This window comes from Lemur catta, chromosome 25 (assembly GCF_020740605.2).
Source record: "Lemur catta isolate mLemCat1 chromosome 25, mLemCat1.pri, whole genome shotgun sequence".
NCBI classification, from domain to species: Eukaryota; Metazoa; Chordata; class Mammalia; order Primates; family Lemuridae; genus Lemur; species Lemur catta.
Window position 1 is genome coordinate 4,407,424 of NC_059152.1, and position 61,694 is coordinate 4,469,117.

At 43.7% G+C, this 61,694-nt stretch overlaps 1 protein-coding gene and 1 long non-coding RNA gene across 7 annotated transcripts; one reads left to right on the top strand and one right to left on the bottom strand.

The window, feature by feature from the left end:
• Window positions 1–22,127: 22,127 nt before the first annotated feature.
• Window positions 22,128–30,975, bottom strand: ZBTB18 (zinc finger and BTB domain containing 18). 2 transcript variants are annotated; one of them, XM_045537207.1, is made up of 2 exons: window positions 30,630–30,975; window positions 22,128–25,799 (listed from the first exon to the last, which is right to left on the bottom strand). In XM_045537207.1, exon 2 carries the CDS (start codon window positions 25,783–25,785, stop codon window positions 24,217–24,219), a length of 1,569 nt encoding a protein of 522 aa, XP_045393163.1. In that variant the 5' UTR covers window positions 25,786–25,799; window positions 30,630–30,975; the 3' UTR covers window positions 22,128–24,216. The 2 variants fall into 2 exon arrangements, with proteins under 2 accessions (XP_045393163.1, XP_045393162.1); XM_045537206.1 differs by having other exon boundaries at window positions 30,830–30,949.
• A 99-nt stretch (window positions 30,976–31,074) lies between these two features.
• On the top strand, window positions 31,075–51,115 carry LOC123627561. 5 transcript variants are annotated; one of them, XR_006731345.1, is made up of 4 exons: window positions 31,075–32,600; window positions 33,163–33,277; window positions 47,984–48,188; window positions 50,003–51,115. It is a non-coding gene; the product is annotated as an uncharacterized LOC123627561 (long non-coding RNA). The 5 variants fall into 5 exon arrangements; XR_006731346.1 differs by lacking the exon at window positions 50,003–51,115 and having other exon boundaries at window positions 31,075–31,556; window positions 32,396–32,600; window positions 47,984–48,599; XR_006731347.1 differs by lacking the exon at window positions 50,003–51,115 and having other exon boundaries at window positions 47,993–48,599.
• The last annotated feature ends 10,579 nt before the right edge of the window (window positions 51,116–61,694 follow it).

The window sequence follows — 61,694 nt, forward strand, 5'->3', positions numbered from 1 at the left end:
ACACGTAGGTCAAAGTGATAAGTGAGAATGGGGGAGTGAGGTTCATATATTCCCTTATTTTTTCAATAAGCATTTGTTAAACACCAATTACGAGAAAGGAGCACGGCCAGATTCTGTCCCATATGCTACCTTATTTAATCCTCCCCACACAGGGGTACACACTCCTACTCCATTTTCCAAATGGGGAAGCCAAGGCTCTCCTTCCTTCCTTCTGTCCAGTTGGAGGGACTTCTTGGAAGAATCTTTTTGTTTGTTTGTGTTGGGGTTTCTTTCTTTCTTTTATTTTGTTTGTTGTTTGACGTTGGGGTAGGATTTTAACATTGTAATCCAGGAAGACTTCACATGAAGCTAATGACATTAACCCCAGCCCACTCGGATCCCTTCCGAGGTCCAAGGGAGGGCTACAGACATGTGTTCACATCTCTGTGTGTTTCTGCAGAATTTACCGAAGTCATATCTTTTAGCATCCTTTTTTGTTAAAGAGGCTGTTCCAAATTGTGTACGCTGTAGGTCCCACAAAATCTGCATTGAAAGATGGAATGAAGGGCATGTAAAGTGCAGGAAACCACCCAGTGCAGGCAGGGAGTGGGGCGGAGAATGGGTGGCATGTGTGGATTGGAGGGCGGGCAGCCCTTTTGCACGGGACCGATTCAAGGTGAGGCTAGAAAGGCCGAGGAGATGGCTTTCCCAATGCCTGGCCCCAAAGCCCGGGCTCGGTTGCACCTGTCCCCCACTTCCCTCCTCTCAGCAGCAGTGAAAGAGGGAGCCCTCCTCGTCCCGGGCCCATCCCTCCACCCAGGCTGGGACCTCTGTCCTACAGTGTTCCCTGCCCTCATCCCCTCCCTGTCCCCGATCTGGCCCCTCACCTGCTCCTGCTCCGCCCGACCCTTCCCACTACGATGTGCTCCTCACTCATCAGTTGGAAGATAAAGGAGGAGGGGAGGGCTGCAGGGAGGGAGGAAGCCCTCGCCAGGCTCAGTTCTTTTCTTTTTCTCCACCAACCTGGGCTAAAGTTCTTCACAGACATGGTCGTCACTTCCGGCTCCCACAGTCTCACCTTGGATGACTCCTCAACCCACTGCACCCTGGGTCCTCCCCCTGCCAGCACTGACTCCTCCGACAGTGCTCTTAACAAGGTCGTCAGCAACCTCCCGGCTCAGGACAACCCATAAGAGCTTTTCTGTCCACGTTTTACTTGGCATTCTGACTTGCACGAGCCGCTTCCCCAGGTTTTCCTCCTACCTCTGTGGCTCTTCCTTCTCAGTCTCTTTTGCAGCTTTGCTCCGATGCTGGTGTCCCTCAGGCTTCTGTCTTAGGCTCTCTGTTTTTCTCCATCTCAACGAAGATTTCTCCTGGTATGTCTCATAGGCACGGACCCTCAATGTGTCCAAACCGGAACTCACTGTCTTATACCCTCCCCACCCCTACCCAGACCCCAGACCTGCCTGTCCTAGGCTCCCATCCCAGAAAATGCCACCACCACCCATGCTGTTGCCCAAGCCAGACACCTGCAACATAGGCTTGTCACCCCCTTGTCTCTCATCCTTTACATCAAATACTTGCCAAGACCTGCCCACTCAGCATCTCAAATACCTCTTACCTCTGTCCGCCTTCCATATCATGGCCACCAATGCCACGGTCACCCCCTGCCTGCACCCCTGCAAGGGCTTCCCAACTACCTCCCTGCCCCTCTTCTCCCTCTCTCCAATCCTTTCTCCAAACTGCAGACAGAATGATCTTCCTTAATTGCAAACCTATTCATATTCCTCTCCTGCTCAAACCCTTTTGTGGCCTCCCACTGCTCAGGTTTCTCCAGCCTGTTGGAATCCGGACCCACTTCCTCCTGTCCTCACTTTCCCTCCCCCAGGTTGTGGCCGTGTTGACCGGCTCGTGTTCTCTCACCTCTGGGTCTTGCACCCTCTCCATTTCCCCATCCACCCCACGCCCACCCCACCTTTACCTGGCTCCCTTCTATGCTTTCTTTAGGTGACTTCAAGTGACTTTTTCTGGGAAGCCCTCCCTGACCTCACACCCAAGGGCTCCAGCTCTGTGTGTCCATAGCACCCTGGCTGTGAACCCCACTCTACTCTGAGAGCCTTGAGAGAAGCCACCAGGACTTTGTTTGCCAGCATGGTGTGCACGGGGAGGGGGGATCCCAATGCCCGGCACATGGGGGAGTTCAGGGGGCATGTGTTGAAAGTAGTGAATGAGAGATTGGATGGAACTGGGTCGCCATATGCATTGTATGTCAGGCTGGGGAACTGCAGGATTTGGAATGAGGGAGTAAGTTGACCTCACCGGTGTTTTAAAAGTTCTCTGTGGTTTCCTGGAAACCCAGGTAGCAGGCTTTTGTGATGGTCCAGGCAGGAGATAATGAGGCACAGGCAGGGAGAAGACCGAGGGGAGGAATGATCCAGAAATCACATTGACGGGTCCCATCAAGAGACTAGAGCAGGGCTAGGGATAGTGAAGGCGTGAGCAGAGCAGAGGAAATGGACGTGGGTGACTCCAGAATTTAAATCTGGAATGACCAGAGGATGATCATTCTCCTCCCAGCAACCAACAGAGGAGCCTTTGCATAATTCACGCTCAGAAGCTTTCCAGGAGGCCTCAGCTTCTGCCTGGGCGTCCCCGAGACCTGTTCTCTTTGCTCTCTGCAGTTTCAGGATCTGAGAGTTCATGCATCTATCCCAAACCCTTACGTGGAAAGCAGGTATTTGCACAGGATTGGGTTATTATTGTTTTTGTGGTTATTTATGCAAACAGAACTTGAATTAGAACATCGACAGCGGCTCGCCCTGATACCTCGTCATACACACAGGGCATAGCCCAACCCCGCCAGGACTTTAAAGATCTACAGCAGCAGACAGTACGTGTGGCTTTTCATTTTGTTTTTCAGTCTTCAGAACTTTCTCCTTCTCGCTCCCCCTCCGTGGAGCTGTCTCCCTGTTCACCTTTCCTGGGGGGCTGCAGTGGCCATCACAGGGTGGGACGTTGTGCCGCAGCTGGCTCGGGAACGGCAGCCACCATGCTGGCCGGGGACAGGACCGCGGTCGGGAGGCCTGGCAGGCTCCACCGGGTGGAACTGGCAAGAAGCTCACATCCTCGCTGCCGCCTCGCACCAAAGGCAACCTTCGGGGCACAAGGTTAATTTGAACACGATTTGTCATCATCCGGCATAGCCTCGCTGGGGTTCCTGTGTTCAGCAGTTTCACCGGGCTCAATATTTCCGAAGCTCTTATCCCTGTTGGACAAGCAGTGACTGATGAAAGCGGGAAGAACAGAGAGGGGAATGTGTCCTCTGAGTTAAAGGGGACCATGCTGCGCTCACAGGTGACGGCTCAGGACACGCAGATCTATAATGGTCACAGTGAGCAGTATGCACCTGGAGGTCAGAGCACCTGGAATCAAAGCCCAGCTTTGCCACTTACTAGTGTTATGACCTTGGGCACCACCACTGAACCTCTCCGTGCCTCAGTTTCCTCATCTGTGAAATGGGTATCATACAAATAACTGCACCCAGCATATAGCATTACATGAAATGATCCACATCAAGCACGTAGCATTCAGCACGCTGTAACCCTCAGACGGTGTGATTTCTCGACTTGCAGACCCCTTCGGTAGTGTAAATAATTCTAATGGCCATCTGATTCCCCTGCCAGGTTTCCAGGGTCCCCATCCCCATGAGTTTTTTACTCTTTTTTTTTGTTTGTTTACATTTGTGAAACTTTATTCTTTATTTAAAAGAGCTTCCTTAATGTAACTGTCCCTGGAAATGCTTTAGTAATAGCTTTTTCTTTTCTTGCCCCCGCCCCCCTTTTTTGGGTAGATTTTTTATTGTGGTAAAATACAAACACTATAAAATTTACCATTAGTGACATTTAGTGCATTTACAATGTTGTGCAACCATCACCACTATCTAGTTCCAGAACATTTTTTGTCACCCAAAAAGGAAATCCTGGACCCATTAGCTGTCACTCCACATCACCGCCCTCCACCCCCACCCCCCGGCAACCACAAATCTGCTTTCTGTTTCTGTGGATTTGCCGATTCTGGGTGTTTCCTATAAATGGAATGCTTCTTGTATTCTTAAGACAACGTTTTTTTCCGCTTGGGAGCGGCAGGCTCAGCGGTCACCGGCACACCCTGGGAGCCAGCGCCGCCTGGGTCTAAGCCCCAGCTCTGCCGCTGCTGACCGGATGGTACAGGTGAGCTATGTCCCATTTCTGCCACTTGGTTTCCGCCTCTAGAAAACAAGGATGATCATCTCGGGATCCTCGCCCAGGGTCGTGCGAGGAACAAATGAGATGACACACATGCCCTGTCAGTGATTATTAATATTATTTTCAATTATAGCACACAAGCAATCCGGGCTCATTGAAAACGATTTAGAGAACACAGAAATGTACAAAGAAGGAATGAAAATAGTCCACGTGCCCCGACTACTTTGCCGGTTGGAAGTCTGTGGCCACAGCCCACCTTAGCAGCCGCAGCAAGTGCCGGAGGTATGTGGCCGGAGCACAGGCTTTGGGGCTGGGCAGACCCTCTGCCCTGTCACTCCCCGATGACCTTGGACAAGTCACTTAACACTGCTGAGCCCTATTTCTTCATCCATCCCAGTCAGTGGGAAATACCTCCTTCCTAAGACTGACGTGAGAATTTCAAAGAGAGTTCAATGTGAAGTGCCTGATGCCCAGCAAGGTCTCAACAGCCACGTGCACGAGTGGACCCCAGAGAAGGCAGCACTCGAGAAGAGCCACCCAAGTCCCAGGCACTGATCGCAGCGGCCGTACCGAAGTGACAGAGAAGGGGGAGTCCCCAAGGGCAGTTAGGAGTTCCAGAGTCAGAGATGCGAGGAGGGGCTTTGCAGGCAGGGCCGTGGGCTGTCTTACCCCCTCCTTAACCTTCACACTTGGTCGCTCCCATCCCACTAGCTCATTCACTCTTCTCCAGGTCCCCGCGCTCGCAGGAAGGTGGCCTGTGGGTGGTGCAGAAGATGTAGAAGTCGTGAGGATAATAACAACGACAGCAGTAGTAATAGCTGGCATTTTTACGGAGGGTTGCTGTGTGCCAGGCACCAAGCCAAGCCCTTTCTCACTTCCTCCTCAACTCCAAGGGGGTGTGGAGGGGGCCGAGGGAAGTTCTGCTGTAATAGTGGTGCCATGGGGACGGTGACTGCAGCGGGGCCGCCCGCGTGCAGACATGGCACACGCCTGTCCCCGCTGGCCCCGGGCTCTCCCAGCCATGCCACCTTGGAACCTGGGGAACGCCACACTTCTGGGAGAGGAACGACCACGAAGGCAAACACGTGGCGTTTGTGTTCCATTCAGAAAGACTCCCAGAGTCCTAGGCCAGTTTCCCTCAGGTGTCTCTAGAACCTACTCTAGGAAACTCAAACTCATAGGCCAAACTGTGCGCTTTTCTCAGGAGGGAAAAACGAGGCCATCTTGGCTGGGAATGTGCCAAACTTCAATGAAATGTTAATGGCTCCCTCAACGCACAGAGGAGATGAAGCAGGGCTGAGGTTGCTGGCTGCGTTTAATGCACATGTCACCAGGGAAGCCTGACTCCTGGCTGTGGGTGTCCCAGAGCATGTAAACCCTGGAAAATCATGACACTGCAGTTTGCTTCATCAAATAAGAGGTGACTATGATCACTCCTAGCCCTTCCGTGAGCCCCAGGTGACTTGGGGTAGAGCCATCTTTTTTACCATGCTGAGCAGCGCCGGGTGGCAGCAGCAGAACTGGGCAAAACCAAGTCTGTCTCCCCACCACTAACGAGCTGTGTAACCTCATGCCAGTCACTTAACCTCTCTGGGTCTCAATTTCCATACCCGTATAATGAGAGATTTGGCTGAGACAATCTAAATTCCCCCCTGGCTCCAAAATCCCTCTTCAGTCCTCCTCACGTGAACTTTTGGAATTGGCAAATGAGGCTGAACAAAACCGTGGTACGTGCTCTTCTAGATTGAGCGACAAACACCTCAGCAACCAAAGCCTCGTGCAACATACCAAGGTATTCCTGAAACTTCTGGAGAGAAATCAGCTGATTGCAAACTATCAGAAAAGTTCTAGAGTCACTTGAAATTTAAAAGAGTAAAGAACTGAATTCTTTTGGAGAAGGAAGAATACTTTTGTAATGCCCCAAATTCCCTTTCCTCTGTTTTGTAACTTGAATTTTCACAGGTGGACCTAACAGGCTTCGGAATCAGCAGATCCAGGTTGGAACCCTGGGTCCTGGAGAAGTTACTCTCTGAACCAGTTTCCTCATCTGTAAAATGGGTATCAATACCTACCCTGAAATACGGTTGGGGAGATCGGCAGGAATTTATGTTGAGTAACGCAGAGGGCATTAAACATGAGGTGCCCACTAAATGCCAGCTTTCTTGGTGGGTAAGACACTTGCACCCGTGAACTTGCCTTTTTTCCTCTGGTCTCTTTTAGGTCCTCTGGGACAGGCACAATTTTTTATTCTCAGTAAACCCCATAGTATCGTACACAACACTTAGCGGAGTAAATGAATTCATCAAGTCTTGAAATTACTCTTTTGTTTTTTCCTAAGGTTCTGCCTTCCAGAGTTCCCATATTTCACATTTCATTGTTTTCACTTCCTCACAACCAACATCCCTTCAAGGGGGTCAGTTTAAACCAGTCCCTCATAACCTGCCCATCTTAGAGACTGTCCCTTCCTGAAGAGGATTCCCAACGTTTGCATAGAGGAGACTGAAGGATCTAACTCAGGCTCCCCCCGGTTCTCCCCTCGCTTTCCCTGTGGCCATCTGAAAGCCAGAGAATGAGGTCATTAAACTAGTGTATCCAGAAAAATCCACGAGCAGAGAGAGGGTTGGGTGCCTGGCAGAATGAGGAAACTGCTCGAGGTGGGAACCACAGTTACATCCGGCCCCGTGTTCCCGGGGGGAGACAACGCCCGGCCCACTCCAGGCGTCTGCAGAGTGAATAGATGCAGACGTGCAGCAATGAACGAGGGAAGGAGCAAATTTTAGCAGAGGTGAAACGAAGCCGGCACTGGGGTTCCTCTGCGAGGCGCCGAGACTGCCCCTTTGCAGCTGGTGGCTTTCACAGCTCGTGCTATGTGGGAGTGACAAGCGCGGGGACACGTGTTCAAGGTTCCAGAACAGTGGAGAGGGCAGTCTGCGGGCAGGCCCCGGGGTAGAAGGGCTGCAGGTGGCGCGCAGCCAGCTGCCCCGGAAGCAGATGGGAGAGAGGCCGGAAGTGGGTGTGGCCCAACGACAGGGGAAGTACCGGCAGGAAAGGGGTCCGGCCAGGCAACCGGAGGGAGGGGGAGCTAACCCGCCTGGGGTCCCCATGTGGTGCGCGTCCCCGGGCCCCCAGGCCCCACATGTGCCGTCGTTTAATTCTTTCAGGAGCCCTGCGAAGCCTGTGTTATGACCTCCATTTTACGGAGGAGAAAACTGGGGCTCAGAGACAATAAGAAACATAACCAAGGTCAAGTAGCTGGAAAGGGGTGGCGCTGGGATTTGAACCCAGGTGTTGCCAGTTCCAGAGCCAGCGTTCTCTCCGTCTCCCAGTGCCGCCTCCCGGGAAGAATGAACGCGGGGGAGACGCATCACAGTGACGTACATCACGCACGAGGACCCCTGGGTCTCCGCCCCACCGCAGTCAGCCCCCAAATCCTGTGGTCTTGCTTTCCTACCTAGATCTAGGGTCCAAACGCTTCTTTCTGTCTGTCCCTCGGCCGCCACCTTGGCCCAGCCCCCAGGCCCCCTCAGCTGGACCATAGCAGTCATCTGACAGACGGGCCACCCTGCCACCCCATCTCACACTCCGCTTCCGCAAAACAACCAGAGTGTTCTTCCTGGAATGCAAATTGAAACGTCGCCGGCCTGCTCTAGGATGAGGTCCAAGTCCCAGTGGTCTCTCGCTACTCTCCCTTCTGTAGTGGATTGGGTGGTGGTCCCCAAAAGATGTGGTCACATCCTAACAATCGGCCCCTTTGAAGGTGACCTTGTTTGGGAAAAGGATCTTTGCAGATGCAATTCAGTTCAATATTACTTTGAAATGAAATCAACCTTGATTATCCAGGTAGGTCCTAAATCCAGTGACAAATGTCCCCTAATAGGCAGAAGAGGAGAAGATGTGGGCACAGCATAGGAGGCCACGTGAAGGCAGAGGCAGAAATTGGAGAACGCGCTTCTGTTGTTTTAAGCCACCGAGTTTGTGGCATTTGTTTTGACAGCCCTGGGAAACTAATACAGCTGCCCCACAGTGCTCCAGCCAGACCGACTGGACATAGATCTAACAGGTTCCTCAGATCTGCCTGGTTCTCTTTCTGGTCCTTCACACATGCTGATCCCTCTGCCCAGAACACTCTTCCACCCCCTTATTTATAGGCTGACTCCACTTCTCCCATCACTTCCTCCAGAAAGTCTTCTCCAACGCACCATCAGGTTGGAGCGCACTTATAGAGTGGTCCTACTTGCTGTATATTTTGCTTTTATAATACTTGTGATACTTTATGACAATTCTGTTTCCTTGTTTCATTAGCTGGTAAGAAGTTCCATGATGGACTGCTGTATCCTGAGGTCGAGTGTGCAGTAATCACTTAAAGATTTGCCCTCTATCATGGCACTATTTTCCTACCCTTCCACGCCCACCTCAAATTTGCTTTCCCTAGGCAGGAACCCAGGAATAGAACCTATTGTTGGCTTCCTGGTAAAATCTCCCCCTCCTGTGTTTCAGCCTCTCAAAGTTTTGTCTAGTCCTAATTCCACCTCTGGCAGGCTTCTCCCATCCTATGAGGAAAGCCCATTTCCAGCAGGAAATATACAAGTAAACCCATGAAGATGGGATGGAGACAGGAAATGGAGAATGAGAGAACCTAACGTTGTCACTTGGGTCCCTGTGTCCATCCCATCCCCAAGGGCACCACCACTCCCGGACCTCCTGATTACGTGAGTTCATAAATTCTCTTCTGTTTTCAAGCTAGTCTGAGGCTGTTTTCTGTCCCCTGAAAGGCGTCAACTCACCAGTCCTCGTGGCCCTTCTCAGAGGGAGTTGCTGAAATCTCTATTTCAGTGAGGAACTGAGGCTCGAGGCCGTCTGTCGCATGCCCAAGCTCTTGTGGCCATGAAGTGGTAAGGCCAGGACCCAAACCCAGTCCACGAGGCAGGCAGGTGGAGGGGAAGATCAACAAAGGCTGGAAAGGAGACACCATCCTTTGTCGGTTCCCCAAATCCCCTGAATCCAGATCACAATAATTTGAGCACAAAAAGAAGGAACAAAGTCCATGATGCCTAAAATATCTTTGTTTCCTACGGTCTGTGACACCCTGAATCAATGCTTCTTCACCTTGACCTTGAGGACCTAACTCGAATGGGGAGCTTCCTTCAATCTCTTACACATCTTTCTCCTGATTATTTTGCATCTTTAGCAATAGGACAGTGAGTACCCAAGGAGTCATGAGCCACACACCCAAACAGCCTGCGTCTGCCATTTAAAACAAGCCATGTGGCTCTGTGCCCTCCACGTGGCAGAGCCAGAGCCCCCTGGGGCTCAGCCTCTCCTTCCAGGAGACAGGTGCGTTCGGGACTGTGGCGTGGGAGGCACATGCGAGGGTTAGTGCGGCTTTGTTAGTAGCTAATTCCGTGGTTGATGACCTGTAGGTGCTCAGGCTCGGGGGCCTCGTTCACATTAACCAACCTCGGCGCTCTTGCCTCGCAGATTCCTATGTCCCGTGGTGGAGGGTGTGCGTTTGACATCTGCTGCAAGGCAGAGCCCTGCATTAACACGGAGTCCCCTTCCTTGGTCCCAAACTAGGAGAAAATGTCTTCTTGGTTTGTGTGCGCTGTTGTCTGGCCACCCCCAGCCCCGCCCACTGTGCACCTGCGTCAGTATTAAATAGCTGAGCTCAGCCATTGAGTTCCACGACCTCTGCAGGATTTCAGAAACATGGATACGACCGGGCCCCAAGATTATGAACGACAAGGGGGGAAGATTAGATGAGCCAAGGTAAATGAAAATTCATTAAGATTTTACAGTACTTTAAAACATACATCATTATTTCACTTAACCATTTGGCCATGGGTTAGAAATTAACTGCTGTTAGATCATGGGGAGAATATGTTATTTTCGCTTCCAAGTAAATAATATTTTCTCATGGCTTCCCTTTCATTTTAGTTGAGAAATGTCATGGGCCCGTATTGTTTTGTCGGCTTAGAAGCAGCCTCATTTCAGGGAACCGTCTCCCTGTCTCCTGGGAACTGCTCCCCTGGCCTCTCCGCCCCTGCACACACACACATGTGCCCTCAGCATCCTCGTGGCACCACAAGGGACGGCCTGGAGGTACGATGGGCCTCGCCCTTGGCACTGACCATTGGTCAAGAGGGGGTACCTGATCCAAACGGGCCAATCGGAGCCCCCGCCCAGGATTTGGGAACTGCACTGACAAAAGAAGTCAGTCCCTCTCCGGGTGTCTGAAAATGAAGACATGTAAATGCAGAAGCAGTTGGCAGCCTTGTTCCACCATGTGGACTGAGGAATAGAAAATGCCAATCAGCAGAAAGAGAATCAGAAGCAAGGAGAGGAGGGCACATCCAGACAGCCTCTCTGAGCTCCTACTTCTAGCCGCTCGAGGGCCCTGTCCATATTCCTCTTTTGGATTCCCTGGAATCCAAGGAGCCTTATAATAAAATTCTTTTTTGGCTTAAACTTGCTTAAGTTGGATTTCTCTTCCTTGCAACCAAAGAGTTTCAACTAATACGAGAACATAGTCCTATTTCAGTCTCACTTCCAGGCTAATCTTGAATTCCTCAACCATTTTCCTTTGTGGCTTCAGCATGAGAAAAATTAAAGTGAAAATATTTGAGTTAGACTCTTTATGCAAATGAGCCCACAGTCACCCTCTCGGATGGTTTCTTCACGGAACGCTGGTAGAGCTCTCCTTCATGCCGGAATGGATGGAGTGCACGCTGGAAATACAGGGAGGGACTAGGTCAGTGTTTTTATGATTGCCATTAAAAATTTGTTCTTCTCTAATTTTAACGTCCATTTGCAAATGCGATGTGTTCTCTTTGGATGATCTACCTTACTCAGATGATCTCTGATCGTTAGGCCCGTCAGCAATCCCTCTGGACACTCCAACCCCCACGAACCACGTCCACAAGCAATGGTCTTTGGTGTGCCCCTTCCTCTCGAAGCTGCCTGTCTACCAGAATTAGCCTTTTCACAGGCAACACCCTGTCGTGGAGGGTGGCAGGGAGCTGTCCAACTGAGACTGGGAAGGAGCTGAACAGGCAGAAAGCCACTTTGCTAATAGGACTAACAGGAATGACTCCTTAGCTTGGAGCCCTCTTTACTTGTTCATTGCTAGTTAAAATGACAAGAACAAAAGTGATATTGTCCCCATTGCCTTTCTTAACAGTAGGTGTCTTGTGCTTTAAAAAAAACCATGGAATTAAATAAGCTCTTGCCTTATATCTATTTAGGATCTCTCAGATTTCTCCTGCTAAAAGATAAAAATTAACCCAAACCCCGCTGGACTTGACTGAAGGCAAGGAAGCATGTGTCTAGCACGTGGCTCACACACACAGGCATAAATGTAGTTAGATATTAAAACCCAAAGGCTGGTGGAGATGCTAACCCGCCTGGCCCGGGCCCTCGCTTATCAGAGCAAGCGCCTTTGATCACGCGGAGCCTCAGAAGCCAGAGCAGTCTATTAGTCACCATTTCTACTCTAATTGGAAAATATTTCTTTGTTCCCAGCCCAAGTTCAATCAGCATTTCAGTTGAACAGGTAAAAAAAAAAAAAAATACCCAAGAATTTAGAGCTGGAAAGAACCTCAGAGTCATTTGGCCCAAAAGGTTTATTTTAAAGATGAAGAGATGAAGTCACTTGGTCAAGAATGCACAGCTAGTTAGCAGAGGACTGGAGGGCAGAATGCATGTCACCCCCCACCCCCAGTTCCAGGCTCTTAGACACAAGCACTTTTCAGAAGGCTCCCAAGCCCTCCCTGTGACCCTCGCAGCTCCTGGACAGCCCTGCCTGCGGGGAGGCTGTAGATGTCCAAGAAAGCAAGGACACTGGCTCTTCTACATCCTCCAGGGAGAAAGTTCCAAGGCGCTGGGGGCCGGTGCAGCAGGGCTTTCAAAGGCCTGCAGTGAGAGCCCTGCTCGCAGGGATGCGGTCCAGATGTCCTCATGTCCCCTCTGCACACGCAAGCCTCACACTGCTGTAGTCCACCCCCTCCACCCCCCACCCACCCCTTGCAGCAGCAGAGCCGCACGAGGCTTTCCTAAGCCCCGGGCGCACATTCAAAACACCTAGGAATGCCGCCCAGAACTCCAGCCTCAAAGGACAGGCAGCCCACTGCAGGGCTGTGACGTGGGTGCAGGGGCCTGTCCTCTGGTCAGCAGGCTGACGCCCCTGGTCATCTGCGGTGGGAGGGCAAAAGAAAAAACAACGAAACCACGGGGCACGCAGAAGTCAAACTGACACACAGCGACACTCGGAAGAGAGGGCCCAATTGCTAAGCAGCTTGAGTGGGGAAGTGAGAAAACCGTGGGGTTTTCACAGAGCAGGCGGAGTTCAGTGCAAACAATCCTAGCGTCTTGCTGATCATTAGGGATGGCACCTTGGTTCATTCAGTGCAGTTTCAGGGACATTTTTCCTCCCTGAAAAAGAGACTGTACAGACACATACATCTGCTTAATCTCAAGATGTGAAACAAACTAATGTCATGCTTCCTCGGCTTTCCAGGTTAGGGATGGGGGTCTAGTTTAGCATCACCCGAAGTCGACACTCACCTGAGTGGGATTCTGGCTTGTGAGTGAATCCCATTGGCATCTCCAGAGAGGAGCCTGGTTTCTGTAGATGGGCACACACACAGAGAAATAGTTATCCTTCTCCTTGCTCCTGCTTTTCCATCGAACAATAGACATGCCCAGGGTATGTGGGGTTTGGAGCATCTATCAGGGAGAACATGGGAAGGATTTGACACCTATTACTTCACTCTCTGTGTTTGGTTTATGCGTCAGTTGCTACCTGAACAGAGGTAGCAATTCCATACAGGCTGGCTGAGAGAAGAAAACTGTTCTCACTCGGATTCTATAAATTACTCATATTCTCACTTTAATATCAAGTATGATATGTATTAGAGTGCATGGTTTGGGCTAGAATCAATTTGGAAGGCTGTCAAATAAAACACAAAATAGGAAAATAAATCCAAAGTAAAATTTATGACATGATTTTACTCCCATTACATTCCGTTTAACAAATGCATATGTTTTACAATATCTTTAATAATAATTATTAAACATAGTAAAATACTTCCAAACTTGGCTCATTGCATAATTGTACTTCGAGTGAAAAAAAAAATTATCTGAAGCCTTGTCAATATGCCACTTCCTCCTCCCCCAGCTTTTAACAGAAGCAGCCTCCAGTGGAATAATCCAAGCTGTGTTCAAGAAGTTGGCAAGTAGGTCCAATTAAATGTGGTTTTACTGTATTCTGGCGTTTGCATATCTAGTTTGCCAAGAAGTAATCTTTCACAAAAAAAAAAAAAAAAAAGAAAGAAAGAAAAAGAAAAAAAAAAAATCTGCACTGGCCCAGACACAGCCTGGATGGTGCAATGCATCACATAACTTTACCTCATGACTAAGATAATCTTTTTTTTTTTCTTAAATAGCTGTGGAAAACGTATCATACATCCATCATATTCCTATATGAATCACAAAACACCGTCCTTTATAGAGCTTCTTGCATTTATCCATGACAAACTGAAATTCATCTTAATAGCTCTGTGTATTTTAATTATTAAACTCAAAAGGGGTTAGCTTTTAGCCACCTGAGCTGTATGTATTTATTCAGGTGTACTCCAGTCGGATTATCTGAGTGAGGCTCTAAATGATCCTATTGACTATTAAATACCGACCTGTCAAAGCTGCAGTCATACACATTCACAAACCTGGGTTCCTGAAACTCAGAGTCAAATGCTTCTCTGAGCTTTGCGGATGAAATCCCGGGCAGTTCCTTACTGACGTTTTACACACTCTTGATCCCTTAAAGAGGAGCTGACTTGCACGGCACCTTCCAGCTAACCAAGGCTCTACATGAACGATCAGCCGCATCCAAAGTCCAGATGGAAAGCTGTCAACAAAGAGACTCCTTCCACTCTGCCTGCTGCATGATTCATCCCTGGCAGGGAGCAGGCCCGGAGATGGCCCCAACACCTCGACTCCCATAGGTGAGCCAGGAGAGAAGCACAGGTGCCCACTCCCCAAGTCAGCAGGGAGGAATCAGGTCAGAAAATGCTGCAAAACACACAACCTGGCCTTTGTTACAAAACCTCATGAGCTCGTTAAAAACACATGCAGAAATGGTTAAACAAAATCCCGAACCTTTTACAAAATTGCCAGTCTATTAGAAGGACTGAGCTTGCAGCAAACTCTCCCTTCCAATGTGTGCAATGGAGCAGCTAATGTCCTTTGGACTCTTGTCTATGGTATCAAGCAGAGGGAAGTTTTGGGGGGGGCTTGTTTGTTTTTGGTTCTTGGTTTTTAACTTTTTTTTTTTTAAAAGCCAAACTAGTCAGTATACCAATCAAAAGAACTATGTCACCAAACACATATCGTTATAGTCACTGCCTTAAACAAAACTTATGAAAATTATAAAATGAAAAGAAAGGAAGATGTGTGTCATTTATAGCAAGGGGAGAAAGAAGGAAAAAAAAAAAATAGATGACCATGGCTCGAATGCTTTGTGAAATGGCACCGCATCAAAGAGTGAAGTGGACACGCTGAATGGGGATGCTGAAGCCATCCAATAGTTGGCCCTGTTACGTGGAAAAGTTGGATCATAAGTTTGATCTGGGCAATATTTTATTCAAAATTTTCTTGTAAGCAGCATCGCGCATAGCAGCGTTGCATTCCATTGCATTCCATTGCATTGTGGGCTTCACCAGGTGCATCTTCCTCCAAATGGATTTATTTGCTGTGCTGCAGCATAACCACAGATTTGCACTGCTCCACAACGTGGCTGGAACAGCACATGAAGTAGCACATAGATGCAGTGAGGCCTGAGACTGAGATGCTCTGAGCTCTGATCTGGCATGTGTCCCCTTTTCCTGGTGAGATCGGAGTAAATCATTTAAATCTCTAGGTAAATCATTTTAATATGTGTGCTTCCCTGGGGAGTTGTGCCTGCTTGTTATCGTATATATTGATCATACTGTTTTTTTTATACGTAGGACATAACAGTAAAAATGAAGCAAATCTTTCAGTCTTGGTTTCTTCAGCCTTAATAGAAAAAAAAAATATCTGTATCCAGCTTAGGTTTTCGCACTAGATTAATCAGATAGAGATTCAGAAGGGCTTTGGGAAATTTGAGATTTAAGGAAGGAACCAAAAGCATGGTATGTTATGTGAGATTTGCATACCTAAACATGTCCATACCTACAAAACCCACCTGAGAATGTGAAAGCTTTTCCATTACTCTGGTACTTTAATTTTCACATTTCCTGCAGAAATCACTTTCCCCGGGGCCTGCTTGAAACTGAAATAAAGTTGAAACTCTTAGTGTTTGATGAATTTAAATCATACAAATCCACACTGGGGGGAAAAAAAACCCACATTGGTAGGAAGGCTTTGGGATAAGGGAAAATTTTCATCCTAGTGTAAAAATCATTGTTATTATAATAGAGATGTCACCTCAAATTTACGTAGCATCTTTTCTCTGAGAGTTTAATGCTTTTGCGTGTTCATTTTCATGTTATTCTAAGGAAGAAGGTGAGAGGGGTTATTGTCCCGGTCTTACAAATTGAGAAAGGAAGGTATCAGGGTGGGATTCCTTGGGCAGTCCATGGATAGATCTTCCCCAACTTTCTCTCGGGCCTTCCTTCCAGCCGATGATGCTGCCAGAGGGTGAGAAACATTCCCCAAAATCAAGGCCAATTTTCCGATGGAGTGGAAAAATATTCAATTCTCCCATTTCAGCAGCAAGCCGTTTTGGAGGTCCCTGTTTCTCCTCTGCCTCCTGCACGTCCGGCAATAGCTCTGACAACCCTGCAGTCCCCAGCCTGCAAAGAGCAGTGCCTCGTTGTGGTTGAACAAATAACATGTTCTGGAAACCCAAGCAACCCTTTTGTAGCTGGGAACAGAGAGGAAGAGCATGCCAGTCAGTAGAATCCTGACGGGGTTGCAGGTCTTGCTGAGCCGGAAGAAGAGAGGCCAAAACATGTCCTCCTCTGACACTCTCAGAGAATGTTCTGCTGTCTATATATTTTTTTTAAATAGATGATAGGATCAAAGTCAGAAAAAGAAATAGTATTATTTTAATCTTAGATTCAACTGGTAAATATACGTAGCAGACAATGGTAAATGTAATCATGGTAAATATATATTTGCATAATGCAAATTTTATTACTTAGGCACAAACAGGATGTTGATTTCAGCTTCAGATTTGATCCGAGATGTGACCAGATCAAGGAATTCAAAGTTTATGTGCCTCTAAAGAGAGAAAAAGCCTCATCTCTAAAATGATAAGATACCAAAGGTTTGGGAAATATATGAAATGTTTGCAAAGAGCTTTGAGTTCTTTCTCCCCATGCCTAGCCCTGCGTCCACTTTTAGGATGAATGCACTTGAAGTCACTTTTGCTCCTTCCAGCTCTAAGTTTTTGTGATTTTTAGATTAGTTTCCGTGAAAGACCACGGGCCACAGAAATCTGTGAGGGGAGAGTATCAGACACACACTGGAGGTCCTCAAATAAGGAAGAGTCATCGGGCCATTCTAGCCATTATATTTTTATAATTTGAATAACAAAATTAGTTCATTATTTCAAAAGCAACCAGTCCAGAATGCAAATTTTAAAATGCAAGATACAGATGTAAGCTTGGAACTGTTTTTGTTTATCAGACTTAAAAGTTATGTTATTTTAGGAGAGAGAAAAAAATGATATATGTTTTGCTGAATAAGAATAACAATGTGAGGATTGAGTGCCTTCGTCTTCAAGGGCGTTATTTGACTGACTTTTAAACAGAAACACTTCAATCACTTCAAATCCTTCCAGGCTGGTCAAGCCTACAAACCGCCCGTCATACTTAGAATAAAGAATTATTTTTACTGCAAGATAAGCACCTTTACAAAGCAAACCGAATAAATGATGATAAACCCTCCCTCTCTCCCTCTTTTGCACAGAAGTGATTCTAGTACTGGTTTGAGGCATCCCTCAAGTAAAATAACATATAAATAGAATGTGAGAAATCACCACATTTTCTAGACTTCACACTTACCATGAAAAGCAAAACTTCATTGTGACCCAACATATTCCCTAAATTTTTTTTTTCTTTTAACCTAAGGATGTCATCTAGTTCGATGTTGTTTATGTCATGAGCCCCCAGAAATGCCTCGGTTCCCTCATCTGCCTGCTCAATCCTCCCTCAGTGGAACTGTGTGGTTTGCTGGTGCAGAGTGGTACGGGAGGGCCAATCTCAAATGCAGTTTTCATTTGAAACTTGCTTCAATTTTTTCAGAAGGGTAGAAATTCAGACACAAAACAACTTGGCTGGGAAAATTCAGTTGTGCAATGGTGTCAAAATCGCTCGAAGCCTAAAATTTACCCTCCTATAGTAAATAAAAGGACATTGAGGAAAATAGAGAGCAGACTATCAAGTATGGATTTGAGTTTGAGTCTCAACAAAAATCAGAACCCAAAGGAATATTGCATCTGCCAGGCTTCGGTTTCTTTCGGTTTATTCAGTTGCAAAATCTTGAGGATTTTGAAGAGATCTTAAACAAATTTTACACCGAGGGCTCGAGTATAATGACTCTGCTTTAAATAAAAACCTGTACCATCTCTCCCTCCTGTCCCATGCTTAAGTATGAGACCGTCTTTCTCAAAGCCAGGTAGTTATAAAAATAACTTTTATAAATTAGGTTTTCTTGAGATACGATTCTATGCTCAAATTTCTTCTATTTGATGAGGATTTTAAGTGACAGAGAAACCATTATAAATTAGAAAAAATGGATTTCTTTTACACTAAATACACATAGATGGCACTAACTTTGATGGTAGCTACAGCTCACAAGCAATGAATACTTTTCTTAAATGCTTTAATTATCTATCATTGTACTATTGTGCTTTTCCCAAAATTGCCTAAATAGACATCCTTAGGAAGCATTGCTGTCTAGTAAACGCACAATTGGCATTTCAATATTACCAAACAGCTCATTTACATGATATAGTTCCAAAGAAATGGTACACAGAAAATGTAGACATATATTTTGAGTCTGTTTTTAAAAACAAATTTTAAGAGATTCAGACAAAGAACTTAAATGCTCTCACTTTGATCAAAGATCATTTCAAAACATGAGGCATACAAAAATGTTCGGGTCTTTGTAATAATCCGCTCAAAGGTAAACTACATTAGGTATGATTTTTAAAATAAAATGAATACATCCTCTTTTACAGTCTTAAGTAATATATACTAACATTAATAAATCATACATGCTTACCATACATTCTTTTAAGCTCTGCCACATAGCAAAAGTTAGCTCTGGTTTGGCATAGCACATATAAATGAGGTTATGCTATTCTTTTAAGTTCAGTATTATCGTATATGCATTGAGTATCAAAACAACAGATTTAATCTGTGCTATACATGTTTACCAATATTCAAACACATTTTCCACGCTCCACTTCATATTAACTACAAATATATCTTTTAAAAACTTGAATATTTTTCGGCTGATATGACTTTTTAAAATTCCTGTGTATTCATATTAACCATGCATATTGACATTTAATAAAAGCTACTTGATTTAATGATTAACTACAGAGATGATAACAAACTGCAAATAAGTCATTTCCGTGAATGGACTCTCTATGGGTGTCACACGGCCTCTCAAAGCCACTCTAAATATCCTCACTGAAACTGTTACTGACTAATGTGCTACATTTTAAAGCCAAATTGGGTTTTCACTCCTCTCCTGCCAAACTAACTAGAAAGAATGCCTCCTATAGCAAATTGCAAGGTTAACTGCAAACCCATTCCTAAGGATTAGAAAAGGAGAAACCTTATTTGGCAAAAAGGGCCCAAATATTCAAGAAAAATTTTGGTCTTAAAAGGATTTTTTTTTTTAACTACCCTTCAGCCAAAGAAAAGTACCATGCTCGAATAAACCTAGGAATTATTAAAAAAAAGTTACCTGGATAATTCATCCCTCCTAACCCTCCAAAAAAATGCTGATTTCTTTCAAGTGCTTGAATATTTTAGAAAAAACTATTCTATGAGCCTGAAATAACTGGATAATTAATTCAACAATTTATTTAGTGTAAGCAGATAATTTTATAAGGTATTTAGGCTTGGGGAAAAAACAACTTTTCATGCCATTGTTTCATTTCTCTGACCTCACCCTTTACAATATTTTAAATTTGGAGTTCAGCTTCTTTCACAAGAAATTACAAACGATAAGATTTTTTTAAAGGGTTGGTTTGCAAAACTACTAAAAGTTTCATTTCTAAAGTATCTCTGAATATGAATTAATATTGCTCAAAACCTTTAGTGTCATCAATAGAATCTGACTGCTTTAGCAATCATTTAATAATATTAAGAAAATTTTAGCAGGAGTAGGGGAGCTAGAAACATAAAATGTTTCTTTTTATGGAACTAATTTGCCTGGAAATCAAAAGATTAGTGGTTCTACATTTTAAACCAAAGGATCACATACAAAGATATTTTGCCGTATTTCTGTAGGCAAAAGGTAGAAAAATTTAACATAAGGGACAAAATCCTGTCAGTGTAATAAACTTGGACTATAGCCAATATGAAACCCCTAAAAGCTATTTGCTTTAAAAAATAAAACTATTGCTTTAAAGATGGTATCTTTAGCATTTTAATGGCAAATGACTTTACAGAAAAGGATGAAGCTTTTCTCTTCTGCATTTCAAAATTCACATTTATTCCATGCACTGTACCTTACCAGCAATTTCAAACACTTCAAAAAACATTTATAACAAAATTTTAGATTACTATTTACAAATTAAAATCTAAAATTTTCTGAGTTTCCTATTTAGAGACATATAAAAGTTTCCCTCATTAAATTAGAAATCAAAGAATGTTTTAAGCTTTGTAGGAATGAAATAGTCATGCAATGCAGGAAATTTTTAGATCTTAAGACCGTTTCTAAAAATTTCTTATCTGTACAATGGGATTTCTTAAGTCAAGTTTTTGTATAGTTTATGTTTTGTACAAAAAAACCTTGGAAATTCAAGATTAAGTAGTGTGACTTCTTGAGCAAAAACCAAAATAACTTTTCTGGGATGGTAGTTCAAAACAAAAGATTTACTTGGAAAATGACTATTGTGGACATCTTAGTGTGAGTTATATAATTTTAATATAGTGTTCACCTTTTTCTAAGCTTTCAATAACCTGTTTGTAGAGAGTCATGACAAATCTGTTAAAGAAAAACTCTACTTGACTCACCTATTCATCTGATAGCATGATTAACCAGAAAGGAAATTGGGCCCACATCAATCCAGAGCATAACTGATTATCTAAAAGAAACAGATGTTTTCAAAAGTAAATAAAACCACATATTTAAAATGTACTTATGTATCAGCCAGATGTCAAAGGAGGAGGAATCAGTTTTAATGGTTTCCAATGTGATACACGACAAATTAATTTTCTAAGTGGAGCAAATAAACTGGTTCCTTCATTTCACTTAGCAAATGTGATCATTTGTGTAATTAATATTCTGTTCTAGTTTTACAAAGACTGTTTTAAGAAGTTATTTCTTCTACATTACACGTCAAAATATTGTTTTTATAAGTATATCCAGTTAAGCTTGTTAAAGTAATGTTCCTTGTTTAAAATTAGACGCTAGTCAGGGGACTAAATTATAAACTCTCAACATTTTCAGGAAGCTTTGAGATACTTTGACTAGCTACTCTAGGAATTGAAAATAAAAGGTCTCTCCTCTTTTTAATAAGCTTGTAACTAGACAAAAAAATCATTTTGTGGAGGTCAAATGTACATTCCCTTTTCAGGTGAAACAACGTTAGGCTGGTTAAAACCAAGTGTGAGCTGCATATTCTAGAAATTCTGTTTCAATAAAAAAGAAATGCAGGATTCCAAACTGTAAATTATTCATTGCCCTTTATGACAAAATCTTTGTGGATTCCTACCCAAAGCCATCAAGGCGCTCATAAATGGGGAATTTTCAAACTTAAGACCTTACATCCTACTTCTATAGAGGTTAAAAATACATAAACCTTACTATAGGGCCATTAAATACAAAGGTATTTTACTTAATTTTGACAGTAGTGATGTAAAACTGTATTTTCATTATGTGTCTTTGAGGTTGGAAGCTAGGGACAGCTACAGATTTCAGGATTTACAGAATCTGTGGGCATTCGGCCCTGCTCACACTTAGGGCTGTCTGTGACAATTCCTCTGCAGTACGGCTGCATGTGGAGCCTTGTCAATTCCCTGGGTCACCCAGCAACACTTCCCACCCTGACATGGACCCAACTAGACAAGCATGAAGTTGGGATGATCACAAAAAGTAGGGGACAGAGTTCTTTTAATGATGCATGTAATTAATTACATTTTTAAAATTAAAACTTGAGAATTAAAACCTGGGAACTTTCGAGAGTTCTCCCAGCAACAAAAAGTATGTATATAGCTAATCTTGAACAATTACATTCCTAATTCAATTGCCTAGAACTCCAGTTATTAGCCAAGCAGTCTTCCAAATTAAGACATCCGGTCTCCGCCAATTTTCCACTTAAACCAGAACACAGGAGAATAGATTTGACCAATCAACTTAGGATAAAATAACACATGAAAAGTGATTTACAGTGTATGGAGTAGTAGTTCTACAGCTGTATTATATGCAAGACCTACGCTGCCACTTAGAAGTTTCATGGACTCACAAGCTTCTAGGGAATTACCTCTATATTCTTGATCTAGAATGTAGAAAATGGGTCACGTTTTTAAAATGTGCATTTAGTGGAATGTTTAACACATTTCCATCTGAGTGATTTAAGGATAATTTCATAAACTCTGAATAGAATTGATATTAAAGATGTCGTGTATGATACATATTTGGAATCTATATTAATACATAATCATAATAAAACTACACACGAGATTCTCAGTTCATATAATTTATTGCAGTTAGCACACAGTTTAAAAATTCACCAACACACCAATAGTACAAAACTAAACAGCATTATAAGTTATTCCCCCCTCAGGAAAATAAAACATACTATGATTGTCAAAGCTAGATGTCAGTCTAAGTTTTAGAACAAAGGAAGAATGTGAACCTAAGGAAAAAGCAATCACTCACAATGACCACAAAAAGAAAATCCAAAAGAAAGTCCGTTTTCTCACAGACATTGATTGTCTTCTCTAAATTAATAAAAATTATTTTAACATAAACTGTATTTAAAAAAAACTAGAAACTCTTCAAGTAACTAAAGATAATGCTCCAAGGCCATTTTCACAGCTTTTTTTGTTTGTTTGTTTGCTTTAAATGCCATTACAGCCAAATTAACACACATTTGACCAAATATTTCCAAAACAGTCCAGCAACACACAATGGAGTTTTCCATTCAGTATCTTAAGCACAAAAATAGGCTATGTTTACAGTAGTTAAGGCGATCAAATTTTAAACAAAAGCAATTAAAAAAAAAAAAGGGAAAAACAGCAAACGTTTTCCATGCTACTCCCATAGACCTTATTTGTAAGTGCAAGACAGGAAAACAAACACTGTGCAAAATGCTTTTGCCCCGCGTGCTGGTCATTAAAACCACACGTTGGGCTGCAGCCTCTGCTGCCGCGATACACATAGTCTACTAACCCCCTTCCCCATGTCAATCAAGGCAGTCCAGTCCTTTCAGCCTGGGGCTTTTTCAGTCCATAGAATCTTTTCATGAGTAGGGGGGTGAGGGGGTGGAGGGTGGGGGGGAGGAAGGGAGGGAGGGTAAGGAAGAAGGGGAGAGAAAGAAAAGGGGAGCAAACAAAAAAAAAGAAAGAATGACCTATTGTCAATTTGTGCAGTAGTTATTCTAAAAATGCTCAACTGGGTAAATGTGTACACCTAAACTCTGAGCTGGCATGGGTCTTGTGCAATTAGAAGTTTGTTATAAATGCACACTGCACATGCAAATCTTTAAGCCGTTTGTAAACATTTATATTTTCCTTGTTATGTAGCGAAGTTATCAATTTGCAGCTTAAGTTTTTATTCAGCTTAACAGTTTCAACTTAAAGACAGTGGGAAAGTCAATTTAAATTATATAAAATAAAAATAAAAACAGTGCATTTACGTTCTTAACACCAGTTTTTTTCCAAATGGTGCTATTTTTCTAAGGAAATTAAATAATTTTAAACTCACTTGTTAAAGTTATACAATGCAAACAAAGACAAAAAATATATTGAAACTCATGCATTTCTGTAGCGTTAATATTTACTTTTCAAGACTCAACTAAGAGCATCAACACAACCTGTCAAGTTCTTTGACAACCCCCCAGCCCATGTAATCAATTACAGTATACAATAACAGTAATTCACATTTTTAAACACACAGTTCAACACTGCTGAAGCTGCAATATCCTTTTTCATCCCAAGCAAACCTTCACAAGACAGGGTCCCAGTGATCCCAGTGTACTTGCAGAATTTCTCTCACTGGGAACCGTCAGAAAACCAGAAGTTGCCACAGAAAGTTTTAAGTCAACTGCTTGTTTAAAAATAGATAATCCAGCATTTCAGAAATTTTCCATTTGGGTCTAAAAGCATTCAGGTTTCCAACAGCCAGAAAAGATTCATGCAATTTGAGACATATAAAGAGGCTAATCAAACTGGAGGGAATTTCTACTTGTAAAAAAAAATTGTCGGGGGGGAAAAAAAAGAGCTCAAGAGACAATGCAGAGTTGGCAAATTAAGCCATATGAAAGCATTTTGTGATAGGACGATTTGTTTAAAAGGTTCTTATTGGCTTGCTTCCCCTACCCCCTCGAAGGAAAAAAAAAAAAACCTCTCTATTCTCTGACTTGTTCTAAAGTTTCTTTTATCAGAATGCTAAATTAGTGAGATTCTCATGCTATTCTAAAGTGCAAAAACAAGTTAATATCCCAACTTTTTAGTTCCAGGAAACAAGACTGCTTTTAGACCGTACCACAACTATATAGAGATCTATTTATATATATATATATATATATATTATTTATATATATATAAAATTATTTCCAAAGTTCTTGCGAGCTATCTTCTAAGGTCCAGTCTCTGACAGTGGGCAAGCTCAGGGCTTCGCTTTTGACAGACAAGGAGTTCACCAACTCACAGTGGAACTTGCGAATGTGTCTGTACAGGTCTCCGGACTGCGTGAACCTGCGCTCGCACCACTTGCAGGCGTGCGGCTTCTCGCGGGTGTGCACCACGGCGTGGCGGCTCAGGTTGTGCGAGTACTGGAAGCTCTTGCCGCACTGCGTGCACGTGTAGGGCTTCTCCCCCGAGTGAGTCCTCTCGTGGCGCTTGAGGGTGTACATGCACGAGAAAGTCTTCCCACACAGCGAGCACGTGGGCACGTTGACATCGGCGGCGGGCTTGCTGCGGATCCCGTCCTGCTCGCGGAAGTGCGTGCTCAGGTGGATCTGCAGGATGTGCGGGCTGGGGAAGACCTTGTTGCACAGCGGGCACATGAAGATCTGGCCCGCGGGGCTCAGGATGTTGGAGACGTAGGGCAGCAGGCTGCTCTCCATGCCCCCCTCCACCTGCACGCGCTCGTTCTCCGGGGTCATCATTTCGTCGTCGCTGGCTTTGTCCTCCCGATCCAGCTCCCTCAAGACCGAGTCCTCCCTCAGCGGAGCCAGATGGGCCGGCTCATACTGTACCCTGTTATTAGTGCTCACACTTTCTTTCACAGTGCTATGTTCCATGTCATAGTCATTAGTGCCAACATCACTCTCATCACAGGAAGCCTCTTTCTCCACCTTCACCTGCACCAGGTTGCTTCTCAGCACGTCCTGTGAAGAGAAATAAGAGCTGTTCAGATTTTCAACTCCTGAAAGGCTGGACTTGACAGACAGGTCCAGCACACAGTCAACATCTGCCGAATCCCTCACGGAGGTGACAGACCTCTGGGACAAAGACTCTGTTGAGCTGCAGGGGCTGGCGACTGTTTTTCCAGCTGCTGTGGCGTGTGGCTCTGCCTCTCCGCCAGCCGGGGGGAGGCCTGCTGAGTCTGAGGGCAATCGCATCCACATGTTCCCAGACTCAGCTGCCAAGTCCCTTTTGCTGGGCAGGATGTTCAATTTTTCATCTTCTCCTTCATCTTCATCACTGGGCAAATCGCCTGCCATGTGGCTGCTGCCATCGGAGAGACTCTCGACTTTGTCCGAACAACTTGAAGCATCTTCTTCCTTTTTGGTGCTGTCTGCCTCCGTGGTGGCTTTCTCTTTCAGCTTCTTTTTGCAGACTTTGACAATGTCATACATGTGGAGATAACTGGCAGCTGCTAGCACGTCTTCAATGGGCAAGTCTTTGAACTGGAGTTTCCCTTCATACATGAATTCAAGCAGGAGAGCGAAAGCGGGGGCTGTAACAATGTCGCTGTTCAGATGAACAATGTCCCTTTTGTCCAGCTGGTCCTTGTAAAAGAGGTGGAAATACATGCTGCATGAAGCCAGTACAGCTCGGTGTGCTCGGAACTGGGCATCTCCCACCAGAACAGTGCAGTCACAAAGAAAACCCTGGTGTCTCTGCTCGCTTAGACACTGCAGCAAATGTCTACTATGGTCTGGAAACTCCATACTGTCTTCATAACCTGGAAAGAGAGGAATTTCACATTAGATCCTGGTCAGGAACAACTTTTCAGCACTCTAGTCCCCATATAAAAAAATAATTCCGCTTTGGCCGCCGAGGTACATGTCCCTGAATTTTAATCAGGCTTATGACTCAAGCACTACCAAATCACACGCACAAGACCTAAATGCGAGAAGAAAAATGGACACTTTGCGAACTTCCTCACCCCAGCCAAACCGGCTCTGATGTATCTCCACTTTCCCTGAACTTTTAGTCAAGTCTGAAAAGCCTTCATTTAACTAGAGTTTCTTACTAAGAAGAATTTAGATCTCTCTCAGAAGAAATTTAATTAACTCTACTCGTCAAATTATGTCCTGCAAAACCTACAAAACAGCTTTCATTTCAGAGAGAACAACTCATATAATGAACAAAGAAAAGCCCCAAACATATTCTGGAAGATTCAAGAAAACTTGTTCAGACATCCTTTTTTCTCTTATTACTTTTGATACTGAACTGTACTTACAAAGCACAGTTTAAACACATACACATTTGGCTGAATCAAGAAAAAAAATGAAATTGCATAATTAGTCCAGAAATTAGCAAACAACTTACTTTTAAAGTCAGAGTGTTACAACAACAAAAGCCCTGCGTATAAAAACAGATGTTAATGCCTTAAGATTTGCAGGTATAGCACACATGTACGAGATCAGAAGGAACTACACCAACAGATGGAAAAGATCATCTTTACTATGAACAAATCCAAAGATTTTTTTTTTAAATGAACTGAGAAAAAAAATGGTTATATTTCTTTGTGGAATCCGTACTTCTAGAATATTAGGAACCAGAGGGGCTTTATTTAACTCTGAAAATTTTCATCTAAACTTTGATCCATTGCAAGGCAAAATGAGTTCCATATTAAAATTATTAATTCAAGCTTTTTAAAATAAAGGCATACCACGCTTAAATAAAATTCAAAAGCTTTTACAGGTTCGACATTAAAAAAAAAGCCTTTCTAGAAAAAAGAAACTAATTTTTTTTTTTCTGGCTCTGCCTTACCTCAGTCAACAGAAAATACTTTGTTTCAATATAACTTGATATATTTTGTTTTCCCACTAGCTTCTATTCTTTCAAATATGCATCGTTGCCCTTGTTCTCTGCTGAGGGAGGGTGAGAGGGAAGGAGAGGAAAGGCAAAGATGTGCAAAGGGTCAGAATTCAACTACAGGGGGTGAAGTCCGTGAGATAAAGAAAACCGACTTCCCCTTTCCTGTGACCAGCAGCCAGGCTCCAGCCACCCATCTCAGCAAGTGCATTTTGGGAATGGATAGACTTAATATTCCGAAATTGCTTCCCTCCTTCCTCTACACTTTGTCCAAGATAGACTAAAACTTTCAACCTAACCCCAAACACATTCTGCAAGATGCCACTGCTGGAATAAACTAAGATTTACAATACAATCACTTTAAGTGCCCCACAGCTAACATCAATCCTAATCCTTGAGAGGGCTAAAAATAAAGACTGGAGGGCAGCTCACAAGGTAGCCGTGATCAAATTAGGAGGCTGAGAGGACAGAGAGGGACGAAGAAGGAAGCTTATAAACATCTGATCCAGCTGACTGTGGCCATATGGCAGCTGCTGCCCAGATAAAGAGATTAAGAATAGAGGAGTGCGATTACAGCTGTCTGGCCAATTCAGTCAGCTCAAATCTACAAGTTCTAAATTAGTCGCTAACACAAAAACTCCTGCAAATAATTATTGTTATGCTGAAATAAAAGATCTCTTAAATATATATTTGAAAGAGAAATGAGGAAACCAGTCAAACTATTCTCCTGGGGACAAAAGTTTGGGTTTTTTTTTTTTTTCCTTCTTAAAAAATCTTCAGTTTCAAAAGCACTACAGCTGCATGTTTCAGTAGTGCTGCTGAATGTTTTGAAGAATAAAGTTTCACAGTGGAATTAATTACACAACAATCTAGCTTCTTAACTAGAATAATCTTCTCATATAAGTTTGAATGCTGGATTCCAGATAGTTTACTATTTCTCCCCCCACCCCCAAAGCAAAAGGAATCTCAACAGCAGTGAACAACAACAACAAAAAAAAACCCATTCTAATCCAAAGTGATCTCAAAAAGCAATATTTCAAAGCCTTTCTTAACATTTCAAAACTTGAAATATTTCTGTGTCTTAAAGTTATTTACTCGCTCAAGTAAAAGGGATAAAAATTAAAACTAAACAAGCTCAAGACTTTTAACTCCAGTAAGATGCTCATTTAATACTCAATTTCATATATTATTCCTAAACTGGGTTAGAAAAGTAATGTGATTTTTTTTTAAATCAAATAAACAAAACACCAAAACAGAAATATGCTCCATCTAATCTCCTGCTACTCCTACCTTTAGGACACATAAACCTGATTAAGTCCTTTCCTCTGAGTCTTGCTGGCTCCAGGTCTGTTACATCGGTGGAAAAAAAGCAGACTAAGAGAGACAGATGCAAAGTGGAGATGATGTTAGAGAGGAATGAGATACCTTCTCCACCACAGATCCGCACACACTAACTCCCTGTCTGTGTGTTAGAATAAAAGGCTGAGGGATGGCAGGCTGTCAGCTGCTCTGACATCATGTTCAGATGGAAATGCTACCTCCAGCTGTGCTCCTTTTAATGCCATATGCTACTCCTCTACACTCCTGCCACCAGCTTTTTCTTAGGAGAACTTTTCTCTTCTGTTAGTATAAACAAAATACTTCAAAGTCTTCCTTTTTTTCCAAACTTTCTAACAGAAGAAATTGAAAAACTCAGCATATGGAGTTCTACTGTATTTATGGAATAGCAACACTTCTGTCTTAAGTTGGTGGACTGGCTTATATACTGACAGCACACTCAAGCCACGGTGCTATTCAGGAAATCCAGATTCACTTTTATTTAACTCCAACGTTTAGTTTCAAAGGCAGTTTAAGGATATTTTTAAACCAACCCATTTGACATCTCCAGTCCCATTTCAACATTATTACCGCACTTTTTTTTTTTTCTGCTGAGATAATGGTATACATGCCTCAGAAATGCTGGCAGACTTATTCAGAACTATTACTTCTGCCTGGGTCACCTTATTATCTCACTCTTATTTAACTACTTATCTCCAACCACCTTCTTGGTAAAATTTCTCACACTGCCACAGTGAATGCAAATTTCAATTCTCGGTACCGACAAGCTGAAACTGCACTTTCTGAAATCCTGGAAAGTACTTCAGTTCAATGATACCAATTAATAAACTGATACAACCTGCTACAGCCACTTACGATGAATGCTGCACTTGCCTATCTGATATTTCTGCTCAGAAAAAGCTGAACCTTGCCTTCCCCTTGATCTGTGTCCCATAACAATCTTTTTTTGGGGGGTCACTCTATAATGTTTATGAACAGAAGAAAATCTTTCAGAGGGAAAGGGGGGTACAAAAGCCAGGTCTAGTAAGTTGGGGAACTTTTTAGTTGGAGTTTATGGGTCTTTTCTAATGGCTGATGAAAGTGTAACGTAACCCGGGCTGGGCTGGCCGGGCTGACCAGTGCAGGGTGCTGCGACATCTATGAATGTCAAATGCATCTCCACAGACTCTGGGGAGGGTGAGGGACAGAAGAGGAGCCGAGCCCTGAGGCACCAGCGTCCCAGCCCAGGTGATAACCACTCCGTTCCCATTAGAGAGCCATGGCAGAGAGTTAAAGAGTAACAAAACCCAGCGACTCTGTCCTGTCCCCCTGGCTCTCCCTCAGTCACAGACCTAACTTTCTCTAACTTCGCAGGGAATGACATAATTATGAATGCCTCTTTGGAAATAAATTTCTTCCCAGCCACATAACCTATTCTGCACAAACGCCCTCGCCCCATTCCAATATATCAGGCATTAATCACCCCATTTACCCAGTGGGGTGGGGGGGTGAGTGACAGTTTAATGAGTCCCAAGCACCGCAATGGGCAACCGACTCCCACTCCACAAATCAACCCCTTCCCGTCTTGCTACCGCGGACCCATAGAGGGGTTTTTTTTGGGGGGGGCCCTGTTTTTCAAAGAGGTAGGGGCGGGGGTGCCGAGTGGGGAGTGGGGCAGAAATGCAAATCTTGACTGAGTTCGCTGTGCACAAAACGCACGGGGAAAGAGGAAGGTTAAAACCACAGGGAAGGAGGCGGAGGGCGTAGAGCCGGTGCAGCAGGAAAACACCTCCAACAACAGACGAGAGAACAGACCCGGGTCACGGCAACAACAAAAGAAAAGTCGTAAGAAGCAGCCGGCGGGAGGAGGGTGGCTGCCACCGCTCCCCCGACGCCAAGGCGCGCGAGCCCCCGGGGCCTCCGGGCAACTGCACCAGCCCGGGAGGGGCCCCCTCCCCCGGCCCCCTCCCCCCGGGCGCCACTGCAGCTGCACCGGTCCCCGGAGCCGCGGCCGTCCCGGGCGCCACTGCAGCTGCGGCGGCTCCCAAGCCCCCTCCCCCAGCCCGCCGCCCTCCGCACCCGGGAGGCGCCGCCGCAGCTGCACCGGCCGGGAGCCCGCCCCGCGCCGCAGCTGCACCGGCCCGGGGGGGGGGGGCGCGGCGCAGAGCCGGCGAGCCCGCACCCCGCCCGACCCCGCAGCTGCAGCGGCCCCGTCCCCGCGCCCGGGCCTCCCGCAGCTGCGCCGCCCCCCGCCGCCCCAACAGCTCCGACCGCACAAACTAACTCCACTCGCGGGGGCGCCCCCGGCCCGGCCCGCCCTCCGCCCGCGCTGCCCCGCCGGCCGCGGCCGCACAGCTGGCGCCCCCCGCCCGCCGGGGGGCCGGGAGCGGAGAGGGCGCCGGGGCAGGGGCCGGGGGCCGGCGCCGGGACTCACACGGAGCGGCCCTAAGTCACCGCGTCCCCGCCGCCGCCGCCGCGTCCTCCGCCTCCTCCTCCTCCTCCCGGCCGCCGCCGCCGCCGCCGCCGGACTTGGTGGGCTTCCTCCTCCTCTTGCCCCCCTCCCTCCCTCCCGGCCCCCCCACCCCCCAATCCCGGCTCCGTCGCCCGCTCCCCCCGCCCCTCCCTCCCACCCACCCCCGCTGGCAGCCGGAGGAGCGCGGCGGAGCGAAGAGGGCCCCACTCTCAACGGCTCCCCATGGCAGCAGCCCAGCGGCGGCCGCAGCCTGCCAGACACAGCGAGGGAGCGAGCGAGGGAGCGAGCGCGGAGCCGCCGGGCCGGGCGGGGGGCGGGGGGCGGGGGAGGGGGAGGGGGAGGGGAGGGGGCGGGAGGACGCACTACGCACGCACGCGGCGGCGCCGGCCAGATGTTCCCCCCGCCTCGGCCCGCCCCTCTCCTCCTCCTGCCTCCCTCCCTCCGGGCGTTGGGCTCCTGCGATTGACCGAAAGCGGCGGGACCGGCGCTCCCCGCCCGCCCCCAGCCCTCAGGCTCCTCCAATAGGAGGGCGGCTTTTCAGGAAGGCGGAGGAGGTGGTGGGCAATCGTCGGACTGACAGGGAGGCTCGGCCAATGGGAGAGGCGAACCGGAGCTACCGCCTGCGCGTGCCAATCGCAGGCGGCAACTCTTGGGGTGGGCGGGGCCCCGGGCAGGCGGGGGCCGGTAGCGAAGCGGCGCGGGGCGGAGTCCTCGGGCGCAGCGGCGGTGGCAGCGGCGGCGCCCCTCTGGGTGACTTGGCCGTGAGAAAGTGAAAGGAGCCCGCAGGCGGCGGCGACAGCTGCGCTGGGAGGGGCCTGTTTCCAGGCTCTGAGGCCCCGCGCACTCGGGGGGTGCGGAGCAAGCTTCTCCGTGTGCTCCGTGACAACCGTAAATACACTTTTAAACGTAGTAGGGCTTGGCTGCTCCAAGTTGCGCAGGTGTCCTCGGGAGGCGGTGCACCCGGGGACACACACGACTCGAGTCCGGCGTTAGGTGGCCCCCTCCCTTGGGCGTGACGACGCCCAGGTCCTCGCCTGCCCGAGCGCAGGAGAGCAGGACTAGGGAACGACCTTGCTGCGTGCTGCGGGTCCGGTCCAGGTGCACATCGGGGCGCCGGGGACGCGAGCAACTCAAGAGAGTCTCCGGGTCTGGCCGTCGTTCCGGTGTCGTCATGTCCCCGGCGGGGCACAGCGCCTGCTTTTCTCGCAGAGCCCTCCCGTCCCATACGTACTTACACTGTTATAAGACATCCCCAAGTGACCAGATTTTAGAGTCTTACAGTAAAATTGATACTTGTAGATGCCTTAGCTAATTCCTTAATTGGTACGTATCTAGCCACAACTTTAAACTGCCGAGGGAAGATGTAAGACGGTTGTGTCGCTTTTTTCTCCCTTCGAATAAACTTTTCACTCGGTACCTGTTCTTTGCTACTAAACTGTGTTAATCACCGCCAAAGCCACGAAGAAATGTGGAAATGTTGGCCCTCAAGAAATTGGAAATCTTATTGAGGCAAGAATTACAAGGGAAAAGGTGGCTTACAAGCGGGGAAAAAAATGATTCAAGAAAATAAAATCGAAAACTGCATAGTGAGGAAGTCAGGACACTAGTAATTGTCTAATGAAATGTGTTTATTCTTTGCTCACCGAAGCCGGACTGGCAAGCCTGTTGCTAACCAACTTGCCAGGAGACCTTTCAGCTGGGCAAAATGTGCTTTCACTTTGTTCCAGGTCAAATGGGTAAAGCAAGTTGAAGGTATTGTGTGAGCAAATCAGACATGTTGAATTGCTAATGAAGTAAAAACAGGAGCACACAAAATTCCTGGAACTGAAATGGCATTGGAATATCCTGTTAGCAACAGTAGTGATGTTCTCTACTCTTTGCTCAGTTCTTCTATGCCCTCAGGATTGATCACTGGATCAAGGCTATCTTATGGTAACTGGAGTTTTTTTTATAACACGAAGTCTATTGTTATATCTGTGCTTTTGATGAATTCTAGGTCTTTTCAGTCTTTTGGTAGAAGGCCCAATTTCAGTCTGACCTATTGCAAGTTAGAGTAGTTTATAAATGTTATTGTTGAGTGAAACACACACAGACACACACACACACACACACACAAATGAAATGTAAAAAGGGGTTCCATGTTTCACCAACAAATTCAGGGGGAAAAATGTTTACATTCTCAAAGCTCTTTCTCACCTACTAAAAGTTAAAAATAAGAAAAGTGATAGATCCTGGGTGAATAGACAAAGTAACTGACAGTGTTGGGATATTAAACAGCTAATTCATGAGAAAATTAGAACATTCAGATTATTCACAAAAAAGCTTAGAAACTCAGCTCTGTGGCATCTAGAGCCAAGTTGAAGTTCTAATAAAAGGTTTTACAGAATGTACCTACAAGTAGTTAATAGAATAACAGCCCCAGAGATGTATAGGAGAAAACACTGATACATCAGAAGTTGTAACCATTGTATTTTTCTTCTAATGGTCATTACAGGAATCCATTTTGAGAACTGAGTTGTGTGGCTGGGAAATACAGATTAAATGGATATTTAAGGAAGCAAGTATGTCACGCCTCAATTGCTACCACCATTTTATCCCTGGTTCCTGGTGTGAGTATATCTTCTCTGCCATTTTTTATATTAAAAAAATTTTGAGTCTCTGACTTTATTTTAAACTGTCTTATAAACGTATGGTACAAATGATAATGATACTTTTAATCCTTTGGAAAGTCATCACCATACAAATTGTAAACAAAATAAGGCTGATATCAGAGATGTCATGATACAGAATGATTCCTATTTTTATTCAACATCCATTGGAACCATGGAAGGTAATAAGTCAGAATCTAAGTAACCCCATCAAGTAAGTTCCTCAAAGTAGGCTCTGTTTACCACCATACAACAAGCTTAGCAAATTACCATGATACAAACCTATTTGACACAGTTGGTTTTTTATTGTGTTTTGTATTTTAGCCAATAATCTGTTTTTCTCCCACAGTGGGAAAAAAAAGGGCAAAAAGTACAGACTCTAAGCTATCGGAAAAATATACCATTGCATTCTCTCTGGAGGTACAGTTCCAATTAATCCATGCTTTTCCAGGAGTCCTGAAATTAAAAGTGATCCAAGTGAATCTTTCTTGCCAGGAAACAAGTCTTATGTTTTAATAACACATACATTTTGACCAATAACAATTTAACAGTATAAAATGTTGATGGACCAAGTAAAATTTAATTTCATAAGCAATTCCATAAAATGAATGTCTGACTCTTAAATGTGAACCGCAGGTCAAATCTCAGAAAAACAGCAGTGTTTTCGCTCCACTTTATGCAACAGGTCACACTGAAAAAGTTATCTCTGAAATTAGTTTTTGAATATTGACTTTTCATAACCTTACCAATTTCATGAATAATTGGAATTTTTCCTTAAAAACTTAGGGAGGGAAACAATGATAAAAGACGAGGTAATCTAAGATATACTATTGATAATATAACTATAAAATGTAACAATATGTGATTAGAGGTTAACCTGATTTTGAATCTAGAGAGAAAAAAACAACTAAAATGAAAAGTTTGTTCCAGCTTCTATTAAGGCCACTCGTTTTCAATATCGTAGCATACATGAAACTCTATTAACTTATTTAGATTTTTCCTCCACTCTGTGTCTCTCTGTCTTCTGGCTTTTAGAAATGAATGGGTGGATGTGGCCTGAAGGGAGGGGCAAACACAGAAACACAGCTGAGACAATGATGATTGAAAAAAAAAAAAAAAAGAATAAATGAACAAACTAGAATACATGCCACAATAATGAAACGGACAGGGAGCATATTCTGTACACCATGGTTCTTAAAAGAGGCTGATTCTCAGCCCTAAAGACAGGAACAATGTTATCATAAACTCTTGAAAAGAGATCCTTAGCAGATTTGCACAGAGCATTGGGTACACCCCTAGACTGAAGGCATAATGAGCTGACACCAGCAATTCAAACCTGTTGAGGGTTAAGGGCAGGGAGGAGCAAAAAATAGAATCTTTCCAAAACTGTCTTTCCTGTGTAGTCAGTTTTCAGTTGCTTACTGTAAATCAGTGCTTTCCCAGACTGCATAGTGGCTGAAGGAGGCCAATAATTCAGGCTTGGTTGGTATCAAGACTGCCCACTTCAGAGAAGTTAGGAAGACAGCAAAGAGGTATTTCAGTAGCCACCCAACCCACCCCCACCACCACTACCACCACTTCTTTCTCTCTCCTCTCCATCTTCTCCAGTCGCCCCCATAAAATGCATTATACTTTATGGTATACGGAAGGAAAAAATGCATACAATGATGCTTTTTATGGTTAACTTTGTGCTATAAATATATTCATCATTCACTTTGTATAGAATCCTAGGCAACTTTTGAACCCCTGGCTGGCTCTCTTCCTTGAACCACAGAATGCCTTCCTGTCATCCACTGATGAGAGTTCAATCAGTTAAAAATTATTTAAATGCTATCCTAAATAAAACAAATTTGTATAGACAATTAATTCTACCATCCTTGAAAATCACACACCTCCAAAAACTAGATGTTGAAATTAATCTGTTGTGTTGAAGGTTGCATTAATTTGGATAATTAAAAGATGCATTTATTTCATCTGTGGGCTCTTTTAGATTTAATTTTTAAAATAATCTAACTAAATATATGACCTTTCCAGATGAGTAAATTCTGTTAAAGAAAGTTTAATATGAACCTGTATATTCACGCCCCCTTTTTTCAATAGTGTAAGTCATTAAGGGGTATTGATTGTTCTAAAATTCTGTAAAATATATAGGAAATAGAAGTAGTTTGTTTTGTTCAAAACGAAAGAATAGCACTTCTAGATATTTAAACGCTAATATATTGAGTTGCTTAAATTGGGGTTTGTAGAAATTTGGGGTGCAAATGAACTTAGAAAAGGTGAAGCAAAGAGAACAAGAGAGATTACCAGTAGATATTGACACTGCATACCTATGTCAGGTGCTCTGCTTCTGACCAAAAGACAGAAGCATTGTCTATCTGCTTGCATTCCTGTACAGGGAGAGGTTTTTGCCTTTCTTTTATGCTTGCTCCACTACTGAATGCAGTACCTGCTTGGCTTTAAACCAGCAGAAAGGAAAATGATACATCTAGAAATTATATACTGAGAACTTACCAATGCATTGGAGAAATAGGGAACTGCATTATCATGGTTCTTGTGAAATTTCCACCATGTGCTAGGTACCAACCATACATGAAATGATATCATTTCCCCTTATATTTGTAACTTCATTATGTGTAAATGTCATTATGAACCCACTGGATAAAGATAAATTTCATTTTTGTTCCAGTGGCTAATATTGCTGGTGCCTAATAAATGTTTACCAACCCCAACTACTGTAAGAATATAAAATTGTCTTAATGAAAATCTTTGGTTATAAAGCAATTCTATAAATTTAACACAAAAGTCTCGATACATACCAGATTCAAACTATTCCCAGTAAAAAGAGCAGACAGAAGGTTAAATCTCACTCCAGAAATTTACTTCGCCCTTAGCGATAACATGTAACTCAGGAAGTTACTTCCCTTACAAAGAACTAGCATTTATGCTTAAGACTAAAATGATTATTTTTAAAGTACCCATTTTACAATGCAAATGTGTATCTAAATTAAACTCAGTAAAAATAAGCATTTTAAATTGAAGCTGCAGTAATAGCTTTATGGGAGACAATAGGAAAAGTGGTTCTTGAATATGAACTCAGAGAAAACACGTTTCAGATTCCTTCTAGATGTCCTGAAGCTTTCTTTGTTCTCTGTGTCTGTACATTAATATATTGGCACATGTTTGACTGAGAACCCACTGCTCTGAAATTGTTTTACAAAACTGAGGCTGTTCAGCAAGGTCATATAAAAGAAAGGTTGGGAAAAAAAAGAACTGACAAGTGGTCTACAATGGCAAGCCATGCCTTAGCACTTGGAATATGGGACAGATGCAGGAACATAGGCTCCCTACGACACAACGGCAACAAGAGACTGTGTGACAAAGACACACACACAATAGGGCATTTTGGACAGAGACAAATGACAGACGGAGAAGAGCAATATAAGGGACAATAGCTTTGCAGGGGAGGGGACAGGCTTTAAAGAACAGTGAGAAGATGATGACTGTATAAAAGAAGGATAATTGAAGAGAAGCAAAGAGAAAGAAGGATCCCAATGGGACGTGGTCTGTGGTCGAGGCCATGGTGGCAGAGCTAGTGGTGGCAGCAGCCAGGTGAACACAGCAGAGATATTAGTCCTCCTTCCTGGGCTCTGCTGATCTCTAGATGCCACTATTTTTTGTCAAACCATGTCTTGCGAATTATTCTTAAATAATGCTTCATGAAATAGCTGGCCCCAAAGTAAAGAGGAATAAAATATACTCAGCATTTAACTCTTTCCAGACATGACATTGCCACAGTAAGGGCAATTGTGTGTGTGTGTGTGTGTGTGTGTGTGTGTGTGTGTGTGGTGTGCACAGGCACCTCGGTCAATAGCTTGGCTGGTTTTTCTGGTAAGACCTGCTTGATACAAACTAGATTTTTCTTAATATATAGTCAGAGTTTCATAGCACACTCAATAAGTAGTTTTGGATTGACTTTATAGGGAAATTGTGGGAATATATTGACATTTCATTGACGACTATGAACTATTTGTTAACCTAACTCATCACGTTTTGGGAATAAATTCATTCATTCAGTAGTTACCAAACCCCTAACTTACACAGGAGCTGGTACTAGGTGCATTAGCCTCTGTACAAAACATCTGGCCTGGCTCATAAGTAGGTGAATGAATTAGCATTGGAGAGAAAAACTACTGTGATAAAGTGAACCAGGAAAATTCCTATTACCAAAGATACTGACTCTATTTTTGGTTTCCTGTCTTCCTTGATGGGATAGAAGTTCCATCAGGATGGGGATTTTTTTCTATGATATTAATAGCTATATCCTTAGCATCAAGAAGGATGCTTGGCACATAAGCATTCAAGAAATAGGAATCCTTATAGGAAGGAAGGGAGGGAGGGAGGGATGGAGAGAAATAACTTATATTTTTGCATTTTTCCAGAGGCCGGAGGGAATAGAAGTGCTTTATGTGTTCAACTGCTCCCTTCAAACTTGGAACAAAGTGAGATGTAGAGCATATTATGTAGACTACCGGAAAAGCATCCACTTACTTTCTTAGGGGTCCTCTGACCCAACGTAGAAATATCCCAGATGGACACGGTAGAGACTCCATTCGTGGTAGAATCATAGCAATTCTCTAGTATATGTAAAGGGTATTTCATCCTTGAGACATTTTGGAGATTTTATTCCTCAAAACATCTCTCATAGTCATAAAATGTTGTTATTATCATTACTTGGAGGAGAGTGTTGAAATGGAATGGCTAAGGGACTTGTCCAAGGCCCCCCCATTAGGATTGGTGAGTTGCAGTTAGTTCATGATCAGTTCACTGAATCCTTGTTCTTCAGATATTTAGGCCACTCTGAAACTAGAAGAAAAAACTCAGTTGCTTCTAAACAAATTAGAATCTGGCATGCTTTGAAAACATACAGCCTTTCAGGTCTTTATCCTTAAGGAAAAAGTCCATGATCTCAATTGAGCCACGCAGACAAGCTAAAAAATATAATGAAAGGGATTATTCCTGACTTTTCAAGTGTAGCTTCAACTAAAGACAGACGCCATTGGTGGATATAAATGAAGACGCCTCCAAACAGAAGATGTTTTCCCTCTCTGTAGATCTAGTAAGACAGTAGGGTCCTAACAGCAGTAAATCTGGTGCAGAGGAATTGATAGAATTGTATATATGGGTGCATCCGGTGACGGTGAGAGATAAAAGATTATATTTTCATTTGCATGGTTTGCTGGGTTTTATTTGGCAGATATAATAACACAGGCTACGCAGAGCCCATAAAACAAAGTGAGAACAGCAGCTCATTTGGTGGCAGAATGTAATGGTTATAGCTAAAGGGCTTACATAATTCATCTCAAACCCTTATGCCTATATTTATTGTTGTTTAAATGAAAATTAAACTCTCCCAGCCATAAGGAGGGATCTGGTCAGACATTTGATTGAGATCCTTTCTTCTTACACAGCTTCTGAGTTGATCAGTCTGTGACATTTAAAAACAGCTACAGAAATACCCAAGCATGAGCATACTTTACCTAAGCCCATTAGTCCTTCATTCCTCCAATCCTGCTTTTCCAAACAACTCCAAAACTCCTGTGGAATGAGAGTGAGTGTAGAGAGAAGTCCTGATCCTCATTCTGCCTTGGAATTTCTAGGAGATTCAGAGCAACCATAAGCTATGGGTAAGAGATGATATTTATCATTCAGATAACATTTAGTACAAGAGAATACTTTGGGGGCGCTGGAGGGACCATATGAAAGGACCCAGGCATGTGATATTGGCCCAAACCATTTCACACAAGTATAGTCTCTTTTAGTATTATTAAAAGTGTTTCTATTATATCACATTGCTAAAAGAAGATGTTTAAGTTTGTGATTTTTAATCACTTTATTTTTATAAGAGTGAAAATTTTGACTCTCAGTTGTGACTGCTCAAGACTATGGATGTTGCTATTTTGGGGGAGGAATTTTTTTTTAGAAGAATCAGACCTGAAATATAGTTTGCTAAAGAGAGATCTTTACCATAGTATTAAATGCACATCTGGACAATATTTTAAAATATCAATGATTATCACACCAGTGAAAATGGAATTATATGGCTTAAAACAAGTGTTTTCCACAGATCTCATGGAAGAAACATATAATATTAATATAAAATCATATATTTTATAATGTTAGTCAAAATTGACATTAATATTATATAGCAACATTTAAAATGTCTGGGCTGTTGTAATTATTTATAATTAAAGTAGCCTTAAAGCAATAAATTAACTTTTAATCATTTTTTTAAATGACCAGCATCCCCTCTCCATACAAGTTAAATAGGTATGAAAATAAATAAAAATATATGACCTAAATTTTACCCACCAGGAGCAAGTACACAAGTGACTATTTTTAAAACTGGGTTATCTCTCTTGATTTTAGAACTTCTTCATTATTTTTAGGTAAATCAATATGGATATTAAAGTGATTAACTTGAACTTTCCAAATTTGAAAATTCTATGCCATTTAGGTTGTTACTATATACATACATGAACCAATTTAGAGGGAAAGACGAAGTTATTTTAAACCACTATTAAATCCAAGTAAATAACTCATTTTCTAAATAATGAGATAATTGACAGAACTCATCTTGCTTTGATAGTAAGCCCAAGCAGTTTGTGTGTGTGTGTGTATGAGAGAGAGAAAGAAAGCATAGCTTTAATTGCATATTCTTCAAGTTTAATAGGAATCAACTATAAGCAAAAAATCAAGGAACATTAACAAACAAATAGAATATTACACATTTGCATCTGAAACAAAGCTGATATTGTCATAAATCTATTATAGCCTGTGTATTTACTCTATTCAGGAAAATGTTTCTTTTCTAATCCATATTCACCTTTCAGTCAGCTGGTTTTGATGGCCTTCCAGTGGCTACAGGGAAGACCGGACAAAATGGAAAGAAAAAAAAATGGCCAACTAACCCTGATTCAGAGAATTTCAGAAAGAAAGAGAAGATCAAAAGGGGGGAAAAAAAGAAAGGAGAATGGAGAGAATCAAAATAAAATTAGGCAAAGTTTTAAAAATAAAACAATTATACAAGTTTTCAGTTAGTTCATTTTTCCCCTATACATAATTTTTTTAATTGGAAATACATCTTAATATTTTAACTTTCAAAAAAAAATCTCCCTTCACTAAACTAAAAACAAGGGACCTAATACCTAGTAAACATGAATATTCAGTATCTAACATCTTGATGGCGGGAGGCTGTGCAGGGCTGCCACTCCACCCAGAGCTGTGTGGACTTCAAAAGCAAGAGAGAGTCAAGTAAAAGAACAAAGATTTTTTTTTTTTTCTTTTAAAGACATTCTAGCATGAGGAAGCATCATTTTCAGAACTGCCTGTTATCTTATGAAGGCACATAGATGTCAGTTTGGTCAGAGCGAATACCCAGCATCTATTATCCTAAATGAGAGAATGAAATGATGTATATTTCTCCCCCTCCCTCCAGGCCACGTGCCTCCAAACCTCACCTCCATCCCCACTGTTTTTCTTTACCCTTTTTACTTTTGAGTTCTTAAAGCATATTATTATTATTTTTTATTTTTAGTGTCGCAATCTCCAACAGTCCTTATTTTCACTCACAATTACAATACAGGGGACTATGGCCAATGCTATGCAGATGGCCAAATAGATAATAAAGACTCAGTTCATGAATAATATCCACTCAGAAAGAGGACAAAAGCAACAGGAAAAAAGAGCCCAAATTGGACAAAATGTGCGTGCTATATTTAAAAAAAAACACACGCGATCATTGTCAGAGATCATTAAGGGTGCCCTGTAGTTTTAATTATATGCCCAGTGGCACCAATTTGATGTGACTGTTTGCTCTTATAGTCAATAAAAAAAGTCATAACTGCCATCAAATTTAAATTTAATTTATTTTCTACACAGCCTTTTTTTGTTTTCCTTGGTTGTTTTTTTTTCTTTTATAACATTAACACTTTTTTTTGTTAAAAAATGTGTGAAAGATTAATTTGTAGAATGAGGGGAGCTGTGGGTGCACAGCACAGGACAGATGGAGTGGGTGGGACATGACAGTTTTCGTCTGTGGCATCATTTTGTTGTTGCTGTTGCAAGTGAGCAAAATAAAGCTACTGCTACCACGATCATTTCTTTTGGGGGCCCCTCAGATAAGGTGTGTCGCTTTTCCCTTATACCTGGCCCTGCTGCTTGGGGATCCAGCCACCCTCCACCCCCTCCACATCCAGCCCACTTCCCAGCATTGCTCGTAAGCCCGAGAGCACTTTAATTTTAAAATTGCATGTACAAAAAATTCCACCCGACTTTTGTACAAAGCAGAATGAAACATCCTTTTTTCTTGATAAGCTGACTATGTTGAAATGAATTAATGATCTGTCCTCTCTGAGATCCTGTATGGTAAACCCAAACGCATGAAATTCTAGATGCAAAAAAAAAAAAAAGAATTAATTTTTTTTTTAATTTTTAATTTTTTTTTTTGGCACAAGATAAACATTCTACTCACATTCAAGGGGAATTTTTAAGATTTGTCAAAAATGACGACGTGCGAGTTTCAATTTTTGCCTTGGAACAGCCCTCATTTACACATAAGTATTGTAGGAGTTCGCTATTGTAAAGGTTCTTATTGAAGAATAAAGCAATTACCACGGAAACTCACTGTCATATGGCAGACACAGACATTCCGAGAGAAAGTAAAACTTTGAGAAGGAAAAGGGGAATTCAGGACAGCTTGTGGGAGGGAAGATGGGAGTTCTTTTTATGCACAAAGAGATCCATTAACAATATCTTTATCAGTTTCCTTCTTCCTTGTGAACTGAACCGACTTTCGGTGCCCAGAATATGCGAACGTGATTGCAAATAAATGACTAGGGCTTGGGCTGGGGCAGGGAGTGAGCACGCATGACAATGGCTGCTGGTTAATTCATGGTGAGGCACAATGTGTAAAACCTCCACAAAACCTTTGCCTCCAACGAGTGCATCTGCCCCAGCCAAGCAAGTCGGTCAGCAAAAGTATGTCAGCGGCCACCAAGCTGAACCCCCCCGATTCTTAATTCTGCAGTCCTGAGGCCGCTGCAGCCTGAGATCAGTGGGTTCTTGCAGATAGGGCGTTGGGCATTCAAGTCATTTTATATTATTACGTTATTTTCCTGATTAGGCTGTAGGCTTTCCCAGGGATGGATCCTGTCTCTGAGCAGAGCGCACTGTATAAGGCAGTGCTGCTCCACCAGCGCGCCTGGTTCTCAAACCAGCTCTGTGGGGACCCTGGGTATCAAAAGGGGCCACAAGGAAGGCAGCATGGGACTGTGACTCAAATCCCAGGCTTCGGGGGCTGACCATCTGGATTGTGCACCAGGCTGCCCCAGCTCCTAGCTGTAACCGGTTCTTTAACACACTCATGCCTTAGTTTCCACTTCTGTAACAACAAGGATGATAATAATCACGTGTACTTTCATGATAGGGTTAGTGGGGAATTAAGAGATAGGCCTTTGTAATGCATCGAGCCAGTGCCTGGCAGGTACTTCATTAGCCCTGGTTTCCTAGAAATCACTTTTTGGAGGCTCCCAACACCTAATCCCTGAGGGTCCTCAAAACCCCACATCTTTGGTATGAAGTATTTCTTATTCTGTTTCATTCAGGGTGGCATGGACCAATATGGTGTTGGAATGTACTGGGTGGGTGGGGAATGAGGGAGAAGGATTGATGCAATTTTAAAACCAAATAAAATGGTATTACAGGCCGGGCATGGTGGCTCACGCCTATAATCCTAGCACTTTGGAAGGCTGGGGTGGGAGGATCACTGGAGGCCAGGAGTTTGAGACCAGCCTAGGCAACATAGTGAGACCACGTCCCTACAAAAAATTTTAAAAATTAGCCAGGAGTGGTGGTGTGTGCCTGTAGTTCCAGTTACTCAAGAGGCTGAGGCAGGAGGATTACTTGAGCCCAGGAGTTTGAGGTTGCAGTGAGCTATGATGATGCCACGGCACTCTAGCCTGGGCCACAGAGTGAGACTCTGTCTCAAAAAAATAAATACATCGTGTGGGGGTGGGGTCGGGTTGTCACAATATTTTATTTATTTATTTATTTATTTTATTGTTGGAACAACCAGCCACCCCCAACCTTAATGGCTTCATAAAGAAAAGTTTATTTCTGACAACCCTCATGTGGGCTGGTTGGATGGGGGAACAATGTGGGAACCTCTGTCCCATGCAGCTATTTGGGGACCAAGTCTTTTTCTATCATGGCTATTAGCAACTCAGAGCATCTTCCATACCTGGCCTCCCAAGTCCCCACGGAACAGACAGAGAGATGGAGGAGGTTTTACGTGGTCCAAGCCTAGAGTGACATTTGATACTTCTGCCAGCATTCTGTTGCCAGAACTCAGTCCAATAGTCCCAAACTAACTGCAAGAGAGCCTGAGAAATTTAGTTGAGCTGCATTCCCAGAAAGAAGAAACAAGAGCACTAACTTTCTCTTACTCAACAAATGAACAGAAAATAGAATTTGCAATATCCCTGTTTTCAACTTCTTTTCTGAAGGCCTACTTAAGGGCCACATGCTCAAAGATACAACTCATGATGTCGCAAAATAGTCTTCTTGGGTCACCTTAGTATTGAAACATGCAAGACTCAAACATTTCTGATAACGGAAGGTGAACTCCCCAAAATGGTGCCGCTTTGATGACAAGCTCTGGCCAACTGCTGTTCTTTTTATTCCTGCTGTTGCTCTTTCTCCTTGTTTGTGTCCTTTTCCCATAATGAGGGGCAATTTTTTAACATCTATGGAGAACATTAAGAAAAGCTTCCGTCATCTGGGAGTATATTACTAAACACAACAATGGATGGTTGAGAGAGACAGAGGTTTTCATTTCCTTTTATACTACTTTCGGATATTTTATAGACTATTGTGATCATGAGGTACCTGATATTTGTGCAAAATAAGATCACTTAGGATATTTTTAATAGGGCTAGACACCCCCCAAACACATAGATAGAATGGAGTCTATATTCATCTGAAAATCAATCATCTAGGCATTATCAAAGACAATCCATTTGAGGAAACGTGATTGGGATAAAAAAATAACAGGTTCAAGAGGGAATAATGTCTAAGATTCCATTTCAGCTTAACGATGAGTTTGTGGCTTGCATCATAAGACAAGTTATTGTCCGTCGCATTTTATCATGAGACTCTTGTACACATTTTTATAAAAATTTTACAACCTCTATTTTCAGAACTGTCCAGAAGATGCTGTTACTGTTAACTGTTATTTCCTTTGATGGTTTGATGTTTGAATTTCAGCTTTCTTCCAGAGGTTTGAGCCATACCATAGGCAGAAAGTCAATTTTAGAGGATTTTCCTATTTCCTAAGTGTTTTAAAGCAAGCAACATTAAAGCAAGTTTTAATGCTTTGGCTTGTTCACTAAAAATACAAAAACGAATTTAAAATTTTTGTATTAATTAAATAAATCTGAAGGATTGATATTTATATAGGGTAAAAGAGGCAATGGTACAAAAAAAAAAATGCTTCTGTAAAACCAGGAAGAATTTTAAGTTAAAAGTGAAAAGACTTTCAAATGATTTCTGTAAGTTTCAAGGAGGCCCCATTTTGGAATTATTGAGTTTAGGATTAGTGGGGTCACACTTCTAACAAGCCCAGCAGATAGTGGGCACTGAAATCAGTTTTGACTGATGAGTGTGAATGATCGGGACCCCAAAGGACTGGGAGAAGAGGACGGTGAGACTTGAGGGTTGGGAGTGGTCTTCATTTTGGGGGAGAAACGAGAGGTTTCCCGAGATTGCCCAGTCCTGGAACCACAGGGAACTTCAGCATCTCTAAAGAGATATAGAGAAAAAGGTTTATAACATGGAATGGTGCAATTATTCTGCTCTCATCTACCACAAAGAAATCACTAAGCATCTGCCAGAGTTTTGTGGCTTGGGGGAGGAGGAGAGATTTCTCTGCTGCCTGACCATGGCTCTGAGCTATAGAAAAAACATCAGGAATTCTTCAGCCTGCCTGTGCTTTCCGACATGGAGCCAGAACTGGACTAATCTCTTCATTCCCCCAAATCTTTCTCCATGTGTCCAGGCTTGGAGATCGGACCACAGGCTTAGGTCACTAATGCATGACCTTTAACACTCATCAGAATCACCTGGAGGCTTTTCCAAAAATACTGTCACCAAGGTCCCACCTCAGACTTACTGAATCCAAATCTCCAAGGGTAGGGTTAGCACATGGGATCTGAGGGTATGTGCTTTTGAAAGGTTCCCTGCTGAATCACCAAAGAGCAAGAAGCCCTGGCCTGGCTTCCTTCTGCAGTAGAATGAAACACATCGTTACTCTGGGCTTTGAATGCAGACGTGACAGCCCTTGGTGATCAGCTTGATCTGAAAGGACTAAACCCATGTCCCCACTCACCAGCAGTTGAGTGATCATGAGTAAAATGCTTAACCTCACTGCAGTCTCTGTCCCCACCTCTAGGAAGCAGGGCCTAGTCTTGGTGTCGTTATAATGTGCCACTCTCTTAAACAACTTATCCAACTCCTAACCATTTGGACTGAGTTCCTGTGAACATATGAACACTAAAAAAAGAAAGAAAGAAAGAAAGATTGAATAAGTGCAGGTGGACTATTAACAATTAGAAAACCATAGCTGACAATCTGGATGCTCATTTAACACCATTAAAAGAATTAATGCATTTCTTTGTAAATAAGTGGCTAGAGTACGATGAAATATGATTAATTGTTTTTTCATTTAGAAAACCCAGAAAGTAGATCATACCCAGTTAAGACCAATCTGGTCTATAACCAAAGATACTTCCAAACAAGAGGCCGAAATCAAAATATTGGATTACAGTTATGAGGCTCTCAAATTACTCAAAAATTGGATCATCATTTTTCAGGGTCCTTTATTATTTCTAGTGCTCTAATAAACTACAGACAGAAAGAAAAAAAGAGTACTTGGGATTAATGTTGTATGCTATTTTTTATTTAGCCTGCTGTCTTTTTGAAATACCGATTTCCATCTCTTCTGAGTCTTTTGATGTACATCAGTTAAACTTGAATGAACAGAGAGTCTTTTCGTCTAGTTTGCCTTATCACAAGAATGGAGTGTGCTGTTTTCCCCTTCAGTAGTTTATAAATAGTCCATATAAAACTGCCCATAACCTTTTTATACATACTAAGCTCATTATTGAAAAATTACTCCTCTTCACAGCTCTAGGCCTTCCTGCATCTAAATGAAACTCTTTGCACTTAAATGTATATGGCAGGAAAAAAATCAGCAAATACTAATGTTCAAACCCCCAGGGGGCAGCCTGCACACAGATGAAAATATGACCATGCACATAAGCAGTTTTTGTTGCATGACACCAGGCCTAGAGGAGAAAACCAAAACCCGACTATAAGATTTCACTAGGAGAAGTCAAAGAACCTAGGACTCTGGTGTATCCAAATTCATGTGTAAACTCAAAGTCAGTAAAAATCCTGACATTGTGTCAAACCACAGCACATTTTTGTTCAAGTCACATTTACTTAATAATACATATCACCAACTTTGCAGTCAGATGTCGAGGCAGCAGGCAAAACAAGTTATTTTTAGGAGTCTGGCCAAGGGCCATTTGCTCATTCATGAGAGTGTGTTCTAAGACGTCCAAAGCCAAAATATTGAGATGGGCTATTATCTGGGCAATGGCTGCAGGGCCAAACCACCTCGCAAGGGGAGTGCCATCCACCACCCAGGGAACTAGAGGACAGGCAACATATGGTTAACGTAACGCCCTTTACTATTATGAGAAAAACAACAAAGAACATCAATGCTGATGGTGGTCAGAGCACTTTATAACTCAAAGCATGGCTTACTGATTGCTTTGGCTAAAGATTTGGCCAAAGGGTCTAACATGCAAAATTTATCTGAAGATTAATTTGCTTCTCAGGAAAGAGATTCAAGTCAGGGACAAGCTATAGCAGCAATTTCATCTAAAACAGAAATAAACGCTCCTTACTTGTTTTCTGTTGTTTCCTAATCGCTACCAGAGTTTCGAGACCATAACTTCTAGTTCTCAAGATGAATTACAGCAGGTCAGAGCATTTTGGGGCTTACAGAATACCCTTTGGATGTGACGTAACTAGAGTCTACTGGGAAGGGATAGCAATGAGAAACACCTTGCGACGTTAAGGACATAGAATGTCTCATTCATGGAGCTGTTCAACAAAGCCACTATCCCTCTGGTTCTTTGAGTTTACCCAAAGAGAAAAGGGCTGGAACCTATTCGTTTTTGCATCAGTGATTCTCATTTTGATGCGTGCGATGGTTTTGCCGGCCACACTTCCCCTTGGTGGAGCCGTGTGACTAATTCTGTCTGAGGGACGGTGGACCTGTGACTCTCAGCACCCACCCCTCCAGGTGTCTTGCCCCCGTCAAGGTAGTCAAGGAGGCCCCCTGCCGAGGTGGCAGAGCGCACAATCAGCCTTGATTGCCATGTCACAGCTCAGAGGGGCAGGGCGACCAGCCCGCAGCAGACGTCCCAAGTGAGAAATAGACCATGGTGGCATTAAGTCACTGAGATGTGTGGTTGTTTTTCCACTGCCATACAACATATCCTATCCTGTCTGATCCCATTAATAAATGTCTGTTTTGCCTAGGACTTTCAGAGGAGACAAGAAATCACAGACTCTGTACAGACGAAAGGAGCTTCACGGATTAATGGACTCGTCCAGGGCAGATAAATCTCCGGATGGAAAGAGATCGACTTCTCCGCCGGTGTTTTCTCCTGTCAATCAGCGGGCTCGTCCTGCAGAGTCTTCCCAAGATGCAGAGACGTTCAGGCTGCCGTGTCCCTCACGCCTGGTAGGTGCCTTCAGGTAACCCAGCCTCAGCGTGTCCACCTCTCTTCTCCGTTTAGTGGGAGCAAGATTGGGATTTTGCAAGCAAAACCTTATGATGAAGAAATGAAGATAAAATAAATACCAATGTATGGAAACAGACGGATTTGCTGAGTATAGATTTCTAATCAAAGGGTATTTGATCTTCCATAACACGGGGAAGATATTTTTTCATCCTTGCATGCTGAATGGGTTCAGTTAAAATGTACCTAAAACAGAAAAGGGAGATCTGAAATACCTCAGAACGTGGCCAGCTACTGGCCACCCGAATTTATCCACCCCAAATTATGACAACATATAATGCACAGTCTCCTCTGTGGAACAAACATAGTCTCTATGAACAATCTCACTCTTCAAGAGCAATTATCATTAACAATCAATTTGTGACTTTAGAGCACTTTGTATGTTCAAAGGAATAGCTATAGTATTGTGAACAATAATAGTCATCACCATATTTTAAGCTTATTCATACACAAAAGAGAGGAAGGAAGTTCTTTATCATGTAAATGATTCCTAAGCTCTAGAAATTTGGTTTACTCTTATAAATATTACTTCATTTCAAATTCTTCTATTAAAATATATAATTGTTGGGGCAACAAGCTCCATATTTAATTGTCAACTCTTTAAAAATGAAGAATCTTTATTGAATCTTACTTTGAGTTCGAGCTAAATGACCACAGATGGAAAGTTAATGTTTTCAAGACATCAGTGAACTCTCTGGAGGAAGTAAATCATATTTATTTCTTGTTTAAAAAAACTGAAGTGCCTTTCTTCTTGTGTGTATCATGTTTTAACCTACTATAAACTCGGTGTATAATAGGGGAGTGTGATATAGTGGTTAAGATTATAGACTCTGAAGTTAGATTCATGTGTTTTCATTCCTCCTTCACCACTTAACTAGCTACCTGACCTTGAGCAGTTTCCTTCAACCTCCTGGGCATCACCTTGCCTGTAAAATGAAGATTATAATTGTCCCTATCTTAAAGCAGTCCCTGACATAGCACATGCAATTAAAGTGTTTGTGGAATAAGAACGAATTCATAAATGAGCTGGGAAATCAGGCACCAAGAAGAATATCAATTCCCGATTCTCTTTCATACTCCAAGGTAGAATCTAAAAAAGAAAACCTTCCCAGGCCAATGCCATAAAAGCCACCAAAAAGCAATGGGTATAGAAACTATTTGGGGAACTCAAATTCAGAGGACCCCCAGGGACTTTGGCTAACTATGGAATGGCAAATTACTTCGTCAAACATGGGAAGGTTGGACTAAAGGTTTTCTCGGGCCAGCAGGGTCTATGGGGCACTGCTGGTGGGAGTGAACCCCGCACTGGCAGCCCAGTTCAGGTGAGTGAGCACCGCGTCCTGGCGTTGGTAGCGCGGATAGACACTCACACCTCCGCCATTAGGGAATCCAGCAGCTCTGACAACCACAAAGCTTTCTTTGTTTGTTTGTTTGAATAAATGAAGAATAAACTCATTTAGCCTCAAAACTTGTCCTGAACTGGAATGAGGCTATTTGGAGTATTTATTTATCCTACTCAGTATGAATCTTCACACGTTTCACTGCATAAACATTAATGTGTTTGCTCACGAGTGCTGCCCCAGACCTTGTTGGGATGTCATGTTGTACGATGTGTGCACCATGCTACCTTTCTAAAGTCTGAAAAGTCCTGAATTCCAAATCCCACCTGGGCCCCAAGAATTTCAGATGAGGGACTATGGACCTGTGATATTACATGTGATCTTACATGTGACGCATTTGTTTTGGAAATGGGAAGGTCATTGACAACTCAATGCTGTCTCCAGTACTGGGATGTGAGCTCCATGGGATCGTTTCTCTTGACACCTCAAGGCCAGAAGGTGGAAAAAAGAATGGAGACTCCAATGGGGATGGGGGAGAGACAGAAAGAGAAAGAGAGAGAGAGAGAGAGAGAGGAAGCCTTTTCTCCCAGGCACTGATGCCATGAGGCTTGCTGGAGATTTACAAGAGATGACTGGATAGGGACTGCCACCTGGAAGGCATGGACGCTCGAACCCTAGAGTCTCAGCAACAGCAATATGCTCTTGCTCAACAGGCTGAGAGTTGGCCCCAAGGAGTCAGAGGGCCATTCCAGGGATGAGTGTGCGAACACCAGCTGTACGCAGGACTCGTATAGACCACAAAGTGCTCCAACCAAAAGACTCTGCTGCCGCCCACACCAAGTTTATGTTTGCATTTGGTCACCAAGTTCTCCAATCTCACCCATCTTGCTTACTCAGAGCACCCCAGAAGCCAGCCAATAGCAGTTAAAGGCATAGGCCACCAAGGCCTCCCACTCATCACGGAGTTTGAGTCCTGTCATCGCTGCTCTTTCTTAGGGGTTGGACCAGTTGTCCTTCAAACTTCTCACCTATGAACTCACCACCCCTACAAAACGATGTAACCCGGATGGCTGCAGGGGTGCTGCTCTCTCTTAAAACTTAGATGATTTAGGCTCAGAGCTCCAAATCCTCACCCATCGCTCGCATCACAGCCGAGCCCTACCCCTGTCAGATCATCGTGGCATCGGCCCCCCATAGGAGCACGAACCCCACTGCAAACTGCACATGAGGGATCCCGGTTGTGCACTCCCCACAAGAATCCAACGCCTGGTGATCCGAGGTGGAGCAAGGCAGGCGGCCCCACCTCTGCCTGTCCGTAGACAAACTGTTTTCCACCAAACCGGTCCCTGGGGTCAAAAAGGTTGAAGACCACTGGTCTAGAAGGAAATTTAGTCGTTTCAACTTGAGCCAATCAGAATTGGCCAGATTTATAAATAGAATAACTCAATGTGTGACATAAACTTGAAGGCTTTAGGAGACTGGGCTTTTAAATTGTGTCATTTTAATAAACTGAGTATTTAATATCCCCAGATCTGTTGTGTTCCTTGAAGGAGGGGGGGTTGAGGAGTGGCTTCTGAACACTTTAAGCATCCCTGAGGTCCCCTGTTGGGTCCTCTCCACAGCTGAGCTTGTCAGAGGAGACCACAGTTCGGACATTTCCCAGTAGCAACGATGGCTTGGTGATGCCACAGTAGACAAGGAAAGGGGCACACAGTGGGGGAGTCCTGGGGGGAGCAGAGAAGGCTGGCTACCCATCCTCGACACCTTCAACTTTGAGGGAAGCTGGGCCCCCCAAAAAAACCAGAAGAGCTCCTTCCACCCAGGCTTGGGCTTGGTGCTGTTTTCAGCGCTCTCTTGAGGGAGGTATCGTCTCTTCTGCTCTCTAGTGCGCTCATTAGCCCCGATTGTTCAAGGTTGGTGACATGCTCAAGTCCCAGGCCCACAGGCAGCAGAACCTGAGCTGGCGTCTGTGCCTCCTGGCCCCTGGTTCTCAGGTTGTCGTCATTATACTCCACTGTCTAGAAAAATCAAGCACAAACTCTCCTGGAGAAGCAGAGGGGTCCTTTCGAGCAAATCAATCAAATCTGTAAGCGTATATTACATGACTGTCTTGAGATAAGGCCTGAAAAATACTTGCCAGGGCTTTGGTGCTTCTACTTAGTGAATGTGACTATTGTCTCTCTCAGTGGACTCCATTTTAATGACACAGCACTGTCCCCAGCAGGAGACTGTCTGGTGAATGCAAGTAGGGCCAGCAGTATTTAAATCACATTCGACATCACAGACACTCCAAGATGGAAGGAGAATTCCCTAATTAAAGTTTTGTTAGATGGCTGTCTTAACTGTTATTAATTTTATCAAAGCAGGGCTTCCCTGTAGTGATTCAGGGACACCATCTTCACAGTTAAGATTCTGCTTTCGAGGAAAATGGGAGGAGAGGGGGGACACAGCACAGAGTAAAAGGATATTTCACAGATGCTTATTGAAATAAGAGGCAGAAAAGAAAATAAAACAGTTAACTCATTCACGTTTTTGTTTGTTTCAAACCAATTATAATTAGGAGACAAAATAGAAGATTAATATATCAAACTCATTATCAGCTGTCATTTTCGTCATCAAGCCATATGCCCATCGTGCCTCTTTGATAATAGCCCAACACGAAAATTGGGACAAAAATGAAGAATTGCCGAGCACTGACGGAAAAAAAATTTCTCCTCTCTCATAGACTAACCTTCATCACTTATTTGAGTGATAAAAACAATAATGTTATATGTGGCATTGTTAGATTTAGCAAGTAAAATATAAGACAGCCAGTGCCTTAGTCTGTTTTGTGTTTCTATAAAGGAATACCTGAGTCTGGGTAATTTATAAAGAAAAAAGGTTTATTTGGCTCACAATTCTGATGGCTGAAAAGTTTAAGAATGGTCGCCTGCATCTGGTGAGGGCCTCAGGCTGCTTTCACTCATGGCGGAAGGCAAAGAGCTGGCGTGTGCAGAGATCACACAGCCGGAGAAGCAGCAAGAGAGAGGGAGAGGGGAGGGGCCAGGGGCCAGGCTCTTTTTAACAACCAGCTCTCACTAACAGAATGAGAATTCACTCACCCCCTTCCCTAGGGAAGACATTAATCTAGTCATGAGGGATCTGCCCCCATGACCCAAACACCTCCCATTAGGCCCCACCTCCAACACTGGGGATCAAATTTCAACATGCGGTTTGGAGAGGACAAACATCCAAACCATAGTACCCAGTTAAATTTGAATTTCAGATAAATAATAATAAATTTTGTCATATAAATATGTCCCAAATATTGCATGAGATATAAAGTTTGTTGAGCATTTTAAAGGAGGAATTGATGCTAACAGGCAGGAAAAATTCCAGGTAGAATTATGTATTAATGTCTGCTAGGCTCAAGGCTCACATCCACCCTTTAAGCTTTCTCTAATACTTCGTGGGGCCACATGAGGCCACCAGTCCTCAGACACCCAGCATTGTCTTAGCTACCCATGGGCTCCTGGCTCCTTCTCCCATCACAATAGTTCCTCCCTTCTGTTGCAGAGCAGTGGATAGAAATAGCTTGATTAAATAAATGTATTCCTTTCAGATTATGCAAAGACTCAGTGAATGCTTTATAGCCTGAAATTTAGCCTAAGTTCGTTTTTCTATAGTGCCAACCTTTCTGATCTAGAAGTCCAAATGTGAAATTCTCCTCTCAAAGAAACAAGGAGCTCTTGCTCTCTGGGACACACAGATTATACCACTGCAAGTAGAAACTTACCAGTTGGGCCAGTGCAGAAGCAACAGCTAGCCTGGCACACTTCTACCAGAAGTCCTAATGATTTAAAGTTAATCTGGTTAATATAAAGTCAAACTGGTTAAAGGGATAAGCTCCTTAAAGAAGATTCATTTAAGAGGGAATTTTAATGCTGACAATTTCGACAAGGCCATATGGAGAGACATTCTGGGGGTGTGAGGAACTTTTCAGTATTCTCAATTATAGCTAATTAGCGTTTTTCCTGGATGAACATTAGTGGGTCAGTTTATATATGTAGCGTTATATCAGATATGCAATAATATGCAATATTATATTGGGTAACATACTCTACTAAAATTCAGGAGTTCAGTCCAACAAATAGATAAGGTTACTTCACAATGATTATAGCCATATGACACCCAACCTCTGGGTTTTTCTGCAAAATTACATCTGCAAAATTCTTTTACCTTTGTCACATTGGATAGCATAACCTAATGGAGTGAAATTCATCATGTTCAGCCTAAGATCTCTATCAGGAACAACAGGAGCCTTGTTGGAGAAGGGTGCATGACTGTTTCCTAGTAGAGCATGAATGCCACAAAGGCAGGGCTTCTGGTTTACCCATCTCTGGGTCTACAGTGCCTAACAGGGTACTTGTCCCAGAGAAAGAACCCAGAAACTTGTCAAATAGGAGAAGAAGGCCGGGAAAGAAGGACAGCGAAAAAATGGAAGCAAGAGTTACCCACTGGGCCACAGATGGCCACTATCCGGGGACTTAGGAAGAGTAGGTGGTATCCTCCAGGCCAACAAACCATAAATGGGATTCCGTCTGGCCAAAAAGTACAACAATTCAATTAAATCAGTTTTACCAAGAGCTCTGCTGTTTCGTTTAATTATCTCTTCATAATTTGCATAGACTTTTTATCAGCTACAAGAGCGATTAACACTGTTACAGTGTTATTATGACACTGTTGTAATAATAACCCATTCCGGTTATTCATAACTTTCTAAAATTTCAGTGTATTGGTTAGAGTTTTCCCCATTTTCTATCAGTCCAAAGGCAACTTTTGGAAAGTTTGAGAAATAACTCTCTCATTATTTTTAACTTAGAAAATTTTAAATCCTCATTATTTTCCCCTTACAATAAAATGCAAAATAGAAATAAACTATAGAATCAAATATCTTCCCAGGGTGAATCAATAAGAATTTGGGGTTCAAGTTAAGAAATACTAATTATTCTCTTTTTTTATGAGTCTTTAAAAAGCAACATTTTTTTTTTTTTTACAAATATTACTTTACCTTTTTATACAGGCATAATACAACCCAAAGTCCCAGTGCTAAATTATGTTTTCCTTCAAGGAGGATATAATTTCATATTCTACCAGCACAGCGATTTCAGGCTCACCAATTAAGTCTGCAGAAGGAATTATCACCCTTCCAGTTTCAATCCCTCTTACCCAGCAAAAACCACAGAATGCAATGGAAAGGCCCACGAAAAGGTTAGGCAAGCAATCCCATCAAGTGAGGGAACACGGATGCTAAATTTTGAGAGCACCATTACTACTTGCTATGCTTTGCATTAATAATTAGTACAGTATTCCTGCACAGAGAGGAGAGATTTCCAAACCTGGACTTCTGCATTGATTCCATTTTGGAGTTTAATTTTGCCTCTTCATCTTTGTCGGTGCTGGCCCCAAGATTGCTCTTATATGGCTGGCTCCACGGAACAATAAAAGTAACCATTTGAAAAGTCAAACAACAGGAGTGGTTTTTAGAAAACCAGCAGCCAAACGGATTCACCATGTTGGCCTCTTTCCCAGGGAGAGAGATAATGCTAGCTAGTCGTAGTAGCGGTTATCTCGGACAAGAGCAGAATGATTACACTCAGGATTCCCAACTGCATGGCTGGCCAGGCGAGTTAAAGAATGTCTAGGACGAGAGCCATAATGGAGGTGACTCTGGGCTGGAGCAAGCCCTGAATTAAGTTCGTATGTTCAAAGTTGCCATAGAAACCCTGTCTGAATGTCCTCACTTCTGCAGAATTGATTTTATGTTTAAATGTTAATATGCTTTCTTATATGATAAATGAAATAGAAAGAAAATGCATATGGAAGAAAAGAAACATGCTCTAATGTCTGAAATACTTAAGACGTTGAATAATTTTCCAATACTAAGTCACCCTTTTAAACCGACTGACCAAAGAAGAGGTAGTGTGGGGTTGCCTCAACTGGAAGCCGTTCTGGAAGTATGCCTTTACGTCAAATGCCGCAGCACTCTGAAAGGCACTGCTGTAATTCAGCGAACCCAGCTTGTACTTGAAGCCAAATGAAATGCAAAGTTGCCTTTCAATAGCAAAACCTCGCTGAGGAAATGCCAGTTAGCAATCGTGAGAAGTTTCCGAGACCGTATTTCCACAGAGTGCATTTTACCACTCAGTGTCCGTGAGAAAACATTTGGAGTCTCTTGAAAAATGATTACATTATCAATTAATCTATAGTATGTTTTAAATAAATATTTCTATTAAATGTAACAAAAACCAGCATTTGTATTGCTTGCACCTAAATTATCATCATCATTGCAAAGCAGATGCGGAATGCAAGGCGAGGGGAACAATCGGCACTGTAATTTGCCCAGTAACATTGTTTTAGATCTAATTAGTGCTTATGTGGATCCTTTACAAAAATGTGAAAACTGCACCAGGATGTAATTGTTTAATGAATTTAGTGCAAAGCACATCTGCATAAATTCCATTTTAGCTGAAAAAACTAAGTTCAACTGCTATTTGCTCCAGAGCCAAAACATTGTGAATTGTGCCCACTCTGCTTTAGCCTTGCTCTGCTGGCATGGATATTTCAAATAAATACTACAAAGTTAAAGCCTCCAGCTGCAGACCAGCCCATCTGTAGATGTTTGTTATATTTGGCAGTATTGTAGAATGATTGTGCCTTCCTGCTGGGGAAAAAAAAAAAAAAAAGAGGGGGGGAAAAACAAGGTTTTGTCAGCAAAAAAAAAAAAAAAAGTTTGAAATATTCATCACTCAACAAAAGTAAAGTTTTGAATCTGAATCTGGCTTACCTAGCAGTGAATTTTAAACACCTGTTCACATTGAGTTTACCGTATAAACCAGAATAACAACCCTTCTCCCTGTTCTCCCCCAAATTCAATTTCAGTTAAAACCACATAAGATCGAATTGGACACAAGTTTACCAAAATTGGAATTTAAGCCTTTCCTTTAACTTTTCAGAGATTTTACTAGTCACTTTTTATGGTGTTTAGGTGCAAACGCTCATAACTTCTGCAAAAAGAGACGAGTTAATTGCAGATGTTTACATGACTGGCTGGATGGAAAGGGAGCACTTCGCGGTGTTTATTTATTTTTTTTCTTTTCCTTTTTTCTTGCTGTTTTAGCCTCTGCTCTTTTGGTGCAGCACAAATAAACTGTCAAACCAGAAAAGTTTGTTCTATTAAACGGCTCCTGTACAAAAGAGGGTGGGGCGGGAGGCAGGGCTTGAGGATGGGTAGAGTGGAGATGTTTGGGCCTAAGTTATAAGAATTCTGTAAAATGATAAACTGTATCATTCTTTACCATCCACCTGAATGTTGCAGTTTAGGCTGAATTGCGTGCTGTGGATGTTCCTACTGGTCCCGAAGTTGCTGTTCTGTTTCTGTTAGTTATCCATGGTAGAGCCCTGGCGGGTCACATCTGGGAGAGAGGGAGGGGGCAAGACGGGGCGGAAGTGGACTCTCAGTGCTGTTGCAACAGTGGCCTCAGCCAGCCACACGGGGAGCTCTGGAGCTGGGGTGTCCCTTTTGCGGTGAACTGAACTGAGGCAAGGAGGCTGGGCTTTTTCACCCCTGGGGAGGGGCATAGGCCTGGGTGGGGCAGGTCCCTTTGGCTGGGGGACGTCTATGAGCCAACTGCAGCCAACACTCCCGACGGCTGGGGAAATGGTGCCTGGTCCCGTGCAGGGGTCTTGGCAGTGAGTCACCGCACCCACCCCCACCCAGTCCTTGCACGCTCGGGTCCGCTTTGCATAATAACCGCACCCCATTCAGAAACTGTGCCTCCAGGATTCCTGTTGCCTCTTTTCCTGGAGAAGCTGCAAAAGGACGGTTAGTGGGACAAATTACAGTCCCTGTGGCTACAGCTGATTTTGGGACTACGACTGCTCCCCATCACCCCGACTCCCACCGCTACCCGTTCCATCTTCCCCTCACCCTCCGCTAGCACAGACGGCTTACCTGCTGGGGTGCACCTGAGCCTCCTCCCTTACCCCTAGTCACCCTGTCCTTCTCCGGCTGTGCACACTTCGCTTGTCTGTTTAGCACCATAGTTGGCCAGGGGAGACCAACAGACACCCACATATGACCCCTGTCCCGTTGTGTAACAGCCCCACCGCCGCCTGACCGTCGGAGTCAGCAGGGCGACTCCTTCCTAGCCTGATCGTCTCCTGGGCACAAGGGTCTTGGAAGACCTGGTGACAGCGATGGCTTAAAGTTTAATGAGTCCCTTGCTCTGTCCCCAGGTGGAAGCATTCGCCTTCCCTTCTTGGAACCAAACCCTCTAACCCCATAGAATTCAGAGTAGAGGAGGCGGGAAGCACGGATTCGCCAAGAGGACCACGGGGGGTGATGGAGAGCAGGCTACGCCTCCTTTCACTCTTTGGTTCCCAGACCCACGTATTCTACTTACTGGGGACACGGTACCATATAATGGTCACTAACTTAGGGTCCTAGCAGATGGTGTCCCCTCCCTGCAGGGTATCATCTTCAAGCCAGTGCTTCAACTGCTCCTTTACAAGCCTGTTTCATCTTTCCAGCAGCTTCTAAGTGGCACAACATGTGGTAGGACTGGTAGAGCCCTCTTGTCAGATACCAGCTGTGGCTTCTCCTTTGCTGTAAAGTGGATTGTTTAGCCCAGTGCAAGGTTGTGTGGACTCCTACATCAGGGGAACAAACACTCTGTGGGCCTTCAGATAGTAGCTCAAACCCATACCTGGAATTATGTACCCATTCTAATCAAGGTAAGTCACTTCCCCTTCTGGAGTGGAAAGGGTGCAACGGAACCAACTTCCCATTTTGTGGCTGGTTGGGTCTCTTTGAGAGATGTCTGTGGCCTGCAGGTGGGACATTTAGCAGTGGTAATGACTAAGTCAGCCTTTATTTTATTTTTTACTTTTATTTTTAGAGACAGAGTTTTGCTCTGTCACTCAGGCTGGAGAGCAGTGGTGTGATCATAGTTCACTACAGCCTCGAACTCCTGGGCTTAAGAGATCCTCCCGCCTCAGCCTCTCAAGACTACAGGTGTGCACCAACACACCTGGCTAGGTCAGCTTTAATGAGTGGGAGCCCATGCTGCTGAGCCCAAGCAGAGCGTCCATCCCTGCAGGAGTGGCCATCATGTTTATGCGCCACTTGTACTAGAGCTTAGGTGACCGAGGACAGAGGCTAGCTGACAGCAGCTGGCGAATCATTTTGCCCGTTTGGTCGTTCAGTGCCTCTCCTGTAGCAAAAGCTTTCTGGTGGGCATTAAAAGGTAACACAAAGCTCTTTGCTCACTATGCCTGCTCCCATAGTTCTATCCATGTCTCGTCCCCAGTCCTTGTCCCTGAAAGTTCCAGTCCTGCTCCTTCCGGGCCCCTGGCCTACCCTTTTCCATTGCCCATGAGTCTCTATGTGGGCCACTTCTTTTTCCTCAAAAGTAGATGGTCAAGCACATAGTGCAAAGCTCCTCCCTTACCTCTGTCTTTCAAGGCCACCCCTAGGAAGGGCTACAAGGCAGTCGCTGTCCATTTTTCACTTGTACCCACAAGCTAATCTGACTCTTCCATAAACTAAGCTCAGCTTTTTTCTTCCTCCACTGGTTGATCCACCAGAGGCCATGCAGCCTTCAGGATCCTACGGGTGATCATCGAAGATGTGAACTGAGGGAGAGGAGCTGATGCAATGGTGGTGGGTGACATCAGGGTCCGGGCCACCTGCCTGGGCAGCTTCCATGCGCCCACTTGCCCTGCTCATGCCTGATCCTCCATGTACCACTTCTGTCTTCTGATGCATTGCTCCTAGGCCAGCCTGACCCTATGACTTGGTGGGTTGAACAGAACCCAGACCATCACGAGCAGCCTGGCCACATGGTCACTTGATGTCCCATGGTTAGGTGCTCCATCCCAACCAGGGCCCATTAGCATGCCGGGAGCTATTCTTTCAAATGGTATATAATTCTCCGCTGCAGATGGCATGGCCTTGCTCCAGAACCCTAGGGGTCTACATTGCGAGTCTCCTGTTGGGTTTGCCATAAACTCCACATGGCATATTTTCCCACCACAGATACCTCTGATGACAGAGGGTCTGCTAGTCATACGGCTGAAGCAGCAGGGCTGCTTGCATCACAACCTAGACCTGACAGAGAGACTTTTCCCGTTCTGGGCCCCACTCAAAACTGACAGCCTTCCATGTCGCTCGGTAAATGTGTCAGAGCAGTATTTCCAAGCAGGGAAGTGCCGCCTGTGGAACTCGAAGAGGCTTACCAGGTGATGTGCTTTCTTCTGAGTGAGGGAAAGTATAGAATGCAATAATTTGTTCTTTACCAAATATTCATAGGCATCATGGACTCCTGAATCTTTGTAGAGTTTATCTCATACCCTCTGGAATACATGCATTAGCAAGGGCTCTAATTACCTGCTGCATCTTGTTCATGTGAACCTATTAACTTGACGTCATCAAATTGGTGGATCAATGCGATGTTCTTCTAATGTCCAGATAGGTTTGGGGCAAGATAGTAAATGTATACTGTTGTCTACTCCATGTGAATGTAAACTGCATCTGGTACTCTCTTCTGACAGGGATGGAGACTAATACATTTTCCAAATCAAGGCCATACACCATGTACCCAACGTTGTGTTTCTCTGTTCTAGCAAAAACAACAACGGCAAAACTGTATCTGTAATGATAGCAGGAATTGGGACTATTACTTGGTTGGGCATGAGTTTGCAGTAGTTCACATCCTCCAGAATCTATCTGGTTGGGTAACACTAATCTCTACCGTTCTCCTTAGGATGCAATATTGATTTCATTTGCATTTACTCTTTTGGCCGGTGGTCGGGGTTGGGGGACAGTTTCATAGTCTTCCTATTTGACCTTCTCTACTACAATAGTCATCACTCCACAAACTCACAAACCAAGAAATCAATGTGGGGGCCTGCCTAAACCAAATACGTCCATTCCAAAAGACTAAGAAAATGACCATTTGGTGGGTTCATGGATGCAGGTCACCCACTGTCAATCAGTCCAGGTCCAGGTCTCTATTAACTACCAGACACCCATATGCCCTGTTCTAACAGGAGGAGCATATGATGCTTCAGGTCCTCAGGTGTTAATGTGAAGTCAGATCTTACATCCAACAATCCTGGAAATGTCCAGGTATCCTCCTTTCCCTACCATATGATCACCTGAGTAAAAGGCTATAGGTTGGTCCCTTTGGGAGAAATATTGGAAAAATCATTATCATATATAACTATGGTGATGCAGGATCTTTCCTGCTAAGGACCCAGAATCTCCTTGGGTTAATGGATTCCAGGTCTGAAAACTGGTCCAGATATAGAAACTAGACAAGGGGTCATGGTGTTTTATCGAGATGACAGCTCTTGGCTTTCTGATCATTCTTCCTTGGTTTCTTTTGATGTATAGATTGAGCAACACCCTTGTCAGCTGCCATCTCTCTTGCTCCTAAGAATACCCAGCTCTATTAACTTTTACCACAGCTCTCTGCAGAGCATCCCCCTTCCAACTCTGTCCCTGATGCTCATTATAATAATTGTGCCCACCTTGATTCTGATGGTTAACCCCACCACTTGGCTTCTATTATTTGAGGATGTTGTATCCAGTCCCACATGGCACTGTTCTGAGACTTTTGGTTCCTTCCTCCATGATTTTCCATGGGAGTTACAGTAGTTCTACTGCACTTGGCCATATAGCTCATCACACTGCCACGCTTCTGAGAGCCAACCTGCCAGTGTAGTCCCAGGGTGTAATCTTCCAGGGTCCTTGCCAGCGTGTATAACTCTGTGGCATGTGGGAGAGCTTCCATAACAACAAACTCTCCCTTATCCAACTTTATATTAATTCTTTCCCCCTTGATCTAGCACTTTCAGGATCCAGCCTTATACATACTTTCCCTGCTTTTGCTATTGCTTGTTTGCTAGTTCCTGTAGTTTCTTCAGCACATAGTTCCCTCCCTCATTTACCAGGCCCAACGCTTCCCCAGTCAAGTTATGCTCTAACTTGATTCTAGTTATTGATCCGATAGGGAGTGGATGCGGGGCTAGATGCTGAGGTGGGGAGGGGGCGTGTGTTGCCTT

Bases quoted from the DNA above. Each gene is read 5' to 3' on its own strand.
- ZBTB18 (XM_045537207.1), bottom strand. From the start codon at position 25,785: ATGGAGTTTCCAGACCATAGTAGACATTTGCTGCAGTGTCTAAGCGAG.